The sequence below is a fragment of the Ipomoea nil genome, unplaced genomic scaffold (genome assembly GCF_001879475.1).
Source record: "Ipomoea nil cultivar Tokyo-kokei standard unplaced genomic scaffold, Asagao_1.1 scaffold1026, whole genome shotgun sequence".
In the NCBI taxonomy this organism is placed as follows: Eukaryota; Viridiplantae; Streptophyta; class Magnoliopsida; order Solanales; family Convolvulaceae; genus Ipomoea; species Ipomoea nil.
In genome coordinates this window covers 3,685,319-3,757,407 of record NW_017617454.1, presented here as the reverse complement: position 1 = coordinate 3,757,407, position 72,089 = coordinate 3,685,319, and the positions used below count along the sequence as shown (strand labels likewise).

General features: G+C 34.6%; 4 protein-coding genes and 2 pseudogenes across 5 annotated transcripts in view; all 6 read right to left on the bottom strand.

Annotated features, from left to right (window-relative positions):
- LOC109180262 (cysteine-rich receptor-like protein kinase 2) overlaps positions 1–3,007 on the bottom strand; it is a 3,520-nt gene extending 513 nt beyond the window's left edge. The window contains exons 1-7 of the mRNA XM_019329752.1: positions 2,634–3,007; positions 1,313–1,713; positions 1,089–1,211; positions 859–986; positions 507–717; positions 192–414; positions 1–92 (exon numbers count right to left, since the gene is read on the bottom strand). The exon at positions 1–92 is cut by the window's left edge and continues 59 nt beyond it. Of these exons, the coding sequence (XP_019185297.1) occupies positions 1–92; positions 192–414; positions 507–717; positions 859–986; positions 1,089–1,211; positions 1,313–1,713; positions 2,634–3,007 (1,552 nt within the window). The remainder of the gene's footprint in view (positions 93–191; positions 415–506; positions 718–858; positions 987–1,088; positions 1,212–1,312; positions 1,714–2,633) is intronic.
- A 4,848-nt stretch (positions 3,008–7,855) lies between these two features.
- Positions 7,856–13,709, bottom strand: LOC109180261 (probable LRR receptor-like serine/threonine-protein kinase At1g56140). The gene is made up of 5 exons (XM_019329751.1): positions 13,623–13,709; positions 13,290–13,507; positions 13,052–13,202; positions 12,890–12,962; positions 7,856–8,262 (listed from the first exon to the last, which is right to left on the bottom strand). The coding sequence occupies exons 1-5, from the start codon at positions 13,707–13,709 to the stop codon at positions 8,021–8,023; spliced, it is 771 nt and encodes a 256-aa protein (XP_019185296.1). The 3' UTR covers positions 7,856–8,020.
- Positions 13,710–22,006: 8,297 nt separating this feature from the next.
- LOC109180367 (cysteine-rich receptor-like protein kinase 2) lies at positions 22,007–24,700 on the bottom strand. Its single transcript, XM_019329892.1, has 8 exons — positions 24,273–24,700; positions 23,791–24,197; positions 23,559–23,681; positions 23,348–23,475; positions 23,013–23,223; positions 22,681–22,903; positions 22,432–22,582; positions 22,007–22,341 (listed from the first exon to the last, which is right to left on the bottom strand). Exons 1-8 carry the CDS (start codon positions 24,632–24,634, stop codon positions 22,033–22,035), a joined length of 1,914 nt encoding a protein of 637 aa, XP_019185437.1. The 5' UTR covers positions 24,635–24,700; the 3' UTR covers positions 22,007–22,032.
- Positions 24,701–25,031: 331 nt separating this feature from the next.
- Positions 25,032–27,218, bottom strand: LOC109180260 (annotated as a pseudogene).
- On the bottom strand, positions 26,047–52,359 carry LOC109180360 (cysteine-rich receptor-like protein kinase 2). Of its 2 annotated transcripts, none has more exons than XM_019329885.1 (9): positions 51,972–52,359; positions 50,607–51,007; positions 50,138–50,266; positions 49,910–50,037; positions 49,608–49,818; positions 49,297–49,528; positions 49,056–49,206; positions 48,606–48,940; positions 26,047–26,157 (listed from the first exon to the last, which is right to left on the bottom strand). In XM_019329885.1, the coding sequence occupies exons 1-8, from the start codon at positions 52,343–52,345 to the stop codon at positions 48,626–48,628; spliced, it is 1,941 nt and encodes a 646-aa protein (XP_019185430.1). In that variant the 5' UTR covers positions 52,346–52,359; the 3' UTR covers positions 26,047–26,157; positions 48,606–48,625. The 2 variants fall into 2 exon arrangements, with proteins under 2 accessions (XP_019185430.1, XP_019185431.1); XM_019329886.1 differs by having other exon boundaries at positions 48,611–48,940.
- LOC109180354 lies at positions 29,049–31,946 on the bottom strand (annotated as a pseudogene).
- Positions 52,360–72,089: the final 19,730 nt, after the last annotated feature.

The window sequence follows — 72,089 nt, the reverse complement described above, 5'->3', positions numbered from 1 at the left end:
TAATGATCTCCAGGATCACAACACCAAAGCTGTAGATGTCAACTTTCTCTGATAAATGACCATAAATAGCGTACTCGGGCGATGTATATCCCCTGTTGCATGCAACATGCAATAGCATAATTTAGTGAATTGAAATTAAAGATGTGGAAAAGAAAATGTGGCAAAGAAATGAGGCTGTTAGCTAGGCTTACAAAGTCCCTGCAAATTTAGTGGTAAGATGACTCTTATTTTTAGGTGAAAGCCTCGCCAAACCAAAATCAGCTATTTTTGGTTGGAATTCATCATCTAGTAGTATATTGCTGGATTTTATGTCTCTGTGTATGATGCACACCTCATGCAGATAGGAAAGACCCCTAGCTGTACCAAATATTATATCAACCCGTTGCATCCAATTCAGCATCCCCCGATTCTCTCCTGCCAATCATGAAAAATGGGAAAACTTTATAAACCCCAGCACAAGATCAGAGCCAGATCACAATAACAATATATGTTTTAGGGGCACCCACCATATATGTATCTGTCAAGGCTGGCATTTGCCATGTATTCATAAATCAGTAGCAGCTCGTCTGCATCACCAGAATATCCCAATAGACGAATGAGATTGGGATGATGAATATTTGTAATAAGCATAACTTCAGTCTCGAAGTCTGTCATTGCTCTACTGGAAATTATTGTCAGTTTCTTTACTGCCACCACATTCCCATTCTGTAGCGTGCCCTATTTAGTCATAGAAGACTGGGTTTGGTTATTGTTTCTGAAGTTTCTTCAATTCACTGACAAATTGTAATAATATGAGCAAGAAAAAGAATGGGGAAATAGTGAAATTGACTTCTCTTTAGTGGAATCTTTGGTATTGACCTTGTATACATCACCAAATCCTCCTTGACCTAATTTATTTTCTTTGCTGAAATCCTTTGTTGCAGCTTTCAAATCTTTATATCTGTAGTTCTCTGAACCTCTGAACTGAGTTGCCCCCAAAATATTGCCTATAGAAGGAAGAAGACAGTCCATAAGTTAACCAAACAGTGAAAACTCTATGTATCAACTAAAAGAAGGGTAAAATTAGCCACTAAACGATTGAGCTTCACCTCTTCTTGAAGCCTTTGGGCTTTTTGATTGTCTATACCAAAGGAAAATGGCTGCTAATACCAATATGATTCCCACACCACTGACTACACCTGCAATAATAGCTTTCTTCTTTCCTGAACTCCCTGGAGAAGATCAGATCGATAGATGTTAGCAGTTAATCTGCAGGGTAAAAACGAGTGCTAGCTGCTTAAGAAACATTAAGAGAACAGAACCGATTTTATACCTGTTTTTAGGAAGGGTGCTAGGTTAGTTGTCTGGTTATTGGGGAAAAAGCGCTTGTTTGAGTATCTCATGAAGCAATCTGGGGCGACAGATCTTGCAGCGGCAGATTTTGATAAACAAAGCAGTATGTTTCTGTAAGTTATTGTCAAACATGCCTGACACCCAATTTCGTCGATTGTTTCAATACATTGTGCCACCGCAAAGGCGGCAGCACCACCAGCAGAGGCCTCCTGCTTTGCTGCGGCGAAAAAGCCATTAATTCTGGGGGTTGCAAGTTGAAGCTCATATAGCACTTGTTTTGCTGTCGTATTGAAAACATATTGGTCGGGGGCAGTTCGTGTGCCGCAAACTGGATAGGTCCCGTAACCTTTAATCATCTCGTAGAAGTAACTGTTCTCGTACCTATACAAAAACACAACACCTCCAGGTATTTATTTATAATTTATTATCATAAGTTCATAACAACTTAAATTATACCATCTATTAGGATTTATGTAAACGGTTATTTAAATGATATTCAAATTATGGGCACTTTTAATTAACTGATTATGCACACCTTTAATTAACAGATTATGCACCTAAATAAAGAGTCACACTTGTCAGATTTAAAATATATAGTTGTTTGTTACTATTGATATAAATAATACTTCCTTTGTCACATTCTCATTTTATCTGTCATACTTAGTATTCATTTGTTAAATCAAATCTTTTTCTTTGTTTATTTTCTTTAGTATTTTTTTTTTTATTTTTAAATTTGATATTTTGTATTTAATATTTCTTTTAGTGTAATTTCTAAATATATGAATTTATTCGTATACTAATACTAAACTTAATATTACAAAAAATTAAATTAAAAATAACTTCAGTCAAGCCTCGTTAACCGATCCAGATACATAAAATGGGACGGAAGGAGTAATATTTATTACAAAACTTTATACCAATTTAAAATAAATAAAATGTTATTTATAATAGATATTATAATACTTATATGTGAAATTATAATACTACTTAGGATAAAATTAATTGTTACTAATTATAAATATTTTAATGTTTATAATTAAAATTGTGATACTTACACACCTAATTGCCTACAACACAATCTGTCTCAAAAGACATGATCTCACACAAATTTTTATAATACGTTAAATAAATGCAAGTATATAATTTATTAAAGACAGTTCGATAATAGGTTAAGTGCGGGTGCATCATAGGCTAATTGTAGTAGGTGCATAATGCAAGGTAAAGTTTAGTTCATGGTATAACAACTTTGATCTAAAATAATATGATGAAAATTAAATTATATATGCAGAAAACTCGATCACCTGAGGAAGCAGCCATCAAAAACGATATAACCACCGGTTTTTTTGGAGCAGTTCCGGGTTGCAACCACGGCGGCGTCGAGACAGGCGACACAGTCCGCCGTGGAGAGGTAGTTTCGGCACTGCGCCATTGCGTACACAGGCTGCTGAGTGGAGGTGGCAAAGCGTTTGTTGCCGCTGGATAACTGGTTTCTCAGATCAGCAAAGGTGGCGTTCAGTGCCCTCATAGAATCTGGTACGTCGGTGTAATTGAAGGCAGTGCAATCCAGCATGCCTACTTGGTTAGTTTGTGGGTCTGAGAGCGCAGGTTCTGATACTGATACCACCATGATCACCACCGCCAACCACCACCACCTGCCGCCTGAGCCTGCCCCCATATAAATTGCCAGTAGTTCCGTTCCTTGTTCGTTTTTTGGTTTTGTCTTTGAGTGATTGCCGTAAGCAATTAGATTCTATTGAGTCATGTTCTGTCCGCTTCATTAGTAGATCGTATAATCGTTTGGCTCATGATGAAGTGGTCAAGACGGTTGATCCTGGTAGTGGTCCAGCTTTCAGTCTGGTATTCAACATTTTATTCATCAATATATCTATTTGATGTGTTGGTTTTCAAACAAAAAAAAAAAACTATATATATATATATATATATATATATATATATATATATATATATATATATATATATATATACCGCCTATTTTCATTCCTACAAATTTCTTTCAAATTCAAAAGTAAATCTTACGTACTGCTATATCATAGCAATTTTAACATCATTTTCTCTACTTCCTTCAAATTCCAAGCAATTTTAATGATATAATACTCCGTAAAAATATTAACATTTAAATTATTATAAAAAGAAAAAAAATGTCAAAAAAATCCCTGTCAAATTAAAAGCTATCATTCTCTAATTCGTAACGCTTCAAACCAGGCATCAGTCTTTCAAAACTTTAAAGAGGCGTTTGGTTCAGATTATATATAAGATAATCAAGATTATATTTGTTTTGTAATATAAGATTCTTATGTTTGGTTCAGGTTATGTAACTTTTCCAGGAAATCTGATAACTTCCGGATTAAGTTTTTAGTTATTGGAAGGGAATGTGAGATACCTTCCAATTTCTTAGGTAATCTCACATTCTCTTGTTTTATTACTAATGTTGGGCTTTGGATGTTTTAATCAATTTATTTTATTACCGTTGTCTTATTTACATATCTTAGTTTTAAACCAAACACAGAAATCTAACATTCCTAGTAATCTAACATTTCCAGCAATCTAACATTCCCTAAGGTAATCTAACATTCCGTGAACCAAATTCTCAGCAATCTAACATTCCCTAAGGTAATCTAGATGGTATTACATGAAAAAAAAAAAAAAAAAAAAAAAAAAAAAAAAAAAAAAAACTGCCATAGTTACTATCACGCCAAATTTAACGTCGATTCTGGGCTTATTCTCATAAATACACAAATACAAGAACCTAATTCATCAAATGTCATCTTCAATTCTAGATGATAATTGACTGGCCGGTTGGCAAAATTAAAAGCCTTGACAATTTGGGTCTTGGTTTTCACTGGTTCGAAGTCCTCCATTGTAATTGTTTGGTTTTATTTGGTATATATTTCAATATTTTGACTTCCATATTTGGTGTTATTATGAGACTTTTACGTACACACACATACATATATATTGAGAGAGAGTTGTGTATAATAAAAACACACATTTCCATTTGAACTTGTGAACTTCTTTAATAATGCACAATAATTATTTACAGGCATGCTTGGAGAACAAGCGCTGGTGTGTGCCTATTTACTTTGTACATGAATTAAACTTCGTTGGAAATGAATGTTGATTTCTCATTTACTTTTTTTTTTTTTTTGAAAAGGATAATGTCTCATTTACTTTGTACATGGATTAAATCATCATTTTATTTTGAATCCAATGAGTTAATTAATGTAACTTGTATTACATTTTTTTTAAGTATTATATTTTCCCTTATAAGTAAGGGGCACTTGTCAACATTACTTATTAAAAATGTAATACTTTTTATGAAAAATATAATACTTTTACATCAAAATACAAAAATATTACATTTTCCCTTATAAGTAACAAAAAATTTATTCCTGATTATTATTACATTTAAGCATATAAATATAACATTTGTGCATATAAGTATGACATTTGCATATTAATTCGACTCGACTCAACTCGTCTCACACGAATAATGATCTGTGAGACAGTTTCACACAAGTGTAATCCTTTAAGAAAATATCTAATTTTTTTTTATATTTTTTTTGTCATGAAAATATTTATTTCTTCTATTTTGGACAAAAGCCCTTGAATAGATAACTTGACCGTGAGGCAAGGTGTTCGTTGATGAAGACCTTAACGTTGACCAGTATGTCAATAGGGGTGAGTCGTGTGAGCACGCGCTCACCTTGCAAGGTAGGCACGATTCTATATCTATAATTTTTATATTGTAGATTCATAATTTTTATAGTATAGATTCATTATTTCTATACTGTAGATTCATAAAATTTATATTTTAGATTCCAATTGTTGAACTCTGTTTTCACAAATTAGAGAATTATATGTTCATAATTTGATAACTATACAATTTAGAAATTATGAATTTACAGTATATAAATTATGAATCTACAGTACAAATATTATGAATCTGTAGTATAGAAATTATGAATCTACTGTATTTAAATTATGAATCTATGATTTAGAAATTATTAATCTAAAGTATAAATTTTATGAATCTACAATGTAGAAATTATAGATTTACAGTATAGAAATTAAGAATTTATAGTATAAAAATTATGAATATAGAATTGTGCCCACCTTACAAGATGGGTACGTGCTCACAACATAACGTTTCGTGACTGAAGGGGCCACACTTGGACGGCAAATTATGCCCTGGACCCGTGTCCACAGTGAATTGTGGACACGGCCCAAAACGACGTCGTTTTTCAAAAAAAACGCGTCATTTAGTTTTTAAAAAAAAAATTCGCGCGCGTTTTGCCGTTAACGGCGTTATTTTTTTTTTGGATTATGAATGTACAGTTATGCTGTTATGAATGTACAGTTATGCAATTATGAAATTATGAGCACAAAGCTCTAACATTATGAACTTACAATTATGAACATATATAGTGATAAAATTATGACCATGGAGCTTTAAAATTGTGAATATAGAGCTTCGAAGATTATGAATGTACAGTTATGGAGTTATGAATCTACAGTTATGGAGTTATGAATCTACAGTTATGAGATTATGAATCTACAGTTACGGAATTATGAATGTACAGTTATTGATCGAATTATGAACAAAGAGCTCTAACATTATGAACTTACAATTATGAACATATAGTGATAAAATTATGAACATAGAGCTCTAAAATTGTAAACATAGAGCTTCGAAAATTATGAATGTACAGTTATGGAGTTATGAAGGTACAGTTATAGAGTTATGAACGTACAGTTATTGAGTTATGAATGTACAGTTATTAATAATATAGTAATAAAATTATGAATATATACTCCTATAACGAAGCGTCTGAAATTAATAAAAAAAAAAAAAAAAAAAAAAAAAAGGAGATAACAGTGCCTAACAGCACTGTTACCCGTGTCCAGCAAGCATGCTGGACACGGGTCCAACGCATAACGATTGCACTTGGACACCAATTACGGTATAATTGTTTCGTTAGGGCAACGGTCCCGTGTGAGCGGGGGTGTTGATATTATTTGGTTTACTTTGAATCCAAGTTGCAGATTAAATTCACTTGGGTTAAATCAACATTACAAGTGTTAGATTTAATTTTTTTTTGAATGGTACTGACTCTATTATATTGTAATATCTGTTCAAATTAAACATATTTTCTCAACCTAATGAAGCACAAAGAGTTAACAACGCCTCCACTGAGGCTCGATCTCATGACATAGAAGTCACTACATGCCATCTGAGCACAAAATGTTAGATTTAATTAATCAATATTTAGTTTTAACTGGGAAAAATAACAGTTTTAGTCCATTAATTAATTATACTTAAATTGTAGATTTAGACTATGAATTATTATCATATACAAATTTTTACCTTTAATTATGTTGAAAGTGACCGTTTCGATCTATTATTCAAAAATTTTGTTAATTAATGTATATTAACAACTTAATTATTTTGAATTTCTTAATTATTAAAAGATATATTGATTATTTTGTAAAATTTTCTCAAATTCTCTCCATAAATTTTTATTATCATACTCTTGTTACAAAATAATATCTTAAGTTGTACAAAATAATAGTATATGATGCATTTGTTTAACCAATACCAAAACAACCAAAAGCATCCATACATGGATTGCACAAAATACAATGTAATTTGCAAATATAGTTTAATATGCATCAAAACGTACAACAAAATGATAAGTTATATGATTTCAATTATTTTGCTTCTTAAATTTATAATGATGTTGTTGCTTTCAATTATGAACTCAATGTGATAACAAAACGAGTAATTTACTATTAGAGTGAGGGAGAGAGAGAGAGGGAGTGCTTTACATTCAACAAAAGAAAAAATTGTAATAAACTAATATATATATAAAATTTACAATTCCGTGTATTTTTAATCTAAGTAATTTTTTACTTGTCATTTTTGCTTCTCAAATTCTTCCTCAATCAAGACAAACAAATATTTAGCAAAAGTTCTGTAGTAAATGTCAACATTAAGATTTTGTGTGTGGGAATACAAGTTGAGAGTACAAAATGAGAGTGCATGTAGCATTTTAAGTAATGGATTGAAAATGTCACTTTTAACATAATTAAAGAGAAAAATTTGTATAGGGTAATACTTCATTGACTACTAAGTCTACAATTTAGGTATAACTAATGAACTTAAATGTCATTTTCCTTTTTCAAATTCAACCCTTTGCTCTTTGGAATCACAGAACACAACTTGCCAAGAACAAAAGTGAGCAGAAAAGTTGTGGACTTTGGAAGAGTTCAAACCCATATTTTGCAGAAATTAAAACTGGAGAACAAAGAACCCATCACTGTTGGGTTGCTGGCAAACCATTGGTGTTGAAACTGGTTTCTGCTCAAATTGGGGCCCAAGGTACAGAAAGGACCTAAAGTGTCATCCATAATTTATTACTCTGGAGTGTTATAAGACAAAAACGATAGTGGTGACTAAACCGTGAAATTGCTACAAAAGATGAGAAATATCCGTTGGAATTATCTATAATCTTTTTACTGATTTTATATATCATTTCGTATTACTCCTTGAGTAATAGGAGTAATAGTTGTATGCTTTTGCATAACATTTACAATTTACAAACCTGAACCCAGTATCTTCACAAACAAGCAACATTAAAAGAGATAGAGATTTCATAACAAGCCTAGCCTAGCGACCTGTGAACTCAGAAAACGTAGCAGTGGCATTGGAAGTGGAAGATGCTGTAGTTGTTGATGTGTCTACAGGTACCCTCTTCTCAAAATCAATGATGGTTGGCCTGTTTGGGGGCCTCTGCATGATTGAGCCGTCACTCGAAAGCATGACCACCACTTCTGACATGCTCGGCCTTAGATTCGATGGTGATTGGGTGCACTTCAATGCAATCTCCAGTATTCTCTTCACCTCTTCTGGTTTATGAAGGTTTGAATGGGAATACATTATTGAAAGAGAATAATACAACATAATATATAGAGCTATACACCAGGATTCTAAGGGAAGTTAAAACAGATTGCATGCTCAGTCTAAGCATCAGATAAACAATACTAATTATAATTAGTCTTTAATACGCCCCCGCAAGATGGTGGATCCATTGGAGACACCCAGCTTGGACCGGAAAGGAAGAAACATGGCACGACCCAATGGTTTGGTAAGAGCATATGCAATTTGTGACTTTGAAGGAATATGACAAACATACAAAGAACCATAAGCCACCTCTTCACGCACAAAAAAAATAATCCAAAGCAAGATGTTTCATCTTAGAATGAAACACCGGGTTCCGACAAACATAAGTGGCTCCTATATTATCACAGAACAGAGTAAGAGGCCGAGGCTGTGGAATGCCTAACTCAGTCAGTAAATTACAAACCCAATACAACTCTGCCGCACCATTAGCCAGCGCCCTGTATTCAGCCTCCGTAGAAGAACGGGAGACTGTTTTCTGACGAGTAGACTTCCACGAGATGATATTTGGACCGCAATATATAACATACGCTGTAGTAGAACGACCCCCATCGGACACACCACCCAATCAGAATCAACAAAAGCGGTTAACTGAAGACCTGTAGAGCGACGTAACACCAATCCATAATGACAGGTACCCTTCAAATATCGCAGCAAATGCTTCGCAGCCTGCCAGTGAACCGCACCAGGGGCATGCATAAATTGAGATAGACGGTTAACTGCATACGCAATGTCCGGACGCGTGATGGACAAGTACTGCAACAAGCCAACGAGCTTCCTAAACTGAGTGACATCCAAAACCTCAACAGAGCCAGCTGTGGGTAACACATCCTTACTCATAGGTGTTGAAACCGGCTTAGCACCATCCATATTAAACCGTGAAAGAATATCTGAAAGATATTGGCTTTGAGAGAGAAACAATCTAGACTCCACACTTACTAATTCAACACCCAGAAAATGATGAAGTGCGCCCAAGTCCTTCAGAGAGAACCGAGAGGCTAAAGACGTAACAAATGAATCCAAAAATACATTATTATTTCCTGTGAGTATTATATCGTCAACATAGACGAGAAAGTAAACAACAACACCATTTGTATCATATATAAAGAGAGAAGCATCTGCCAATGACTTGCGAAAACCAATACTCAACAGATAATTAGAGAGCTCCAAATACCAAGCCCGGGGGGCCTGTTTGTGGCCGTAAATAACCTTTTTCAATTTGCAAATGTACCGAGGATGATTAGGATCAAGATAGCCCATGGGCTGCTCCATGTACACTTCTTCATGCAAAGTGCCATGAAGAAATGCATTATTGATATCAAGCTGCCGCAGCACCCAGTGGCGGCTCAAAGCAATAGAAAGAACAAGTCGGATCGTCACAGGTTTCATGACTGGGCTAAAAGTTTCAAAATAATCACGTTCGGGCTCCTGCAAGAACCCCTTTGCCACCAAACGAGCTTTATACCTATCAACCGCACCGTTTGGCTTCCGCTTAACCCGGAACACCCATTTGCAACCAATGGGAACATGGTTATCACGCGGTGTGAGCTCCTAAGTATTATTCTGAATTAGAGCCGTGTATTCATCATCCATAGCTTGCCGCCATAATGGGTCCTTAAGAGCTTGCGGGACCGTCGACGGCTCAACAGAAGAAGGTAGAGGATGAACAGTGGAGTGATTTACAAACTTGTCGTTATAATATTTTGGATTTGGCCGACGAGTCCAGACTGGACGAGAACAATCCTGCAATTCATGTGATGGCACAACAGATACTGGACCAGAACATTCCTGGGGAGGATTAATAGGACTTGAACTGGAGGAAACAGTACAGGACTGTGAGCCTGAGGTTTCTGTATAGGGAGCACAGGGAGAACCGCGTGGTGATAACGGAGCTGTTAGTGGTGGTGAAGGCAGAAGACCCTGAGGTGGAGTTGCATGTGGAGAATGAGCAGACAAGACCGGTGAAGATGCTGAAGAGCTTGTCACAGTGGGTGTTGGAACAACAGGATGTAACACCATTAGTGGACTCAAAATGACAGGAGCCTGCTCATTCCCTGACACTATATGACCTGAAGAACTAGTAGCAACAGGGTAGTAATATGGAAAAACATTATAAACAAATTTAACATGTCGGGAAAGATATACACGGTGTGTCACTGGATCAAGACACTTAAAAGCCGACTGAGTTGTAGAGTATCCAACAAAAATACAAGACACAGACCGAGGTTGCAACTTTGTTTTCATATATGGCATGAGCCAGGGATAACACAGACAATCGAAAGGTTTTATTTTATGGTAGTTAGGAGAAGACTGAAACAATACCTGGAATGGAGACTGATTGGCTAGGACAGGAGTAGGCAACCGGTTGATCAGATAGACTGCACATTGGAAAGCATATGACCAGAATGTTAGAGGTAAATTTGAACGGTGAAACAATGAGAGACCTGTTTCGACAATATGGCGATGACGCCTTTCAGCTGTACCATTGTGTTCAGGAGTGTGAGAGGGAGTTGTAAAGTGAGAAATACCATGCAGATTAAATAGTGGAATAAGTTTTATGAACTCTCCACCACTATCAGAAAATATGGAAACAATTTTATGACCAAAAAACTTTTCCACTAATCTTTTATATTGAGGAAAAATAACGGAGACATCTGATTTTTTTTCTTAGAAGATACCACCATATGTATTTGGTGTAGAAATCTACAAAAATAACATAATATAGGTATCCATCAATAGATTTTTGAGTGGTTCCCCATACATCTGTATATATAAGCTGAAGAGGTTTTGTACTGAACATAGAATTATCAAAAAATGGAAGTTTGTGACTTTTATTAATGTTACATGAAATACAGGAAAAATTATTGAGAGCATTGGAATCAAACGGAATACTAAGACGATTGAGAATATGCCTTAGAGTTTTATTTGACGGATGCCCGAAGCGATGATGCCAATCTGGAAGAGATGTGGAAACTGTAACGTTTAATTGTGGATATGTAGACACAGAAGCACAATAAACATTATGATTGTTTTCCCCCTTGAGTAACGGCGCCCCCGTCACGAGATCCTTCACAAGGAAAAAAAAAGGAAAAAATTCAACCGAAACTTTGTTAGTTTTACAAAGCTGAGAAACAGAAACAAGATTTTTTCTTAATTTAGGAACACATATTACTCCAGACAATGAAAGATCACGACCATTGGTAGGAAAAGTAGTATGACCAGTGTGAGAAATGTTAAGACTTTTACCATCACCCAAGAAAATTTCATCCGGACCACCGTAATCCGAAAAATTCTGTAGGGAAGCTAGATTTGATGTAGCATGATGGGATGCGCCACTATCAAATAGCCACTGAGTAGAATCAATTGGTGGTGTAGTGGTAGTGGAATTAACAACAGGGGTCTGAGCAGAATTGAATGCTTGAATGTTATCCAGTCTAACATTGTTCTCTCGTAGAAAGCGTGCAAGTTTCCTACAAACACGAGTTTCATGCCCAGAATTGTGACAAAAATGACAAACCTTACCATTCCAATCTCCACTAGCAGGAAAGCGACTCTGACTGCTAGCAGGCCGCCAATTTGAGTTAGTCATATTATCTGTCTTTGGGCCTTGAAAGGACCTCCCATTCTGGAAATTCTTCGGCCTATTCCGCTGCACGACATTCGCCGTGGCCAATAGAGTTTGCTGCACCTCTTCATTACTCTTCATACGACGCTCACAGTCTAGTAAAATCTCACGGAGCGCCAAAAAAGAGATAGGTGTTTCTCTTGCATGGATTGCTGATGTGACCGAATGAAAGTCATCTCCCATTTGAGACAAGGTATGTGCAACCAGATCCTCATCTGCGACCGGAGCTTGAACCAAGGCTAGATTGTCAGCAAGTGTCTGCATCTCTTGCAAATAGTCAGAGATAGACTTTGACCCACAAGGATTGTTTGCAAGTTTGGATTTCAAAGATATAACACGACCACGAGAAGCATTGGCAAAGCTTGCTGTTAATTTATCCCAAGCGTTTGCAGCAGTAGTGGCTGAGGCAAGAACTGGCTGAATGGTGTCCGAGCAACTCCCCAAGAGTGCGCTAAGAAGAATTTGGTCTTGGCGATACCAAATTTGATAGGCAAGATTCGGAGTTGTACGTGCAGTATCCGAAAATGCCGCAGGAGCTGCGGTTGTTCCGTCAACGTAACCGGCCAGACCAAGTCCTATGAGCGTAGCATAAACTTGCTTACGCCAGACCGGGAAGTTGGTTGAAGTAAGTTTAATGGGGAAATTTGTTGGTGCTGATAGTGTAATGATAGAAGTTTCATTAGTGATTGCCATGAGATCACGCAGGGAAGGAATGAAAAAAAAAATAAAAAAAAATTTACTCGTTTGAGTATATTAGGCTCTTGATACCATATGAAGGTTTGAATGAGAATGCATTATTGAAAGAGAATAATACAGCATAATATATAGAGCTATACACCAGGATTCTAAGGGAAGTTACAACAGATTGCATGCTCAGTCTAAGACTAACAAAATAGAGAAAGAGTAGGACAACATCAGATAAATAATACTAATTATAATTAGTCTTTAATATGGTTTATACTCGTTGGGGTCTAAACTCTCATCCACCAGTTCTAGATGTTCACCATTCTCGTACAGTTTCCAGGCCTGTATAAAACAACGCAGAATTGAAGCCAAATGATTGTTAATGTAAGACTGATCAAAATAAACCTCTTCAGAAACAAGAAAGAAACTACTTGTTCAAGGAGATACTTAGTTACAGGCTTGAGTTGTATGTCACTGCTCCTTCTCCCACTAACAATCTCTAGGACTACAACGCCAAAACTGTAGGTGTCAACTTTCTCTAATAGATGTCCACGGATTGCATATTCTGGAGCTGTATATCCCCTATTACAACAACAAAAATTCTGGTTAAAAAGATGTTCAGTAGGAAAGAAAGGAAAATGTGGAAAAGAATAAGGCTCTTAGACTTACAAAGTCCCTGCAAATTTAGTACTAAGATGGCTCTGATTCTCAGGTAAAAGCCTTGCCAAACCAAAATCAGTAATTTTGGGTTGAAAGTCATCATCAAGTAATATATTGCTATATTTTATGTCTCTGTGTATGATCACAAATTCATTTATTTTTCTCTGGAATTTTAGCACCCCCTCGCGTTTTTCTCCATAGGTTGGTCCACTATTGTTTTCTTCATCCTCTTAAACAAGCCCCTTAGACAAGTCAAGAATACTTTCTACAAAGAAATCGTCACAGAAATTAAAATGCCGTGGTCAGTTGTCACACCTATGAAGTCTTTTTCCAATTAAACACCCTTGCATTAATAGGCACCCAAGTTGCATTTGCATGCAGCTCCCGGGAGTTAAACTGCCAACTGCTATTTGGATAAAAGAGTTTCATTTTGAAAAACAATTTCAGATGTTGGATAAAGATTTTTTAACTATATTATTTCTTGACATATTATGTGTCTGCAATATAATTAACATAGTAAATGCTTTGAGTTAATAGATTATGGCTTTGGTAACATAGTTAGTTTATAAGTTAATAATTTTGACTTATTTGACCACCATTAACTGTTTGACTTAGTTAAACAGTCAATATAAGTGTTTGGTTAATCAGATTTTCTAACTAACTTATTGCTCCAAAAGGCTAAAATTCAAAAAGTTAATCAAAACAGTTTTTTCGATTATCTTTTTTTCAGAAAAAATAAATTATACCCTTAATTCCTTAAAAGTCATTTTTGCATTTAATCAGCTATCAACTAACAACTAATATGCTAACTAAATTCACATAATATGTAGTTAATATATTATGTACCTTCAGTTAATATGCCATGCCAAAGTGACAAGTTGACAACATGTCACTGCAAACTTGCCAAGCAGCCGCCCCGTCCCGAGCCTACAAATTATGCCCTGGAAACGTGTTCACCATGAATGGTAAACACGGGTCCAAACGGTGCCGTTTTTAAGGGAAAATTTTTTTTTATAGCCAATGTGGTGTTAACGGCGCGCGTTTGGTCAGATTATGAATTTTCTGTTATGAGATTATGAATGTACTGTAAATTCATAATCTCATAACAGAAAATTCATAATCGCATAAAAGAAAAACATTTATTAAATTATGAATTTTCTGTTATGAGATTATGAATTTACTGTAAATTCATAATTTGATAACAGAAAATTCATAATTTGATAACAGAAAATTCATAATCTGATAACAGAAAATTCATAATCTCAAAACAAAAAATTCATAATCTCATAAAAAAAAATTCATAATTTCATAAATGCACATTCATAAATCCATGCAATTATGAATGTGCAGGCATGGATTTATGAATGTGCAGTTATGAAATTATGAATTTTCTTTTTATGAGATTATGTTGAATATGAAAAAGCTTGCACGAAGAGGAAGTAAAACCGCAAAATATGAAAATGAAGAAGAAAAATTGCACGATTAATTAAGGATAAAGAAAAATAAAAAAAAAAAAATAACGGTGCATTGTTACTGTTGGGACCGTGTTCACCATAAATGGTGAATACGGTTCCATGGCATAACGATTGTCCCGAGCCTTCTCTTGCCTCCTGGAGTCCCAATCGTTATATCCTACACCACGGCGCACATAGCACTGTGCGCCGCGCGCCTCCCAAGACGACGTCGTTTTGGGGTAGTGTTGGGAGGCGCGGTAGGAAGTTGCTGAGATTATGTGTATTTGTTCACAACGTTATGTGTATTGGTTCATACAGTTATGTGTATTTTTTTATACAATTATGTACATTTTTTTTATACAATTATGTACATCCGAATCAGAAAATTTGTGTGTATTATGTTAAGAGTTGATGTGTATTATGTTAAAAGTTTATGTTTATTATGTATTATGTTAGATTATGTGTATTATCTTTTAAAAAGAGTATGTATATTTTGTTATATAATTATGTACATTCATGTATAACATTATGTGTATTCTAGTATAACATTATGTACATTCTTGAACAACGGTTTTTTTTTTTTTAAGAAAAAACTACTGCCATTCACTGAGGCGGGAAATTTCAAAAAAAAAATAATAATAATTAAAACGACGTCGTTTTGCATCTGGGCGCATAGTGCAACGCTCGCCGTGGTGTAGGATATAAATTGCCCTGGAGTCCTGGGTCCAAGCTCAATTCTTGGCTTGTTCCTGGACAGATTCTGAGTTGGGCCTCAGCTTTTATTTCCTAGGACCAAGACCAGCCTATATAGGAGAATAGTTATGTTGTGCATCTGTATGCACCATCCATGGTGCATACAGATGCAAAAACGACGTCGTTTTATTAAAAACGCGTGTCTCCCCTTTAAAAAAAAAATTCAGGTTCGATTCCTAGTAACAACATTATTTTGTTCATTCATTATGAAATTTTAGTTCATGGATTATAGAATTATAGTTCATCGATTATGGAACTATAGTTCATCGATTCTGGAATTATAGTTCATCGATTCTGAAATTTTAGTTCATAGATTCTGGAATTTTAGTTCATTCATTCTGAAAATTTTAGTTCATAGATTAGATTATGGAATTATAGTTCATTGATTATGGAATTATAGTTCATCGATTATGGAATTATAGTTTATCGATTATGGAATTATAGTTCATCGATTATGGAATTATAGTTTCGAACCTAATTTTTTTTTTTTAAAGGGAGACGCGCGTTTTATAAAAACGACGTCGTTTTTGCATCCGTATGCACCATGCTTGGTGCATACGGATGCACAACATAATTTGCCTATATAGGATGGTTCCGGTCTATGTTTAGGCTTAGACTCAGTCCATTAAAGCCCAAATCCATTATTTTGGGGTCAATTCAGGAGTGGTTCGATCCTGAACTAGCTCGTGGGGATAGTTATGCTGTGCATCCGTATGCACCATGCATGGTGCATACGGATGCCAAAACGACGTCGTTTTATTAAAAAATGTGCGTTTCCTCTTTTAAAAAAAAATTCAGGTTCGATTCCCAGCAACAACATTATATTGTTCATTCATTCTGGAATTTTAGTTCATAGATTATGGAATTATAGTTCATTGATTATGGAATTATAGTTCATCGATTATGGAATTGTAGTTCATCGATTCTGAAATTTTCGTTTATAGATTATGGAATTTTAGTTCATTCATTCTGGAATTTATAGTTCATAGATTAGATTATGGAATTATAGTTCATCGATTATGGAATTTTAGTTCATATGTTGTTGCTGGGAATCGAACCTGATTTTTTTTTTTTAAAGGGAGACGCGCGTTTTATTAAAACGACGTCGTTTTTGCATCCGTATGCACCATGCATGGTGAACACGGATGCACAGCATAATTTGCCAGCCCGTGGTAACCTCTTCCAACTATTCAAACAATCGTTATGCTGTGCATCCGTATGCACCATGCATGGTGCATACGGATGCCAAAACGACGTCGTTTTATTAAAAACCGCGCGTCTCCCCTTTAAAAAAAATTCAGGTTCGATTCCCAGCAACAACATTATATTGTTCATTCATTCTGGAATTTTAGTTCATAGATTATGGAATTATAGTTCATTGATTATGAAATTATAGTTCATCGATTATGGAATTGTAGTTCATCGATTCTGAAATTTTAGTTTATAGATTATGGAATTTTAGTTCATTCATTCTGGAATTTTTAGTTCATAGATTAGATTATGGAACTATAGTTCATCGATTATGGAATTATAGTTCATCGATTATGGAATTTTAGTTCATATGTTGTTGCTGAGAATCGAACCTGATTTTTTTTTTTTAAGGGGAGACGCGCATTTTATTAAAACGACGTCGTTTTTGCATCCGTATGCACCATGCATGGTGCATACGGATGCACAACATAATTTGCCCTATTCAAAGCTACATTTTCTAAAGCCTTGTTTCTACATAGCAACGTAGATTAGGCTTGAGAATAGTAAGGAGACTTTGGCTTCTTTACTACCTTGAAAGTGTTAGGACTCTAGTATTAGTAGTCTAGTAGAACTCTTTATACTTGTCTTCTATATTAGTATTGTACAGACTATTATTCATTTTCGGTTAATCAATACAATCCTCATCTAGTATCATATCTAGGTTTCTTTCCATGGCAGCTTTGGGTGGGAATAATGATGGATCTGTTCGTGATTCTTCAGAACGGACCGTCTCCGAGGTTGCCTCCACCCCCATTTATCCGTCTCCGAGCTTGTCCAGTGCTCATCACTTTGTGTCGATCAAGCTCACCGCACACAATTATCTGTTCTGGCGTACCCAGATGCTCCCGTTTCTCGAAGGTCAGGGGGTGTTGGGCTTTGTTGACGGCACGGTGGAGTGTCCGCCGGCAGCCTCGTCGGCTTCGTCAACGGCAGACAGCGGCAGCACTGCCTCGGCAGTAGCGTCGCCGGTGGTGCAGTGGCGTCGACAGGACAAGGCTGTCCTGTCTCTCTTGATCTCGTCCTTGTCTGACGAGATGCTACCGTTGGCTGTGGGCCGACCGACGTCGCGTAAATTGTGGTTGGCGATTGAGCAAGAGCTCGGCTCGGCAACGCGGTCTCGCGCGGTTCGTTTGCTCAGTGAGCTGCAGCGTTTGTCGCAGGGGGCTTCGTCCGTTTCGGATTATTTGAACCGGGCGCGGATTTTGGTGGAAGACTTGGCCCTTGCTGGGCGTCCAGTTCCTCTTGATGAGCAGAATATTTATGTCTTCCGTGGTCTGCGGTCGGATCTTCGCCCGCTCGTTGCTCCGTTGACTCGTGGTGACCCGGTAACTCTCTCGGATCTTTCCGATTATTTAATTTCTCAAGAATATATCTGCGCAGGTGATGGTCCGGTTGGTGCGCCGGCTGCCTTGACCGTTCACCGTGGTGGCCGGGGCGGTCGTGGCGGAGGCCGGTTCTCCCGAGGTGGCTCGGGCAGTGGGGGTTCCGGCGGCAGTGGTTCGGGCACCGGCGGTTCGGGCAGTGGCGGCCGTGGTCGCGGTGGCCGGGGCCGTGGCCGTGGTCGCTCGGATGTGCGTTGTCAGATTTGTGACAAGATTGGGCACTCGGCGGCGAATTGTTGGCGTCGTTATTCTGAGTCGTCTGGTCCTCAGGCTAATGTGGCTTTTTCTGGTGGTGAGGGTGGTTCGGTTGACTCTCACCAATGGTTTCCTGATACGGGGGCCACTAATCATGCCACTCCCGATTCCTCTCAGTTGATGTCCTCGGCAGGCTATGACGGTTCGGACACTCTTCGTGTCGGCAATGGTGAAGGTATGCCTATCTTTAGTGTTGGGTCTACTTCGATAGCCTCGTCTTCTAGAGTGTTTCGATTAGATGATGTTTTGCATGTCCCTGGTTTGTCTTCTTCTTTAATTTCTATTCAACGCTTTGCTAAAGATAATCGTGTCTTTTTTGAGTTTCATCCTGACTGTTTTCTTGTGAAGGATCTCTTGACCAGGGAGGTGGTTTTTAAGGGGGGAACTTCTGGTGGCTTATACTCCTGGCCCGCGTCTTCTGCTCGTTCTGTTGCTTATGTTGCTGCGCGTGCTTCGTCTTCTACGTGGCACAAGCGGCTTGGTCACCCTCATACTCGGGTTCTTCGTCAGATTTTGCAGTCTTCTGGTGTTAGTAGTTTTAATTCTAGTGATCTATCTCGTTTGTGTTCTTCGTGTCAGTTAGGGAAGTCATCCCGTTTTCCTTTGCCCCGTGTTGAAACTAAAACTACCCGTGTACTAGAATTGGTTTATACTGATATTTGGGGCCCTGCGCCTGTGCACTCTGTGAATGGTTTTCGTTACTTTGTTTTGTTTGTGGATGACTTTACCCGTTTTATTTGGTTTTATCCGATGCGCTTAAAAACTGATATATATTCCATATTTGAACGGTTTCGGTCACTCGTTGAGCGCTCGTTCTCACAGAAAATACTTTCTATTCAGTCTGATTTAGGGGGAGAGTATAAGAAACTTCACTCTACCTTTGAGTCTCTTGGCATTCGTCACAGGCAGTCCTGTGCATACACACATGAACAGAATGGGCGGGTAGAACGCCGTAATCGGCATATAGTTGAGACTGGCTTGGCCCTGATGGCTCAAGCGTCTGTCCCATCTCGTTTCTGGGACTATGCGTTTGAGACTGCTGTATACTTGATTAATAAAATGCCTACCAGTGTCTTAAATAATGAGTCTCCTCACTCTCGTTTGCACCGGTCTCCTCCGTCCTATTCCTTTTTGCGTGTCTTTGGGTGTTTGTGTTTTCCTTTATTGCGTCCCTATAACCGTAATAAATTGGAATATCGTTCTTCTCCTTGTGTGTTTTTAGGGTATCCTGACTCTTTTCGTGGCTATCGTTGTATGAATCCTGTCACTAATAAGGTCTTTATCTGTCGCCATGTGCGATTCGATGAGTCCGTTTTTCCTTTTGCTAGATCTGTTGCTTCGCAGGTGGTGTCTCGGCCTCCAGTGGTGCCGTGGGGTGTTGCCCCCATCGTGCCTATCTCCTCTTCAGTTATGGAGCCTGTCGATGATACACCGGTTCCGGATATGCCCGCGGGTCCGGCTGACTCTGTCTCCACTGAACGGACCGTTTCGGCTGTCCCTAAAGCTTCTCGGGGTCGACCTCGTGGTAGTAAGAACAAGGTGGCAGGTCCGCCCTCTCATGTTATGGCAACGAGGAGTCGGGGCCTGCAGGAGCATGTGGCTCTCGTTTCTGCCGCTACAACACCCGAGCCGACATGTTATTCTCAGGCTGTTGCGCATCCGGAATGGCGTGAGGCCATGGATGCTGAGTTTAATGCTCTCCTACACAACCAGACTTGGACTCTGGTCCCGTACACTCCAGGTATGAATGTTGTGGGTTGCAAGTGGGTGTTTCGGGTGAAACGGAATGCTGATGGGTCTATTGAGCGACATAAGGCTCGTCTGGTGGCCAAAGGTTTTAATCAGGTCGCTGGTAAGGATTTCTTTGAGACTTTCAGTCCGGTGGTCAAGCCAACCACGGTTCGCCTTCTTCTGTCACTTGCTCACTCCCGTGGTTGGTCCATTCGTCAGCTGGATGTCCACAACGCCTTTCTGAACGGTAACCTGGCGGAGACAGTGTATATGCGTCAGCCGCCTGGTTATGAGGACAAGTCTGTTCCTGATTATGTTTGCCATCTACAGCGTTCATTATATGGACTGAAGCAGGCTCCTCGTGCCTGGTTTACCCGATTGCATGACTTCCTGATCTCTGTTGGCTTTGTTCCGTCCAAGACTGACGTTTCGTTGTTTATATATTCTGTCAGTGGTGTGCAGCTTTACTTTCTTGTGTATGTGGATGACATTTTGGTCATGGGATCGGACTCGAGCCGTGTTGATGGGCTTGTGGCTCAGCTTGCGCGTACATTCAAGATTCGGGACATGGGACCCCCGTCTTTCTTTCTTGGCATTGAGACGATGTCACTATCTGATGGTATTCTTCTGTCTCAACGGCGTTATATACAGGATATTCTTAGACGTGCAGGCATGGTTGACTGTAAACCGGTTTCTACACCCGTTTCGGTGGCTCGGTCTGATGTTGATGATTCTACTCCGTTTGCTGATCCTACTCACTACCGTAGCATTGCGGGTGCTCTTCAATACCTGACGGTGACTAGGCCGGATTTGTCTTATGCAGTTAACAGGCTTTGTCAACGCATGCAGTCGCCCACCACTGCGGACTGGGCGGTTATGAAACGTGTTCTGCGGTATGTGAAAGGCACTCTTGGTATGGGTCTATGTATTCGCAAGTCGGAGTCTCTTGCATTGCATGCGTTCTCGGATTCGGATTGGGCAGGTAATCCGGATGACCGAAAGTCTACGAGTGGGTTTGCCGTCTTCTTGGGGTCTAATTTAATTGCTTGGTCTTGTCGGAAGCAACGGACAGTGGCGCGGTCCTCTACTGAGGCCGAATATAAGGCACTGGCTGATGTGGCGGCGGAGGTCACATGGTTGGTTTCTTTGCTGCGCGAAATTGGCTTCCCTCCGGAAGCTGCGCCGGGGCTGTGGTGTGATAATCTGGGAGCAACATACCTCTGTGCTAATCCGGTTTTTCATGCACGAACTAAGCATGTTGAAATCGATTATCACTTTGTTCGAGACAAGGTTGCCAAGAAGGAGTTGCAGGTTCATTTTATTTCCACGAAGGACCAGCTAGCTGATATTTTCACCAAGCCACTTGCATCTGCTCGGTTTTCATTGCTTCGGGACAAGCTCAATATTTCGAATGCTCCACCTTGAGCTTGAGGGGGAGTGTTAGGACTCTAGTATTAGTAGTCTAGTAGAACTCTTTATACTTGTCTTCTATATTAGTATTGTACAGACTATTATTCGTTTTCGGTTAATCAATACAATCCTCATCGAAAGGACATGATATGATTGAATATTACTTAACCAATGTCCACTGAAATTCTTCTTCCAATCCAATATAACAGTTCCGCAAGGTCCTTCTTAACAGTTCCAGAGTGTGCTGTTGGCATCTAATTTGTCAGGGCAATCCTTTCCAGAATCGCATACTTAGAAGTTAGAACTCAGAAATTAAAAGGTAACCTAGCTTCAATGCTTCTTTCTTTGGCCAGGATATAAGTACATTTGCAGCAAGTTTAGCAGCAACATATTCCAGTCAGGAATTAGACCTTCTTCCACTTCCTTTTCAACTACTTTCTATCAATAAAATCACACAAATGACAAAAAATTTATTCCATGAGAATCCATATATAATTTTCGTTTCGTTTCTCCTAGCTAGCGGCCTGAGAATTCAGAAAGTGAAATGGTGGCATTAGAAGGTGTTGCAGTGACTGCAGGTACCCTCTTATCGAAATTATTAGTAATAATAGTAGGCCTATTTTGGGGTCTCTGAATGATTGAGCCATCAATACTTGAAAGCATGCCCATCACTTCCGACATGCTTGGCCTTAGATTGGAAGGTGATTGTGTACACACCAATGCAATCTCCAACATTCTCTTCACTTCTTCCGCTTTATACTCGTTTGAGTCTAAACTCGTATCCACTAGTTCTAGATGTTCCTCATTCTCGTACAGTTTCCATGCTGTATTTATAAAATGATGCAATCAAAAGTCAAATAATGTTGAAGATATCAACATAAACAAATCAGCCTCTTCAGACAAGACATTAATTACCAATACAAGGAGATACTCAGTTACAGGCTCAACTCGCATTTCACTGCTCCTTCGCCCACTAATGATCTCTAGGATCACAACGCCAAAGCTGTAGATGTCAACTTTCTCTAATAAATGACCATGAATTGCATACTCGGGCGTTGTATATCCCCTATTGCGTGCAACAAGCAATAATATAATTCAGTGAAATTAAAGATCGATGTGGAAAAGAAAATGTGTCAAAGAAATGAGGGTGTTAGCTAGGCTTACAAAGTCCCTGCAAATTTAGTGGTAAGATGACTCTTATTTTTAGGTGAAAGCCTTGCCAAACCAAACTCAGCAATTTTGGGGTGAAAGTCATCATCAAGCAGTATATTGCTGGATTTTATGTCTCTGTGGATGATGCACACCTCATGCAGATAGGAAAGACCCCTAGCTGTACCAAATATTATATCAACCCGTTGCTTCCAATTCAGCCTCCCCCGATTCTGTCCTGCCAATCATGAAAAATGGGAAAACTTTATAAACCCCAGCACAAGATCAGAGCCAGATCAAAATTAAAGATTGCTAAGAATAACAACATATGTTTTAGGAGCACCCACGATATAAGCATCTGTCAAGGCTAGCATTTGCCATGTATTCATAAACCAGCAGCAGCTCTTCTTGGTTTCCAGAATATCCCAATAGACGAATGAGATTGGGATGATGAATATTTGTAATAAGCCTAACTTCAGTCTCGAAGTCTGCCATTGCTCTACTGGAAATCATTGTCAGTTTCTTTACTGCCACCACATTTCCATTCTGTAGCTTGCCCTATTAAGTCATAGAAGACTGATTTTGGTTATTGTTTCTGGAGTTTCTTGGCTGACAAATTGTAATATGAGCTAGAAAAAGGAATAGGAAATAGTGAAATTTACTCTTTTTTTTTAGTATTGACCTTGTATACATCACCAAAACCTCCTTCACCTAGTTTATTTTCTTCGCTGAAATCCTTTGTTGCAGCTTTCAGATCTTTGTATTTGTAGTTCTCCGAACCTCTGAACTGAGTTGCCCCCAAAATATTGCCTATAGAACGAAGAAGACAGTCCATAAGTTAACCAAACAGTGAAAACTCTATGTATCAACGAAGAATAACGATTGAGCTTCACCTTTTCTTGAAGCCTTTGGGTTTTTTGATTGTCTATACCAAAGGAAAATGGCTGCTAATACCAAAATGATTCCTACACCTCCCACTACACCCCCAATAATAGCTTTCTTCTTTCCTGAACTCCCTGGAGAGGGTGTTACAGAATCTGCATATATATACATAGTGAATTGAAGGCTGTTGTGTACATGGCAAAAAGGAGTGGTTAAGAAACATGAAGAGAAGAGATTTGATACCTCCATGAAGAAAGGGTTGTAGGTTAGTTGTCTGGTTATCAGGGAAAAATTGTGTGTCTGAGTATCTTAAGAAGCAACCTACTTCAGCAGCTCTTCCATCTGCAGATACTGGCAAACAATTGCGCAGCATGTGATTGTAAGCTATTGTCAAACATGCCTTACAGTCACTGTTGGTGATTGTTTCGACACACTGTGCCACCGCATAGGCGGTGGCACCACCACCACCAGCAGATACCCGCTTTGCTGTAGCAAAATAGCCTTTAATTCTGGGCGTGGCAAGTAGAAGCTCATTGAGTAGTTGCTTTGCCGTCGTATTGAAAACGTCTTGTTTTCGGGCAGTTCGTTCACCACAAAGTGGCCAGTTTATGCTGTCTGTAATCTGATCGTAGAAGTAATAGCTCTCGTACCTATACAAAACAATTAAACCAAATTGCGTTTACAGTTTACGTACTACATACTATATATACAACGAACTCGATCACCTGATGAAGCAGCCATCATATATGAAAGTGGCACCCAGGGCGATTAAGCAGCTTGGGGATTCTAACACTGCGGCATCGATACAGGCGACACAGTCAGGTTTGGAGAGATAGTTTCTACACTGTGCCATTGCATAGACAGGATTTGCAGTGGTGGCAAAGCTTTTGTTGCTTCCGGATAACTGGTGGCCAAGATCCGCAAAGCTGGCGTTGAGTTTCCTTAAAAAATCTGATGGATTGGAAGCATTTTCCGAGCTGCATCCACTGGCTAGTAGGGTGGTTTGTGGGTTGGAGAACGCAGGCTTTGATACTGATACCATCAAAATCACCACCGCAAGCCACCACAAGCTGCCTGAGCCTGCCATATATATACTGTATGTAGGCTCAAGGAGTAGATCGAGATACACAAAATTATTGGCTCATAAAAAGTGGCATGGGGTTGATATATATATATATATATATATATAGTAGCACACCTGGCAAAACCACTGTATTAGAAGGATGCATATGGCATTAACTCATCTACATTATTATATTTATTGAATAGAGTTAATATGTCAAAAAAGACTTTGTGGTCAAATGGACTATGATAAAAGGGTCAATAGCATAAAAAATTAAAATTTTAGGACTCAATGTAACAAAATTACTATTTATGGAAGACGCATAATAAATTAATTCTTATTGTATATTTTTATTATAAGCTATGGTACCAAATTAAAAGCCTTGACTAGCTATATAATTCATGGAATTGAATGTCATATTCTAGAGGATAATTGACTGGATGGCGAAAAGCCTCTGCAACTTGCAGTACTGCTTGGTTTTCACAGCGAAGGGATCGGAACTCCGGAAGACGGCAATACCATAGCAGCGGAACCCACAATGTCCACCAGCGCCGCCGTGCAGTGCAAGAGTTGGTGTTTTGGTCTGACCTTGAATAGATAACTTGACCGTGAGGCAAGGTGTTCGTTGACGAAGACCTTTGCGCTGACCATTATGTCAATGGGGGTGACTCAAGGGGCCACACAGTTACGGCATAATTGTTTCGTTATGGCACTCTATTACATTGTAATATCTGTTCAAATATACTTTCTCAATCTAATGAAGCACAAAGAGTTAACAACATCCTTACTGAGACTCGATATTATGACCTCCACATAGAAGATGTCACTACATATCATTTGAGCACAAATTGATTATACTTAAATTGTAAGTTTAGTCCATGAATTATATTGAAAGTGACAGTTTCAATCTATTATTTATAAAATTTATTAATATATATTAACAACTTATTTTGAATTTCTAAATTATTGAAGAATATATTGGTCATTTTGTAAAATTTTCTCAAATTTCATCCATAAATTTCATATATATCCTATTCTTAGTACAAAATAACATATTAAGTTTTACTCTAATAACCTTGTGTCTAGTATTACATGCATTTTGAATTTATTTATAGGCACCTGATTTTAGATTCATGATACTAGCTCCAAAAACGCCAACAACAGAACCCTTGAACAAATTGCCTGAAACATTGAGATTAGTGAGCGATACCATCCCTGATAAAACAGAATCCTTCCCATGAATCTCATTCTCTGCAAGATTCAAGAACTGAAGCACCAAAGCCATCATGGAGAGAATCACTGAGCTTGTTCCCTGAAAGATCAAAGGAAACCAGGGATTGGCAGTTCATAATCCCTGAAGGAACCTTTGAATCAAACCATTTTGGTTCAGATTAAGACACTGCAAAGTTAAAACAGAACTTATTGCTTCTGCAATGCTCCTTGACTAATTGTTGTATGCTTTTGCATAACATTTACAATTTACAAACCTGAACCCAGTATCTTCACAAACAAGCAACATTAAAAGAGATAGAGATTTCATAACAAGCCTAGCGACCTGTGAACTCAGAAAACGTAGCAGTGGCGTTGGAAGCGGAAGATGCAGTAGTTGTTGATGTGTCTACAGGTACCCTCTTCTCGAAATCAATGATGGTTGGCCTGTTTGGGGTCTCTGCATGATTGAGCCGTCACTTGAAAGCATGACCACCACTTCTGACATACTTGGCCTTAAATTCGATGGTGATTGGGTGCACTTCAATGCAATCTCCAGTATTAATTCTCTTCACCTCTTATGGTTTATACTCGTTGGGGTCTAAACTCTCATCCACCAGTTCTAGATGTTCATTATTCTCGTACAGTTTCCAGGCCTGTATAAAATAACGCAGGACACATCAAATTAAAATAAACCTCTTGAGATGACTATGTTGTGAAACAAGAAAGAAATTACTTGTTCAAGGAGATACTCAGTTACAGGCTCGAGTTGTATGTCGCTGCTCCTTCTCCCACTAACAATCTCCAGGACTACAACGCCAAAACTGTAGGTGTCAACTTTCTCTGTTAGATGGCCACGGATTGCATATTTTGGAGCTGTATATCCCCTGTTGCAACAAAAAACGTACTTGTTAAAAAGATGTTCAGTGGGAAAGAAAAGAAAAATGTGGAAAAGAATAGGGCTCTTAGGCTTACAAAGTCCCTGCAAATTTAGTACTGAGATGGCTCTGATTCTCAGGTAAAAACCTTGGCCAAACCAAAATCAACAATTTTGGGCTGAAAGTCATCATCAAGTAATATATTGCTGTATTTTAGGTCTCTGTGTATGATTACAAATTCATTTATTTTTCTCTGAAATTTTAGCACCCCCTCGCGTTTTTCTCCATAGGTTGGTCCACTTTTGTTTTCTTCATCCTCTTAAACAAGCCCTTAGACAAGTCAAGAATACTCTCTACAAAGAAATCGTCACAGAAATTAAAATGCCATGGTCAGTTGTCACACCTATGAAGTTTTTTTCCAATTAAACACCCTTGCATTAATTAATAGGCACCCAAGTTGCATTTGCATGCAGCTCCCGAGAGTTAAACTGCCAACTGCTATTTGGATAAAAGAGTTCCATTTTGAAAAACAATTTCAGATGTTGGATAAAGATTTTTTTTAACTATATTATTTCTTGAGATATTATGTGTCTGCAATTAACATAGTACATACATTGAGTTAATAGATTATGGCTTTGTTTGGTAACATAGTTAGTTTATAAGTTAATAATTTTGGCTTATTTGATCACCATTAACTGTTTGACTTGGTTAAACAGTCAATATAAGTGTTTGGTTAATCAGATTTTTGTAACTAACTTATTGCTTCAAAACGCTAAAATTCAAAAAGTTACTCAAAACAGTTTTTTCGATTATCTTTTTTTAAGAAAAAATAAATTATATCCTTAAAAGTCATTTTTTCATTTAATCAGCTATCAACTAACAACTAATTTACCAAATATCTTTCTATAATCAGCTAATGTTATCATGTAATCAAATCAGTCAACCAAATCAGCTAGCAGCTATTTGCCAAACACTCTCATGTGTCTATAAATAAATTGAAGGCACATAATATGTTAACTACATGCACATAATAAGTAGTTAATATATTGGCCCTTTTTGGTAAAAAAATTGGCCTATGGGCTAATTTTGACTTATTTGACCACTATTAATTGTTTAATTTAGTTAAAATATCAATATAAATGTTTGGTTAATTAGCTTTTTGCAACTCCAAAATGTTAAAATTCAAAAAGCTACTTCAAGCAACTTTTTCAATTAGCTTTTTGAAAAAAAAAAATTATACCAAACAGCTATCAGCTAACAGCTAATTTACCAAACACTTTTCTACAATCAGCTAATGTTATCAACTATTTATACCATCTAATTAACAAAATCAGCTAACAGCTAACAACCATTTTACCAAACATGGCCATTATGTACCTTCCGTTGATATGCCATGCCAGAGTGACAAGTTGACAACATGTCACTGCAAACTTGCCAAGCAGCCGCCCCGTCCCAATCATTATTGTGTGGACCATGGTCCACACAAGTTGTGTAGACCATATTTTGTCTACTATAAAATAATGTATATTCAGAACAAAAATAATGTACATTCAATACAAAAATAATGTACATTGTATTCAGGGGATGTACATTATTTTTGTTCTGAGTGTACATTATATTGTATAATATACATTCAATACAAAAATAATGTATATTTAATATATTAAAAATGTACTTTTTGTTATGGTCCACGTAACATTGTGTGGACCATGGTCCACACAATAATTTGCCGCCCGTCCCGAGCCTGCTCTTGCCTCCTGGGTCCAGGCTCAATTCTTGGCTTGTTCCTGGACCGATTCTGAGTTGGGCCTCGGCTTTTATTTCCTAGGACCAAAACCAGCCTATATAGGATGGTTCCGGTCCATGTTTAGGTTTAGACTAAGTCCATTAAAGCCCAAATCCATTATTTTGGGGTCAATTCAGGAATGGTTCGATCCTAAACTAGCCCGTGGCAACCTCTTCCAACTATTCAAAGCTACATTTTCTAAAGCCTTGTTTATACATAACAACGTAGATTAGGCTTGAGAATAGTAAGGAGACTTCGGCTTCTTTACTCCCTTGAAAGGACATGATATGATTGAATATTACTTAACCAATGTCCACTGAAATTCTTCTTAAAATCCAATATAACAGTTCCGCAAGGTCCTTGTTAACAGTTCCAGAGTGTGCTGTTGGCATCTAATTTGTCAGGGCAATCCTTTCCAGAATTGCATACTTAGAACTCAGAAATTAAAGGTAACCTAGCTCCAATGGCCAGGATTTAACTACATTTGCAGCAAGTTTAGCAGCAACATATTCCAGTCAGGAATTATACCTTCTTCCACTTCCTTTTCAACTACTTTCTATCAATAAAATCACACAAATGACAAAAATTTTATTCCATGAGAATCCATAAATAATTTTCGTTTCGTTTCTAAAAGCCTAGCTAGCTAGCGGCCTGAGAATTCAGAAAGTGAAATTGTGGCATTAGAAGGTGTTGCAGTGACTGCAGGTACCCTCATATTATCGAAATTATTAGTAATAATAGTAGGCCTGTTTTGGGGTCTCTGAATGATTGAGCCATCAATACTTGAAAGCATGCCCATCACTTCCGACATGCTTGGCCTTAGATTGGAAGGTGATTGTGTGCACACCAATGCAATCTCCAACATTCTCTTCACTTCTTCTGCTTTATACTCATTTGGGTCTAAACTCGTATCCACGAGTCCTAGATGTTCCTCATTCTCGTACAGTTTCCATGCCTGTATTTATAAAATGATGCAATGCAAAAGTCAAATAATGTTTAAGATATCAACATAAACAAACCAGCTTCTTCAGACAAGACATTACCAGTTCAAGGAGATACTCAGTTACAGGCTCAACTCATATGTCACTACTCCTTCGCCCACTAATGATCTCCAGGATCACAACGCCAAAGCTGTAGATGTCAACTTTCTCTGATAAATGACCATGAATTGCATACTCTGGCGCTGTATATCCCCTGTTGCAACAAGCAATAATATATAATTCAGTGAAATTAAAGATGTGGAAAAGAAAATGTGTCAAAGAAATGAGGGTGTTAGGTAGGCTTACAAAGTCCCTGCAAATTTAGTGGTAAGATGACTCTTATTTTTAGGTGAAAGCCTTGCCAAACCAAAATCAGCTATTTTTGGCTGGAATTCATCATCTAGTAGTATATTGCTGGATTTTATGTCTCTGTGTATAATAGACACCTCATGCAGATAGGAAAGACCTCTAGCTGTACCAAATATTATATCAACCCGTTGCTTCCAATTCAGCCTCCCCCGATTCTGTCCTGCCAATCATGAAATGGGAAAACTTTATAAACCCCACCACAAGATCATTAGAGCCAGATCAAAATTAAAGATTGCTAACAATAACAATATATGTTTTAGGAGCACTGCACCCACCATATAAGTATCTGTCAAGGCTGGCATTTGCCATGTATTCATAAACCAGTAGCAGCTCTTCTGCATTGCCAGAATATCCCAATAGACAAATGAGATTGGGATGATGAATATTTGTAATAAGCCTAACTTCAGTCTCGAAGTCTGCCATTGCTCTACTGGAAATCATTGTCAGTTTCTTTACTGCCACCACATTCCCATTCTGTAGCGTGCCCTATTAAGTCATAGAAGATTGATTTTGGTTATTGTTTCTGAAGTTTCTTCAATTCACTGACAAATTGTAATAATATGAGCAAGAAAAAGAATGAGGAAATAGTGAAATTGACTTCTTTTTAGTGGAATAATCTTTGTTATTGACCTTGTATACATCACCAAAACCTCCTTCACCCAGTTTATTTTCTTCGCTGAAATCCTTTGTTGCAGTTTTCAAATCTTTGTATCTGTAGTTCTCTGAACCTCTGAACTGAGTTGCCCCCAAAATATTGCCTATACAAGGAAGAAGACAGTCCATAAGTTAACCAAACAGTGAAAACTCTATGTTTCAACTAAAAGAAAATACCAAAGCTAAACGATTGAGCTTCACCTCTTCTTGAAGCCTTTGGGTTTTTTGATTGTCTATACCAAAGGAAAATGGCTGCTAATACCAAAATGATTCCTACACCTCCCACTACCCCCCCAATAATAGCTTTCTTCTTTCCTGAACTCCCTGGAGAAGGTGTTACAGAATCTGCATATATATATACAGAGTGAATTGAAGGCTGTTGTGTACATGGCAAAAAGGAGTGGTTAAGAAACATGAAGAGAACATACAGAATTTTATACCTCCTGGAAGAAAGGGTTGCAGGTTAGTTGTCTGGTTATCAGGGAAAAATTGTGTGTCTGAGTATCTTAGGAAGCAACCTACTTCAACAGCTCTTCCATCTGCAGATACTGGCAAACAAATGCGCATGTGATTGTAAGCTATTGTCAAACATGCCTGACAACCACTGCTGGTGATTGTTTCGACACACTGTGCCACCGCGTAGGCGGTACCACCACTACCACCACCACCACCACCAAATACCCACTTTGCTGTAGCAAAATAGCCATTAATTCTGGGCGTTGCAAGTAGAAGCTCATTCAGTAGTTGCTTTGCTGTCGTATTGAAAACGTCTTGTTTTCGGGCAGTTCGTTCACCACAAAGTGGCCAGTTTGTGCTATCTGTAATCTGATCGTAGAAGTAATCGCTTTCGTACCTTTACCAAAAACAACTTTTTCAATTAACTTTTTGAGAAAATAAATTATACCAGTATCAGCTAACAACTAATTTATCAAACACCTTTCTAAAATTAGCTAATACTCTGTTTATCGTACTCTCTAATCCAATCAGCTAACAGCTATCAACTAACTAACTGCAATTTACCAATTAAACTGATCATTGTGTTTATACTTGACTACTATACAACACACCTGATGAAGCAGCCATCATAGATGACAGTAGCACCCAGGGAGATTAAGCATCTTCGGGCTTCTAACACTGCGGCATCGATACAGGCGACACAGTCAGGTTTGGAGAGATAGTTTCTACACTGTGCCATTGCATAGACAGGATTTGCAGTGGTGGCAAAGCTTTTGTTGCTTCCGGATAACTGGTGGCGAAGATCGGCAAAGCTGGCGTTGAGTTTCCTTAAAAGTTGTAATGGATTGGAAACATTTACCGAGGTGCATCCCACGTCTAGTAGGTTGGTTTGTGGGTTGGAGAACGCAGGCTTTGATACTGATACCATCAAAATCACCACCGCAAGCCACCACAAGCTACCTGAGCCTGCCATATACTGTAGGCTCAAGGAGTAGATCGACATACAAAAAATTTTGGCTCATAAAAAAATGGCACGGGGGACTGGCCGACCGGGTTGATATATAGTACCACTATGAGTGGACAGCACATCCACTGAGCCTCAATCTCATAACCTCTCACATAAGAGAAGTCACTACACGCCATCGCCATCTGAGCACAAGGTGCTTGGCCTAGATTATCATATTTATTGTATAGAATTAATATGATCTTAGATCCCCGAGCATAGTGATTTTATCGCTTTTAATTCTAAATTTTTAAATTGATTATCAGACTTTTGAATTGTTGTCATCTGTCATCCAAATTAATCAACCATGATCCTCCTAAAAAGAACTTTGATAATTAAAAGATAATATATGAGTGGTTAACTTGACCACGAATGATAACAATTTGAAAATCAAAATCATAAATGGGATTAATTTGATATTTTAGGACTAAATGTGTCAAAGCCAATATACTCGAAAAACTCATGTTACATTAATTCTAATTGTATATTTTCATTATAAGCTATGGTACCAAATTAAAAGCCTTGACTAGTTATATAGGCTATATTTGGCCGACCAAGTTGAAAAGGTAGCTGAAAGCTGAAAAGGGGCTGAAAGTTGAAAAGTTATAAGCTAGGAGCTGAAAACTGAAGAACTGTTATGCTTGAAAGTGTTTGGTAAAATTGGTTTTTGATAAGCTGATAAATGTACAAAGAGAAAAAAAGGACATCTCCATAAAATTTAAATTAGTTTCTTTACATATTAAAATTTAACATTTTGAAATAAAACGATTAAAATAATTATAATCTAGCATCCCATAATAAAGTATAATTATTGTTGCGAATCTCCTTCATCTCATAATAATAATAATAATAATAATAATAATAATAATAATAATAATAATAATAATAATAATAACAACAACAACAACAATAATAATTGCGATGAAAGTTGTGGATAAAGGAGAAGAGAAAATAGTTTTAATTGAGAAGGGTAAATGATGTCATTTTTTTAAAATAATAAAAATAAAGATGAAAAAAAAAAGTTAGGAAACTACTAGCTTATTTTGAAACGTTATCGTTCCAAAATAATCTCTTATTTTAAGCTATGAACTTATTTTTAGAACATTATCAAATAGAGCTTATAGCTTATTTAGTCACTTAAAATGAGCTATAAGCTCTGCCAGACTCATAATTCATCGAATGTCATCTTCTAGGCGATAATTGACTAAATGGCGAAAAGCCTCTGCAACTTGCAGTACTGCTTGGTTTTCAGGGTGATTTTCCGATTAGGAGGGAATTGGTCATGGAATTCGTGATTAGGAAATGTAAAGAGTGGGATACGGAGAAGGGAAATCGTCTTTCCCCTAGGTGAGATTGGGTACCCAGTACTCGTACGGACTTAGTTCAATGGTTTAGTGGACAATATTTGGGAGAAGAGACCAATGTTCGAACTTCGGCGGCGACAGTGTAGGAATTATGTCCAAAGTGGACAGATTCTTTGTACGCACCGGTATTTGGCCCTGTCTACTAACCCATTGAGTCACCGTGATTTACATCCTCTCACATGCTCGAGTCCGAGTGTCACTGCTAAAAATTATGAAATTTCCGACCACCTGAAAATGATCTTAAATCAAGTGAAAAGTCTTGTTCCGACCACTTTTGGTGTCCGGAAAAACCTTTATAGCTATTTCTGACCACTTTTTACTTTAGATTTGATTTAAGATCACTTTCAGGTGGTCGGAAATTTCATAATTTCCAGTAGTGTGTGAGGGACCCTTAGAGTTGGTGATTCAATCTTTTGGGAGAAAATTGGGTACCTGGATATTTAGTCTTTCCCTTAGACGAGAATTAACTAATTCCATTAATTTTGCACAAGAGGGGGAGTAAATACGGTAACCTACCATATTTACACCACCTACCGTATTTATTGCATTGGGACCCACAATGTCCACTAGGCACCAGCGCTTCCGTGTAAGAAGTTAGGGCTCGTTTGGTTCGCGGAAAATATTTTAAGGGAAGTGGAATTGAAATTCCATGGAAAAACAATTACTAGGAAGATGAATTCCATTGTTTGGTTGGTGGAAAAAGAATTACGGGAAATACTAATTCTATTGTTTGGTTAGATTTGGAATTGTAAGGAATAACGAGTATAAAGACATATATGCCCCTACAAATTAATAAAAGCAATATAATTAAAAAAAAAAAGTAAACAAGGGTAAAATAGGCATTCCATATCACTTTTCTTCCCATCTTCCATGGAAAACAAAATCCTTGGTCCAACCAAGGATTTTGTTTTCCTCAAATTTGAGAAATTCATTTTCCAATGGAAAATGAATTCCATGAACCAAACACAAGAAAACAACATTTTCCTCCACTTTAAGGAAAATGTTTTCCAAAGGAAAACATTTTCCATGAACCAAACAACCCCTTAGAGTTTTTGACATGGGAAGATTTTGAAAGGGGTGGATAAAAATATGACTTTTTTTTTTTTTGAACAAAAAGTATGATGTTTTTTAAAATTTGGATAACTTGGAAAAAAATATCATTGGAATTTGTGTTTTTATTAGAAAATTGAGTTAATATCTAATTTAGTTCTCGATTATAGTAAATTTTTTAATTTAATCTTAAATCATTTTTGTGCTTTATTAGGTCGATTTCAATGATTTTATTCGATTAAGTCTTATGTTAAAATAACTTGATAATTTCACTTTTATTAATACTCAAAATTCAGTTATTGGCTATAGTAATTTTATCTAAATTAATTTTAAATATAGTGATTTTATCCAATTTAACTATTGATTATATTGTAATTATAACAATCGATGATTTAATTGGACGAAACTATCAAAGTCAAAGATCTAATTAAGCAAAAAAAGTTATTTAGGATTAAATAAAACAAAATACTACTATAACGAAAGACTAAATGATGTATTAACACTTAAAAAATTAATTTCGTTTGAGCAGAAACACAACTACACAAGTTCCAAGGGAGTGTTTTCCAAGTTATAAAATTCATATTTTTGTCTATTCCTTCTAAAAATTTTCTATTTCAGTCAAAAAATCCTACTTCACGCTCATATTCACTAGTTTTGCTAATTATATCATGGAATTTAAATTATATATTGTTCATATTGTATTATGGATCCTTATCCAAAATGAAATTTAAATTATATATCTTTGATTAACATATGTGTTTGTAAAAATAAAACACTTTTTAAAATTGAAAAAAAAAAAAAACAAAATTATTTTAATTTCCAAATATGTTTGAGATTTTGCCATATCTTATGTCAAATGTGTTTAACGTTGTTTATATTTTCTATATTTTTTTTACAAATAATTAATTTTCTAAAAATATCAAACATATATAACATGCATATGCATTTTTGGCAAGTCAAAATCTCAAAGCCAATTGGGAAGCAACAATTTTTTATTTATTTTTTTTTTGGGGGGGGGGGGGGGGTCCAATTTCAGAAAAATGTTTTTTTTTTAATAAAAAAAAATCAATTTCTTCTATTTTAGACAAAAGCCCTTGACTAGATAACTTGACCGTGAGGCAAGGTGTTCGTTGACGAAGACCTTTGCGTTAACCATTATCTGAAATTATCAATGGGGGTCAGTCGACAGGGCAAATTATGAGGTGTACCTGGGTCTAAAACGTCAACGTCACGACGCGGTCTGAATTTAAAAAAAAAAAAAAACATTTCCTTCCTTGTCGGTTGTATTCAGAATTTGGTCATCTATATTCACAATTTTAGAACTGAATATTCACACTTTTAGATCTGAATATTCACACTTTTAGATCTCAATATACAAAATTACAGAATTCTATATTCACAATTTTTTAATTCTATATTCACAATGTTAGAACTAAATATTCACAATTTTAGATCTCAATATATAAAATTACAGAGCTCAATATTCACAATTGCAGAACTCTATATTCACAATTTTGAACTCTTTATTCACAATTTTTGAACTTTATATTCACAATTACAGAACACTAAATTCACATTTTCAGAAACCCTATATTCACAATTAAAGAACTCTATATTCACAATTACAGAATTGAATATTCACTCGCTGAGTTGTTTTCAATAAATTAAAAAAAAAAAATCATTGGTTGAACAGCACTGTTATTTTCACACGCGTAAACTGTGTCGTTTTGGACCTTGGTCCATGGCATAACAATTGCTCGACAATCGTTATCCGTAGACCAAATTCCACAGTGCGCTGTGGACCTTGGTCCTAAACGACGTCGTTTTGAATTTTAATTTTAACGGAGACCGTTTGTTGTTTAGTTCGCGTTACAGAAGGTTTTTTTTTTTTTTTTTTTTTTTTTTTTTTTAATACTGTAACATATGTTTATGTATATCGTGTTATGCGTTTCTATACATCATGTTACGAAATTCTGTACATTAAGCGTAAGGATTTTGTAAATGAAATTGATTAGTAGTTGTATAACAGAAAACATATTGTGTGTCTTATTTTACGATTTTATGTCTTGTATTATGCAATTGTGTGCCTATATACATAAATCAGATTTGAGAATAAGTACAATAGAAAACATGTGTATATATATCGTGTTATGCGTTTCTGTACATCATGTTACGAAATTCTGTACATTAAGTGTAAATATTCTGTACATGAAATTGATTAGTAGTTGTATGACACAAAATATATTGTCTTATTTTACAAATTTATGTCTTGTAATATGCAATTATATGCCTATATGACATAAATTATTTACATAAATCATATATGAGAATAAATAAAATAGAAAATATGTATATCGTGTTATGCGTTTATTTACATTATATTACGAAATTTTGTACATTAAGCATAAAGATTCTATATCTAAAATAAATTAAAAATTGGTGTTAAAACATGAGAAACATAAAGTTACAAAATCTGTTAAAACATAAAGTTTAAGAAAAAATTGTTAAAACTTAAACATCAAATGTCATCGTTTTGATCAGGATCCACAGTTGAACACCAGTTACGGCATAATTGTTTCGTTATGGCAACGGTACGGTGTGAACGGGGGGTGTTGATATTTGGTTTACTTTAAATCCAAGTTGCAGATTAAATTCACTTGGGTTAAATCAACATTAGAAGTGTTAAATTTAATTAATAGTTTGTTTTAACTTTGGAAAAATAATTTTAGTTTATTAATTGACTATACTTAAATTGGGCAAATTATATCGTGCACCAGAGTGTACAATGCATTGTAATATGAATAGGAAGTAGGAAATAATATATTGTATTAGGAATTGTATTACACAATTTTATAATATTACATAAATCTTAATAGTATAGGATTGTTTTGGGTGAGAAGTTAAAATGATGAATTTTGTTTTTATATATAGTATAGATTAACAAAATGTATAAATAATGGATTGGATAAGCCACTTTCAACATAACTATGGGAAAAAATTGTATAAGATAATAACAATAGTTATGTCATTAACCCGGGTTCACCTTGCAAGGTGAACCTGAGTCAAAATACACAATATATATATATATATATATATATATATATATATATATATATATTTGAAAATCACAATTTATATATTGAATATTCACAATTTACATATTGAACATTCAGTATGTAAATTGTGAACATTTAGGCTCTGTTTGGCAAACCTAGCTAAAAAGCTATAAGCTAGGAGCTGAAAGATGAAAAGGAGTTAAAAGCTGAAAAGTTATAACCTCGGAGCTGAAAACTGAAGAGCTGTTAAGCTAGCTGTTATGATTGAAAGTATTTGGTAAAAATAGCTTCTTGATAAGCTGATAAATGTAAAAAGACTAAAAAAGACATCTTCATAAAATTTAAATTAGTTTGTTTACATATTAAAATTTAACATTTTGTCTTTAAAAAAAATTAACATTTTGAAATAAAACTATTAGCATAATCATGATCTAGCATCTCATAATAATAATAATAATAATAATAATAATAATAATAATAATAATAATAATAATAACAATAATAATAATAATAATAATAATAATAATAATAATAATAATAATAATAATAATAATAATAATAATAATAATAATAAGAGGACATGCAAAAGTAGTATTTATTTATACTATCACTTTTAGACTAAGTATTTAGACTAGTGTTATTACAAAGTTGCAAACATTCATTTTAATGACAATTATAATCAATCCCTCATATATTATCTTGCATTTATATACTTTATATTACTGATTTAAATAAACAAATTTAACATTTATTTACTTATTCATGAACATCTCTTATATAATATTATATTGATATACTTTGAAGTACTTATTTAAAAATAATCATTGAACATTATCCCGTTCGCGCAAAGCGCGTAAAAAAACTAGTACTTAATGTATAAAAGTATAATTGCACAGATATTAGTATAATTAACCAATAATTGTTATGGCAATTAAGCTAAACATGGATGGTTGAATTTATTTTTTTTATAATAATTACAATTAAATTATTTATCATTTTTTTCTCCAATTTATTTTAGTAATAATATAATTACATAAATCATATTACATATCAATTTTTTAAAATAATTGCAGACAAATGAGTCATATATTATTCAATTAATTGAGTGATACTTTTATCCTAATGTTATAATCAAATAAATGTACATTTTCAAATATTAGAATTGTTTACCATTTCATCTTTAATTTTATTATCTAAATATATAATAAAAAATTTTTTATCCATGCATCGCATGCGTAATTGGGCAATTATTTGTTGAATTCAAGCAAGGATAACATTACAAAACATAATCGATCCAATTCATTTCATCAATTGCACAATATAATATTTGTTGTTATAATTAATATAATTGTATATCAATTCAAATATTCGTAAAATATTATAACAAATCAATTTCGTGCAACACACAAGTGAAAATACTAAAAATTTAAGAATATTTGAATCGATATGCAATTATATAAATTATAACAACAAATATTATATTGTGCAATAACCACTACTGGAAATTATGGAATTTCCGACCACCTGAAAGTGATCTTAAATCAAGTCGAAAGCCTTGTTCCGACCACTTTTGGTATCCGGAAAAACCTTTGTTGCTATTTCCGACCACGTTTTGGTTTCAATTTGATTTAAGATAAATTTCAGGTGGTCGGAAATTCCATAATTTCTAGTAGTGAATCTATTTAATATTAAAAATACAACAATATTAAAATATCTATTCCTATTTTTCTGTCACTACTCAATATTGAATCAATGATATTTAGTTTACTCCAATATATTTATTCGACTTTATTATTTGCTTTTCATTATTTGTAAATAAACTAATTTGTTATTCTTTTTTGTTATTTATAAAACCCTGAGGGATCTATTGAGGTTGGCCATACCGGGTAGTGCTGAAAAGACTTTTGGTGGAAAGACAGTAGTTTCGGCAATTTTAGACAGATCCTACCTGTTATTCTGAAAGCAACAGACCAGTAGTAGTTGTCGGATCAACTATTAATTCTTAATACATGTGGAAAAATTGCAAGGTATTAAGGCTCACAAAGAACTTGAGATTACGGACCTTAGCTTCAGAGAAAGATAGACAGACGATTGATTGGTTTTCAAAATGATTGCAAACATCGGAGATGGGATTGCAGGGGTTGTAAACGGCGGTTCATTTGCGATCGATATTCTGGCACAATTTTTGTTGAAATGTGGACATGATCCCATTGCAATTATAGTGGAAAGCACCTTCCCAAGCTCGAGATATGGCATGCTTGATGAGTCGTAGCTAGAAGGCCGAGCAATCTTCTCGTCGACTTTAGATGTCGTTGATCAAATTAATCAGTACATGTGTGACATGAATACTGCAGAAGGACGAATACATTTAAGTTGTGACTCTTTGTGTAAGGCAAAATGACAGTGAAAATCTATTAGAAGTATACACTCCTGAATTCTTAAATAGTTTGAGATTGTTAGGTCTTCATAATCATTCATTGACATTAAAAGTTAGTGCACCTGTTATGTTATTGCGAAACATAGACCACTCTCTTGGTTTTTGTAACGGGGCGCGGCTCATCATCACAAGATTGACAACTCACATTGTCGAAGCAATAATAGTTAATGGGACACATGAAGGAACCAAAGTTCTTATCCCCCGAATGTCTCTCACTCCTTCTAATACGAGATTGCCCTTTAAGTTCCAGTGTAAACAATTTCCGTTAATGCTTGCATATGCCATGACTATCAACAAAAGCCAAGGCCAAACACTAACTCACGTTGGGTTATTGCTGAAAAATCAGTCTTTAATCACGGACAATTGTACGTGGCTTTCTCCTGAGTCACCCATCCTGATGGCCTAAAGGTGTTAGCTCTAGATGAGGATGAACACGATTGTGTTGCGACTACCAATGTCGTCTACAAAGAGGTTTACAATAATGTGTAAATACAATCGATGCTATTATGTTTTCTTTCTTTTTTTCTCCAAAATGACAAAATTGCAATATATCCTCTATACAAATGAATTAGGATAGCAATTGATTACTATAACTAAGTTGTTAGAGAACGAGTACATTTGCCCCATTTATAAAAATCCTAAACAATGATATATAAAATCTCAAAAGTTACAACACCGCATGTGTACATCTACACATTAGCTATTAATTTGAGCAATTATTTGCTCAAATTCAGGCAATGATAACATCAACAAACATAAACGATCCAAACCATACTTCATTTGCACTATATAATATTTGATGTTATAATTTAAATAATTGTATATCGATCAAAATATTCTTAATATATTATAACAAATTCATTCCGTGCATCGCACAGGTGAAAATACTAGTTTATATTAATGACTTATTTTGAATTTCTAAATCATTAAAGAACATATTAGTCATTTCATAAAATTTTCTCAAATTCTCTCAATAAATGTTGATATATATCCAACTCTTACTACAAAATAACATCTTAATTAAGTTTTATCAAATAATAATATAGGAAGCACTTGTTTAAACGATACCAAAACAACTAAAAGCATCCATGAATTGCACAAAACACAACGTAATTTGTAAATTGTTTAATATGCACCAAAACATACAACAAAATGATAACCTGAGTTATATGGTTTGAATTATTTTGCTTCTTAAAATTATAATGATATTGTTGCTTTCAATTGTGAATTCAATGTGATAACAAAACGAGTCCGCATGGATAGTTCAATTGGTCATAGAGGTGAAACTTTGGAAGAATGACCAGGGATCGAGTCTCACCAGCGATAGTGTGGGAGCAACCTCTCAAAGTGAGGGGGGCTTCTTGTGCGCAGTGAGCACCGGTCTAGCCTCTGTAGTTCATGTTTAGTTGAGTCATCATGATTTACATCCTCCCAAATGCTCTGTTGGGGTTGGGGTTCTTCTTTTTGGAAGAATGTGATAACAAAACGAGTAATTTACTATTAAAAGAGAGAGAACAATTTACATTTAACAAAAGAAAAAATTGTAATAAATTAACATATAAAACTTACAATTCAGTGTATTTTCAATCTAAGTAATCTTCTACTTAAATTCAGTGTATTTTCAAAAGAGTTTTGTCGTAAGAGTAGTGTATATAATGGAAGGAATTTGGAATTTTTTTACAAAATGATCCATATGTCCTTTAATTAATAATTTAGAAATTTAAAATAAAATGTTAATGTTAACAAAATTTATAAGTAATGATTGAAAATGTCACTTTCAACATAATTAAAGGAAAAAATTTGTATAGGGTAATAATTCATTGACTAAATCTACAATTTAAGTATAACCAATGGACTAAAATTGTCATTTTTTTGCTTTTAACTTATATTATTATATATAGACTAGTATTTTACCCGTGTGTGAATCCACACGTTTGTATTTTAAGGCCAGACTGTTTGTATTTGAATATAATCCTATATATATATATATATATATATATATATATATATATATATATATTGGATCCAATGAGACCCATAATTTGATGAAATGGTGAGACGTCATCTGGTTCGTTTATTTTTAGTTTTTAACGGTTCAGATTTTTTGTATTTGGATCCCATGTGCTGATGAGTTTTAAAGGAGCTAGGGTCATTGTAGTCTTTTGTCTCCATATTTATTTCTTTCCCTTAATTATTGCCGCGCTTGTGTATGATGTTGGGCGTTATTTTTGGGATCAAATCAATATCAATATTATTTCGATTTCACTGCCGTGACTCTTCACCTCGCTAATGTCCCATCAGTTCCTCTCCTGTCAGTGTTCTCCGTCGCTGCGACACAAGGTTTTAGGCGGGCTCTTCTGTTTTTGGCGAGCGCGCTCCTCTCCGGTTCCGGTCTGACGGTGGAAACGGCTAAGGAAAACGGTGTCCATGGGTGTGCAATAAGGTATCTTCTTTTCTGATGACCTTTTCCCGTTTGGTATACCGATTCTCGTTTTTTTTTTCTTGGGTATTATGTTGGGTTGTTTTTGTGCGATGGGGGGAGGGGTGTAGTGTCGGAAGTGTTGGGGGTTGTTTATTGTTGGATTCCGGTGGGTTAATAGGGGGGTTCCGGCGGGACGAGGGGAGGGGGTACTGTGTAGTTTTGGGTGGTGTTGGGTGTTGTCGGTTTTTGTGGGTTTTAGGTGTGTTTTTTTTTTTTTTTTTTTTTTTTTTTTTTCTTGTTCTAGGTAACTATGAGATTTTGTATTTTTTTTTAAATGCTTTTCCATTGGTTTCATCAACCTCGTTTTACACACGTAAGAAGCTTTCAGTTTGCCAGGCAAAGATTTCCACAATTCCATTTTTTCCCTACTTAAAGAATTATGCATATTTGATTTTTCCATTTGCTTACCCTTCATAGTGCAATTTGATATCTAGCTCCTCCAGAGTCTCAAGTCTACCTGCTGGTTCATGCAAATGGTGGACTTAATCAGATGAGGAGGGCTGGGGTTTGTATTATTTTCTCTCTGATTTATTTTGCATTAGAGTTATTCAATACAATTCCAAGCCAAGATGAGATAGCTCGCATTTGTTGAAGTAGATAAAGAGTTTTTTATGACATGAGCAGATATATTTGAAGTATCGATGAGTGCGTTGGTGTGGGGAAGTGTGTGCGCTTGTTGGTCATATTTGAACGTGGGGTTCAATAATGTTAGTTTTGTCTTAAGTACCCGGAATATATTTTATTTTCTTTTTTTTATTTTTTATTTTTGTGTATTTAAGGTAGCTTTAATCGTTATTGGCTTTTCATGTTCTCATTTATTATAATATATATGTAGATCATATTATAATGGCAATTAGTGTGTGCGTTCTTGGGGTGACGTTTGTGCGTAATCCTGTAATTGCTAATTGGTTGGTGCATTCTAAGTAATTTGCTAGTGCGTAATATTGGGCTGGTGGGATCCCGATTCTGGTTTGTGCGCTGTGGGGAGGTGGGGGTGGGGGGAGTGGGTGCTCAGGAGTATGATAATTATTTTTACTATTTTTTGGTAGCTTTTGTTGGTAACTATGCATTAATTTCGGTATGACTAGGTGTCACGGCTGTAGAGATGGTAGATGCGGTAGAGGCTGTACATTTGATGCCGTCCGAGGATGTTGAAGCACCCCCTGTTCCCCAACCAGACACGGATTCTGATAGCACGGATGATGGGCTAGATGCGGATGATTAGATAATTGTAATGCTATTAATGAGATATTTGAAAAATTGTTGTTATTTTTTTGAATGCTTGAATTCATATATTTTATTTTATTGTATTTTTATAAACTTAGTATTCACCTTCTAATTCGTACCCTATTCATCGAATCCACCTTAGCTTATATTGAATTACATCTGTATATTCCACATTACATATTGTGTAGCATATGGGAGTAGAAATTAGTGTGTGCGTTCTTGGGGTGAGGTTTGTGCGTTATACTGTAATACACAAACGCACACGCCGGCGTGAACAAACCCATTATAATACTAATGCCCATGATGCACACTCCGTCGTAAACAAACGCACACACCAGAATTCATGCACTAACCAAATAACACTCATACTGTCTAATTCATACAAAATGAGCACACAATTTCATTCCACGCACATCCATTATAATAATATTTTCGGCTCCACGATGAATGTCACACTGCATCATAAGCTGAAAGTGTGGTAAAATTATCTTTTTGATAAGCTGATAAATGTAAAAAAAAGAAAAAAACATTTTCATAAAATTTAAATTAGTTTGTTAACATATAAGAATGTAACATTTTGTCTTTTTTTAAAAAAAAAATAACATTTTGAAATAAAATTATTAGCATAATCATGATCTAATATTATTGTAAATCTCTTTCATCTCATAATAATAATAATAATAATAATAATAATAATAATAATAATGATAGTATGCAAAACATTTTAAAGGAGCAATTAACTTTGCATGATAGTTTGTTGTGTGATGGAGAGTTTTTCCACATTCATTGTTCAGCTCATATATTAAATCTCATTGTACAAGAGGGGTTGAAAGTGGTTAATTCAGCTTTGCATAAAATTAGAGAGTCTGTCAAATATGTGAAAGGTTCTGACGGTAGGATGAAGAAGTTTGATGAATGTATAAGTGCAGTTGGTAACATTGATACTAGTATTGGTTTGAGATTGGATATGGTTACTAGGTGGAACTCCACATATTTGATGTTGGAAAGTGCTATTAAGTACAAAAGGGCATTTGCTTCTCTTCAATTGAATGATGGACATTATAAATTTTGCCCTTCAAATGAAGAATGGAAAAGAGGTGAGAAAATATGTGAGTTTCTTGAGCCATTTTATGAGGTGACAAATTTGATTTCCGGTTCTTCCTATCCTACCTCAAATCTATATTTTATGCAAGTTTGGAAGATTGAAAGTATGTTGAAAGAAAACTTGGATAATGAAGATGTCTTGATAAGTGGAATGTGTAAAAAGATGTTTGAGAAATTTGATAAATATTGGAGTGAATATAGCCTAGTGCTTGCATTTGGAGCTATTTTTGATCCAAGGATAAATCTTGTAACATTGGAGCATTTATATGGGGAGGTTCAGAGTGATCCAACTAAACTTAAAGAAATGATTTCACTTTTGAAGACAAAGTTGAACAAGCTTTTTAGTGCTTATGCGGATATTATTACTCCACCTCTTTCCCAACCGCGATTTTCTCAAGTCACATTTTCAAGTATGCAAAGTGAAAGCTTAGGTAAAAGTCAAAGAAAAAGAGCATTTGAAGTAAGTATTTTAAGTTCTAAGTTTCTAACACTTCAATTTATATATATTTTCTATATTTGCAATTGTGATTGTGATAACATGTTTAATGTTTTAAATTTTAATTTCTAAGTTTTAACGAATGTAGGCAATTAAAAAGTATGATAGTCAAACTGTTAAGACTGTTGGAAAGTCAGAATTGGAAATTTATTTGGAGGAGCCGAAACTTGAATATGCATACTATGAGGATTTGAATATCTTGGATTATTGGAAAGAACGGATGCATAGATATCCTGCACTTGCATTGATGGCACGAGATGTTTTGGCTATCCCAATTACTACTGTTGCATCGGAGTCGGCATTCTCTATTGGTGCTCGTGTGCTCACCAAGTATAGGAGTTGTACTTTGCCTGAAAAAGTGCAAGCACTTATTTGCACTAGAAATTGGTTGCATGGCTATGCTATTGGAAACTTATATTTTATTATATTTTAGGTAGTTGATATTTTGGTGTATTGTAATTTAATTTTTAACTCTCTAATCTCTATTATGTTGAATTTTTATGTAGATACTGAAGAAAGTTCAAGTTCAACATCAAATTTGTCCTTTGAAGATTCAAATGTTGTAAATCTTGGTGATGAAAATGATGAAAATGAGATGAAGAAGATGTGAATGTTGGAATGTTTGAATGATGTAATTGAGTAATTGACTTATGAACTTATGTAGTTAAGTAGTTATGTTTTGTACTTTTGTGGAGTTTGAACTTTGAATTGTTGGTTCATGAACTATTCTAGTATGGTGTATAAGTATTGACTATTTGGACTCTATGAATCCTATGATGTTATTAACTTATTGTTGTATGTGATGAATTAATTTGTGTTATTTACTTTATTACTTATGAATTATGATTTATGAATAAGTGTTTTAAGTAGTAAAGTAGATAACAATTAAGTTATAAAATAATAACATAGTCAGTAGTCACATTAGAGTTTAGATTTTAGGGACATAAAAAAAAAAAAAAAAAAAAAAAAAGGGGGCTGTAGCGGGGCGGGCTGCCCCCACCTAGGCCCATTTTCTTGGCGGGCTTTGGTGGGCCCTGCCCCGCCAGCCTGCATTTACAGCTCTAATCAAAACCCTCGTAATGCACGTCATGCCAACGCCAACTAAAAAAATGCACACACCGTCCGTCCACCAACTACACACATGTTCGTGCAATCTTCTTTCTTCCAAAAGGTTGAACCCCAACCCTAAAAAAACACACACAAAACCCCCCAAATGATATTAGATCCAATGAGACCCCTATTAAGGTGAAATGGTGAGACTATATCTGGGTTGTTTATTTGTAGGTTTCAACGTTCCAGATTCCTTCCGTCATAAACAAACGCACATACCACATTTCATGCACTAACCACAAAAACAGTCATACCGTCTAATTCATTCAAAATGAACATACAAATTACTTTCACGCACACGCTGTAGGACCTAGATACACAGACCAATGTACAAAGTTAATTACATGCTTAAGTCAGCAACTCTCACACCTGCGCTACTCGTCATCTTCAACCTCTGAAAATTCGTCCCAATCACAAATCAAAAGCTCACGGTTAAACTCCTACAGGTATTGTGTAGAATTGACTACAACTTATTTCCATAATATTTGTAATCTTTGATTATGGCAAAGATTCCAATCTAATTCTAACCAAAATTAACACATTAATACAATTACTTTTAAACCCCCTATTTAAAATATGCCCTTATTTACATTATATTCATCATTCAATCTCATCCATCCATTACAAATTTATAAATGGATGGGATCTCATCTCACCATCTCATTTAATAAGGGGGTCTATATATATATATATATATATATATATATATATATATATATATATATATATGTATATATATATATATCTTATCTTAACTATAATAAAGCTATATGGTTTGAAAAAATAATTAATGTTACAATTAATGCCACAACATCCTTTATTAAAAAAAAAAAAAAAAAAAAAAAAAAAAAAAAAAAAAAAAAAACAACATTTAAAAAATAAAATAGCTATATATTATATAATCATATAAAAAAATGTGTTCAATTAGAGTTTAAATTTACTCATACAAAATTTGAAATTTGCTTTCCAAATGTAATTATCTTAGTTATTATTCGTATTGTGAAAATTATAATATAGATGAAATACAATTAAGAATAAATCAATGTAATTATGTAAATTCTCTCTATAAGTTTATTTGAATATGCACATAATTAGAGATTATATTAACCATACAAAATTTTAATTTTAATTTTAATAATTGTAATTTTGTATTCTATAAAAATAATAAATAATTGACCAATGGAAGCTCAAAAATATTATTATATTAAATAATTTAAAATATTTTAGTTTTTCTATTTTTTATTTATATTTATAATAACATAATTTTTTTCCGTGCATCGCGCGGGTGAATTACTAGTATATATATATATATATATATATATATATATATATATATATATATATATATATATATGTGTGTGTGTGTGTGTGTGTGTGTTAAAATACCTTAATTTTTGCAAAGTCATAAAAACAACATGGATAAAAATAGATGGTTTATGCAAACAAAAGATGGAACATCATGGTCAATGAAAATCTTCTGAGAATAATTATATATTTCTTCAACAAAGTGGAGAAGAAAAATCACTAAGGCATAACAACTTACACTTTGCGGACCAAATTATCCTTTCTCTGGTAGGAAATTATGATTTGAAGTTGAAGCTTCAGCATATTACGTATGAATCATCAATATTTTCTACATTAATTAACCATAAATTAATTTATTAACTAAAATAGTTTTAAAAAAAAAAAACAATTCTTACTTGACATTAACATTCTAAGCAAAAAAAAAAAAAAATCTGTTTAACGTAAGGCTCTCACTTTGTTTGTTATACCGTACCATAGAATAGGGTTCGCGGTGAATTCTAAATCTTGGTTCAAAACCACATTTGAATTATACATTTGCAGTTAACATAATATGTATTTTGAATTTATTTATAGGCACATGATTTTAGATTCATGATAATAGCTCCAAAAACGCCAACAAACCCCTTGAGAGTTGGTTGAATGAAAGGTTAAGGAACTTCAAAGAACCCAAACTCCAAATATCATAAGGCAGACCAGTGAAATTATTGTTACTTATATCCAACATCTCAAGCATTGTGAGTTTGGCAATTTTCTGGGAAAGGTATAGGAAGGACCAAAAGTGTCCACAATTTAATTGTAGAGTGTTTTAAGGCAAACATGATAATAGTCTGAGACTAAATATGAAATTGACAGGTAAAAGACAAGGGCCCCGGATGGAATTAACACTAATATTTTTTACTTGTTTTATATATCATATCGTATTACTCCTTGAGTAATAGTTGTATGCTTTTGCATATAACATCTACAATTTACAAACCTGAACCCATTATATATCTTCACAAAACAAACAAGCATAGAGATTTCATAAGCAAAGCCAAGCCAAACCTAGCCTAGCGACCTGTGAACTCAGAAAACGTAGCAGTGGCATTGGAAGCGGAAGATGCTGTAGTTGTTGATGTGTCTACAGGTACCCTCTTCTCGAAATCAATGATGGTTGGCCTGCTTGGGGGCTTCTGCATGATTGAGCCGTCACTTGAAAGCATGACCACCACTTCTGACATGCTCGGCCTTAGATTCGATGGTGATTGGGTGCACTTCAATGCAATCTCCAGTATTCTCTTCACCTCTTCTGGTTTATACTCGTTGGGGTCTAAACTCTCATCCACCAGTTCTAGATGTTCATTATTCTCGTACAGTTTCCAGGCCTGTATAAAACAACAATGCAGAATTGAAGCCAAATAATGTCAATGTAAGACTGATCTGATCAAAATGAACCTCTTCAGACGACTATGTTGTGAAACAAGAAATTAAAGAAATTACCTGTTCAAGGAGATACTCAGTTACAGGCTCGAGTTGTATGTCGCTGCTCCTTCGTCCACTAACAATCTCCATGGCTACAATGCCAAAACTGTAGGTGTCAACTTTCTCTGACAAATGACCACCGATTGCATATTCTGGCGCTGTATATCCCCTGTTGCAACACAAAATAGTTCTCATTAATTAAAAAGATGTTCCAATTCAAAAAATTGTGAAAATGAATAGGCCGGGTTCTTAGGCTTACAAAGTTCCTGCAAATTTAGTACTAAGATGGCTCTGATTCTCAGGTAAAAGTCTTGCCAAACCAAAATCAGCTATTTTGGGTTGAAAGTCATCATCGAGTAGTATATTACTGGATTTAATGTCTCTGTGTATGATGCATACATGGAACTGATCATGCAGATAGGCAAGACCCCTAGCTATACCAAATATTATATCAAATCTTTGCTTCCAATTCAGCATCCCTCGTTTTTCTCCTGCCAATCATGAAAAATTATATCCATTCTGATGGGAGTCTTGATCTTTATGCAAAAATAAATAAATAAAATGGAGCACCATATATGTATTTGTCAAGGCTGCCATTTGCCATGTATTCATAAACCAGTAGCAGCTCTTCTCCTTTGGCAGAACATCCCAATAGACGAATGAGATTGCGATGATGGACATTTGTAATAAGCCTAACTTCACTCTCAAAGTCTGCCTTTGCTCTACTGGAAATCGTTGCCAGTTTCTTCACCGCGACCACATCCCCATTCTTTAGCGTGCCCTGTATGTTTAGTCATGTGAAATTTCTGCTATAACAAATAGTAAGATGAGCAGGAAATAGTGAAATTGATGACTTCTTTTTAGTATCTCACTTTATATACATCACCAAAACCTCCTTCTCCCAGTTTAGTTTCATCACTGAAATCTTTTGTTGCAGCTTTCAAATCTTTATATCTGTAAGGCTCTGGCCCTCTCAGCTCAGTTGCCCCCAAAATATTGGCTGTGGAAAAATGCAGTCCATAGGTTAATTACCCATCTAGACCATAAAAGTTTTAACAAAACAGGGAAATATATCTGTATATCATCTAAATCAGCTTCACCTCTTTTAACTGCCTTTGGCTTCCTTGATCGTTGATACAAAAGGAAAATGGCTCCTAATACCAAAATAAGTCCTACACCTCCAACTACACCCCCAATAATAGCTTTCTTCTTCCCTGATGATGAACTCCCTGGAGAAGAAGTCACCAAATAGGTCATGTTTCCAACAGTAAAACAACTATTTTAAACTAATAGAATCTGCATGGTAAAATTACTAGGCATAAAGAATAAAATCTGGGTAACCTCAGTCAAGATAACTAAGGATACAATTCAAATTTGTAACTACAATGTCACCAGTTCGAATCCCCACCCTCTTGGTTTGAGCTGGTCAGCTATGAGCAACTTAGACTGGTTCATTTACCAGCTAAGATCACATGACAGGGTTTATCCCGTCCACATCCTCGTGTAGTGACTGCGGGTTTCCTAAGGTTTGTTGTGTAAAAGGTTTAGGCAAAAAGTGTGTTCTTATACCTCCACCTAGGAAGGGTGTTATGTCAGTTGTCTGGTTATCAGCAAAAAAAGCAGTGTCTGAGTATCTCAAGAAACACCCAGCATCAATTGCTCTTCCATCTGCAAATTTAGGCAAACAACCCTGAATGTTCTTGTAAGCTACTGCCAAACAATCCTGACAGCCGCTTTCACTGACGGTTTCAGCGCATTGCGCCACCGCATAGGTGGTGGCACCACCACGAGATTCCTCCTTTTTTGCGGCGGCGTAGAAGCCATTAATTCTGGGCGTGGCTAGTAGAAGCTCATTTAGTAGTTGGTCTACTGATGCGTTGAAAGCATGTTGTTGGCGGGCAGTTCGGTTGCCGCAAATTTCTACGTTTCCTGGTAGGGTAGTCTGGTCATAGAAGTTATTGCTCTCGTACCTGTACAAAAAACAAACGGCTCTAGACATTAAAGAAAACGAAGACTCTAACTATACTTCTCATCAATGCCTTCTCGAATGTTAGACTTGTTGTTAATTTTTTCTTAAAATATTGTTCTTGATGAGTAGTACGTGTGGTTCCAACTAACAGTGGTTAGTACTTAGTACCCCATGTTTTATTTTTATTATATATTATATTATATATACAGTAGACTTTTTGTTTTTTATTTGATAATAATTGAATATACTTAAGCTTTACCTAATCATGTCCGCTAGCACTGGCCGGCCGGCCGGCCAACTATTTATTAAAACAGTTAGATCAATCCATGTTTACAGCACACAGAATATCTGTGCACCCTAATAAGTTTATCAAACTGTTAACTTGTAATTATAATAATGTTATAAATTGAACACTCAATCTATTAGAATAGTCAATTAGCCTTTTTAATTTGATTCTGTCAGGTAAGAGCAACCTAAGCTGCTTTTAAGTGCACACTCTTTGAATAGTTATTGCTACTTCTCTTTTTCTTCTTCTTCTTCTTTTTTTTTTTTTTTTTTTTTTTTTTAGCAAAATGACAATTTTAATACACATGTTTAATTATTATCAATTTTCATTGACGATTATTATTTTTGTACCAAAATTAATCGTGTCGATCACCCTCAGCTCTAGCTAAAATATGTTTAAATGTGCAATTTGTAAGGGTATTTTTGTCTATTTATACATTAGTAGAATTGACATATTATACATGTATGGACAAAAGTACCCTTACAAATTACATAATCTGGCATGTTTTAGCCAGAGTAATCGGTGTGATCAATTTTGACATATGAAAATAATAGTAGTAGATGAAAATGGATAGTAATTAAACATGTGAACTAAAATTGTAAGTTATTTTGCTAATAGTGGTGGATCGAATTTGATATTTGCTCTTTAAAATGGATAGTAATTAAACATGTGAAGTCACCTGAGGAAGCAGCCGTCAAATATGACACGACCACCGTTGGCGGCGTTGCAGCTTCGGATGGCCGACACCGCGGCGTCGTAACAGGCGACGCAGTCCGCAGTGGAGAGGTAGTTTCTGCACTGTACCATTACGTAGGCAGGCTGCTGAGTGGTGGCGAAGCGTTTGTTGCCGCCGGCGGCGGATAACTGGCTTCTGAGATCAGCAAAGCTGGCGTTGAGTCGCCTGAAAAAACCTGGTACATCGGTAACATTGTACTGGCTGCAACCCTTGTTTAGTTGGGTGGTTTGTGGGTCGGAAAACGCCGGTTCTGATACTGACACCACCAAGATCACCACCGCCAACCACCACCAGTCTGAGCCTACCATTGGTTTCATTTATGAGTTATGACCAGTATGGGCACAAGGAGGAGAAATGAATTAAGATAAAATAGGCTTTTAAAGAAAAGGTTTATATATATATATCACCAAAATATCTGTACACACCATTACCGCCTTAGGTGAGTTGCTGGTCAACAATTCTACACTAAAATATATTTATTGGTCATATGATATAATGAAAAAAAAAAATGATATTTTTTCTGCTGAATAAAAGTAAATTGACGTAAGGGATGATTGAGAAACAGTAATTAATTGGCAATCATATATAGGAAGGGATCGGAAATTGCACTTTTGGTCCCTCAATTAGTGCTCCTTATGTAATGTGATTCTTATTTCTCAATTTGAACAGAATTGGTCCCTCAATTATTCCACCGTTAGTCAATTTAGTCCTTCTGTTAGTTAATCCATTTAACACCGATCACATAATGACTAAATTAACTAACGCACTTCTGGAAATTATGAAATTTCCGACCACCTGAAAGTGATCTTAAATCAAGTCGAAAGCAAAAAGTGGCTGAAAATAGCAACAAAAGTTTTTCCGGACACCAAAAGTAATCAGAACAAGGCTTTCGACTTGATTTAAGATCACTTTCAGGTGGTCGGAAATTTCATAATTTCCAACAGTGACAGTGGAATAATTGAGGGATTAATTCTGTCCAAATTGGGAAACAAGGATCACATTGCATATGAGGCACTAACTGAAGGACCAAAAGTATGATTTCCCCTAAATAAAATTTACATTAGTTATATATATAATTTGAGAAAATCGTACTTTTGGTCTCTCAATTAGTGCCCCATATGTAATGTGATCTTCACTTCTCAATTTGGACAGAATTGGTCCCTCAATTATTTAATCGTTAGTCAATTTAGTCCTTCTGTTAGTTAATCTGTTTAACACCGTTCACAAAAGGACTAAATTGACTAACAGTGGAATAATTGAGGGACTAATTCTGTTCAAATTGAGAAATGAGGATCACATTACATATGGGGCACTAATTGGGCGACTAAAAGTGTGATTTCCCCTATATAGTAACATTATCCTAACTTTATACACAAATACTTTTTGACGAATGGTAGAAAGCCTTGAATTTGGTCGAGTGAGGAACTGGGCATGTGTTAGCAAATAAATACCCAATCGTTCCTCATAATGCAAGAGCATGTTCATTGCATTATCTCATGCATGTTCATTGAATCTCATCCTTCTTAATAATTGAACGCATGGACAATGTGCAAAAGGTCATGGTCGGTGAGATGCACTAGTTTTCCTTTTTCTTGATAGTTTGGTAATTCAACCAAGACAAGGTGCAAAAGGTCATGGTCGATGAGATGCACTAGTTTTCCTTTTTCTTGATAGTTTGGTAATTCAACCATGTGTCTTGTAGTTTGATGACATCACTGTTACTATTCCAAATGAAAGGTCACAGGTTTGAGTTCTATCCCAGTTCAAGGGTTGGCCTATTAACTAAAACGTTGGTAGATTAGCTTAAACGGGTGCGTAGAGCATAAAGGCAAGGGTGAGAACCACTACTGGAAATTATAAAATTTCCGACCACCTGAAAGTGATCTTAAATCAAGTTGAAACCAAAAAGTGGTCGGAAATAGCAACAAAGGTTTTTTCGGATACCAAAAGTGATCGGAACAAAGCTTTTGACTTGATTTAAGATCACTTTCAGATGGTCGGAAATTTCATGATTTCCAGTAGTGAACTTAGGGAGTTGGTAGATTAGCTGAAACGGGTGCGTAGAGCATAAAAGCAAGGGTGAGAACCTAGGGAGTGGGGACACCGGGCGACTTCCTCCAAAGTTAATTTAATGTGTAAAAAAATAAAAAAGTAGCTATAGTTTAAAGTTTTGACAGTTAGAAAGAAATGAAGAAGAAAATAGTTGCTAACTACCATGTAGCAGGGCCGTCCCTGGGCATGTTTGCCCAGGGCTGGCGCACGGCGCACAGGGCCCCTAATTTTTTGGCGGTCCCATATTTTTTTAAAAAAAATTTTTTATATGTATATAAGCCGCATTAAGCAAATCTCATGCATTAGTCATTGTGTAGTACGGTAGAAAAATTAGCAAAGCTCAGTAGTCATTATGTAGTACTGTAGCAAAATTAGCAAATCTCATTCCTTCTGCCAACCCTATTAGTACCATCGGCCATAGCTAATGATAAACCAAATAATTCGCTTTTATTTAACATATATGATCAAAGAAATTGAGATGTCCTTGATTCTAAATTAATAGATATTTGTGTGAAAGATGGTCCTAAAATAGATTTATCAATAAATAAAGATCCTAAAGATAAATTCTCAACAAGATTTCAGTCAGCGTTTTACACAAGATATTTGCCAAATAGAGAGAAGTGTGATCGAGATTGGCTTGTATATTCATTATTCAAAAGAACTTGACAAGGTGTTTTGTTTTTGTTGCAAGATTTTTATAAAAGGTATAGAAAAATGTGATTTGGTCAATGAAGGTTTTAGGGACTAGACACATCTTGGTGTTAGACTTAAAGAGCATGAAACCGAGTGTATATCATATGACTAAATGTGCACAACGCATGTCACTTTTTAAAATGACATTTTAGATGTATTTTTTATACAATATTTATATTTTGAATTTTTGACACAACTATTATTTTTATATACAAATTACTTTAAAAAAAAAAGGGCCCAATTTAAAATATTGCACAGGACCCCAATTTTTATTGGAACGGCCCTGCCATGTAGTGTATGGCATCCGGTTACTATTTCAAATGGGTGTTTATAAGTTGGAACCCCGGTGGTGTGGTTTAGATTTTTTGAACTAAAATATTTGAGAAAGTATATTGTTAGATAATAAATTTAGTCTAACATGAATTGTAGTAAACGAGTAACCTGCCTCGTTACAGCGGAAGCTTTAGGATCGCCCGGATATCCCCAGCCATAGTCGTTCGAGATGGTAAACCTGCAGAAAGGTTAGTGTCGTTTTGTCTACCACTTCTCTCCCGAATACGTGATGGTGCGTGTCCTGAACTCGGGAGCTGTGGGAGGACTGTTTTGCTTAGAAGCCTACATGCCATCAACATAGGCAGATATTTAGTTAAAGCTTAACTGAATATCCTGAGTTGCATAACAGATTAAGTCACTAATTGACTCAATCTCCTACTTGCACCACAGCCACCCAATAATACAATATATTATAATATATTGTATTTAGGGAAAATACTTACATATATAACATATACTACCTTGTAAAGAATGATGATCATTTAAAAGAAAAAAAAAATAGGTAATAGGTTATCGAGGCATTTATTTTTAGAGCTGAGATTCATTCAATTTTTCCAGTATTTACTCAAGTGGATTTTAAGATAATGTGATGTTAATAAAAACCAGAAAGGGATGGATAACAATTAACAATGACGGCGCTCAGCCCACGGGAGGGGGCTAAACTAGAAGAGTTGACTATTACAATTAGGTGTTGCTATTTGCACCACCCTTTGACCAAAAGTGAGTATAAAGTATCTTGAAATTGTAAAAAGGTAAAAACTTTTAATAATTACATAGGTAGTGTAAATAGTCAAATGAGAGTTCATTTTGCTATTTGCACCGGGAAATTCTATTTGCACCACCCATTTTACTATTTGCACCCCCTATTTAATAGGTGTAATAGCTTTATAGGTGGTGTAAATAAAAAAGTGTTATTTGCACCACCTCATTAAATGTACTCAAACATTAATCTTTATTTCTTTTTTTATTTAATAATCAATCTCTTATTATTATTATTATTATTATTATTATTATTATTATTATTATTATTATTATTATGTTTTAATGCCTAATTATTTTGTGCAATATTTTTTTAAGTTTTTATTTTCAATACATATATTTTTTTTAAGTTTATATTTTCAATACATCTTTTTTTGTTCAATACATGTTTTTTTAAGTTTATATTTTCAATACTTATTTTTGTTTATGTTTTAATTTTAAATAAAGAGAAATAATAATTAATTTTGTTATTCTAATATTTTTTTTTATAACTCAAATTTGTTGTATGCATTATTTTAAATTGATTTAACTATAAATTGAAATATAAAATGATTACTAGTGATATTTGAAACGAATAAATATACATTGATTTTCTACCTATCTTTTTATATTGTAAATACTGTAACAATTTTATAAAGATATATGTGGGTTAGAGTTCTAATAATTTTAATGTAGTTAAAATTCTATAAAGATATGTGGGTTAGAGTTCTATTGAGACTTTGAAATATAAATTGATTTTCTACTTATCTTTTTATACGGTAAATACTGTAACAATTTTATTATAAAGATATGTGGGTTAGAGTTCTAACAGTTTTGATGTAGTTAAAATTCTAATCATAAAATAAGTGGAGGTCAAGGCTTCTAATCATAAAATAAGTCTGCATGCGTTCCTACACTCTTTCTATTTTGAATTTTGTATTTATGATTGTCCTTCAAGTCTCTGTAGAATAGTTTCCTACAATTGTGTATTCTTTGTAGTATATATTGCTCTATGTACTCAATATTACTCAATAAATTGATTTTCTACTTATCTTTTTATACTGTAAATACAATAAATTGATTAATTTACAACTATATTCACAACAAATTAAATTAATTCAGTATATAGATAGACTCACCGGTCACCCAATAAATAAAATCTCAAATTCAGTACTCTTTATACTATAATTTTCTCTCTTAAAATGGAACAAAGAGTTTGTTATTTAGTCAATTGAGAAATTATATCTAATTTAAATGAGTCCTAATTACCTATACTAGCAAGCAAGAACAAAGTGGCTTAAAATACAAATAGCAACACCCATAGAAATAAATAACAATTCAATTCTACCTATCTTATTATACTGTAAATACAATAAATTGCTTAATCTACAACTATATTCACAACAAATTAAATTAATTTACAACTGTATTCACTAAATTGATTAATACTATAATTTTCTCTCTTGACATGGAACAAAGAGATTGTTATTTAGTCAATTGAGAAATTATATCTAATTTAAATGAGTCCTAATTACCTAGCAAGCAAGAACAAACTGGCTTAAAATACAAATAGCAACACCCATAGAAATAAATAACAATTCAAATAACAACTTAAAATACCTCATAATGTCCTTGACTTTGATTTTGATCATTGTAACTAAGTAACTGGCTCTGATTCTGATTATTGTAACTAAAAAAATCTTCTATCCAATCATCCATGGCTTATAGATTGTGTGATACATATACATAACACACACCCCACATATATATAGAGTCATATGAGTCCAATTTGTATTCGCTGCCGCCCAAATCATCACTAATTTCATCTCACAAACATCAATATTGACTAATTGTTTAAAAAAAATATGTATTAAAATTATAAACTTAAAAAAATGTATTGAAATTAGTAACTTAAAAAAATGTATTGAAAAATGTATTGAACAAAAATTATATATATTGAACAAAAAGAAAATCTATTGAAAATAGAAACTTAAAAAAAATATGTATTGAAAATAAAAACTTTTAAAAAATATTACATAAATAATTAGGCATTAAAACAAACAAATAAAAAAAAAAAAAAAAAAAAAAAAAAAAGCAAAACAGTGGCGGATTCATCTTTTTTTGTTTGTTCAATTTAATGTTTTAATTAATTAGGTTTTGAATTAAAATATTATTAATTACACCTCATTAAATGAGGTTTGATCAAGGTGGTGCAAATAGCAAAATGAACCATCATTTGACTATTTACACCACTTATATAATTATTAAAAGTTTTCACCTTTTTACAATTTCAAGATACCTTATACACACTTTTAGTCAAAGGGTGGTGCAAATAGCAACACCCGCACCGGAAAATTCTAAACACCACCTTGGTCAAACCTCATTTATGAGGTGTAATTAATAATATTTTAATTCAAAACATAATTAAGTAAAACATTAAATTAAAAAAAAAAAAATGAACCCCGTCACTGTTTTTCTTTTGTTTTTTTTTTTGTTTTTTTTTGTTTTTGTTTTTGTTTGTTTTAATGCCTAATTATTTATGTAATATTTTTTTTAAGTTTTTATTTTCAATAAATATTTTTTTAAAGTTTCTATTTTCAATACATCTTTTTTTTTTGTTCAATATATATATTTTTTGTTCAATACATATTTTTTTAAGTTACTAATTTTAATACATTTTTTTTAAGTTTCTAATTTCAATACATATTTTTAAGTTTATAATTTCAATACATATTTTTTAAACAATTAGTCAATATTGATGTTTGTGAGATGAAATTACTGGTAAGGTGGCGGCAGAGAATACAAACTGGACTCATATGACTCTATATATATGTGGGGTCTGTGTTATGTATATATATCACACAATCTATAAGTCATGGATGATTGGATAGAAGATTTTTTTAGTTACAGTAATCAGAATCAAAGCCAGTTACTTAGTTACAATGATCAAAATCAAAGTCAAAAACATTATGAGGTATTTTAAGTTGTTATTTGAATTGTTATTTATTTCTATGGGTGTTGCTATTTGTATTTTAAGCTAGTTTGTTCTTGCTTGCTAGGTAATTATGACTCATTTAAATTAGATATAATTTCTCAATTGACTAAATAACAATCTCTTTGTTTCATGTCAAGAGAGAAAATTATAGTATTAATCAATTTAGTGAATATAGTTGTAATTTAATTTAATTTGTTGTGAATATAGTTTTAAATTATGCAATTTATGGTATTTACAATATAAAAAGATAGGTAGAATTGAATTGTTATTTATTTTTATGGGTGTTGCTCTTTGTATTTTAAGCCACTTTGTTCTTGTTTGCTAGGTAATTAGGACTCATTTAAATTAGATATAATTTTTCAATTGACTAAATAACAATCTCTTTGTTCCATTTCAAGAGAGAAAATTATAGTATAAAGAGTACTGAATTTGGGATTTTATTTATTGGGTGATTGGTGAGTCTATCTATATATTAAATTAATTTAATTTGTTGTGAATATAGTTGTAAATTAATCAATTTATTGTATTTACAGTATAAAAAGATAGGTAAAAAATCAATTTATTGAGTAATATTGAGTACATAGAGCAATATATACTACAAAGAATACACAATTGTAGGAAACTATTCTACAGAGACTAAAGGACAACCATAAATACAAAATTCAAAATAGAAAGAGTGTAGGAACACATGCAGTAGACTTATTTTATGATTAGAAGCCTTGACCTCCACTTATTTTATGATTAGAATTTTAACTACATCAAAATTGTTAGAACTCTAACCCACATATCTTTATAAAATTGTTACAGTATTTATAGTATAAAAAGATAAGTAGAAAATCAATTTATATTTTAAAGTCTCAATAGAACTCTAACCAACATATCTTCATAGAATTTTAACTACATCAAAATTGTTAGAATTCTAACCCACATATATCTTTATAAAATTGTTACAATATTTACAGTATAAAAAGATAGGTAGAAAATCAATTTATATTTATTCATTTCAAATATCACTAAGTAATCATTTTATATTTCAATTTATAGTTAAATCAATTTAAAATAATGTATACAAAAAATTTGAGTTATAAAAAAACATTAAAATAACAAAATTAATTATTATTTCTCTTTATTTAAAATTAAAACATAAACAAAAATAAGTATTTAAAATATAAACTTAAAAAAATATCTATTGAACAACAAAAGACGTAATGAAAATATAAACTTAAAAAAATATGCATTGAAAAAAAAACTTAAAAAATATTGCACAAAATAATTAGGCATTAAAACATAATAATAATAATAATAATAATAATAATAATAATAATAATAATAATAATAATAAGAGATTGATTATTAAATAAAAATAAAAATAAAATAAAGATTAATGTTTGACTACATTTAATGAGGTGGTGCAAATAGCACTTTTTTATTTGCACCACCTATAAAGCTATTACACCTATTAAATAGGGGGTGTAAATAGCAAAATGGGTGGTGCAAATAGAATTTCCCTTACAATTACCAGACGTCTTGGGGATGATTGGCAGAATGGTTTGACTATCTATACTGCCTATACAAAATATATTTGAGTTTTGAGGAATTTTATATAAATTCTTGTATAAAACAATAATGTTTGTAAACTTAGTTCAAAATATAGAATAAAATATCATTATTTACACTAAATTATACTCTTCTTTAAATGAAGGCATTCAAATTAAATGGATTTGAAAATTTTGAGGATTACAATGGTTGAATTGATAATTGATAATTAAAAAATATTTTTTTAAAAATGAAATATTTGGTCTCATAGTTATACCCTTGATATATACTTACTCTCTCAATTATTGTTATATCTATTTTTTTTCTTTAGATATGCTTGAAATGACTACTTTGATCATTTGATTAATATTAAATTATATTTGTATACAAATTAGAAAAAAAAAAAAACAAAAGAAATTACGCGCTCATTTGGGCAATGGGCGCGTAGAGTGCACGCGCTCGACTGGACGCCTTCGGTTCACTTCACGCAACAAACATAGTAGCTTTTCAACTTTGGTCTAGCCCATAATGCAGATAAAAATCAGGTCTTAACAGGAACCCCAAATCTTCTCTTTCCTCATTCTCTTTCCTCCACATAAGCTGGGGCGGAGCCACCCCCTACCCCAAGGGGGGTCCTGGCCCCCCCACCCCACCCCCCATTTTTAATAAATATATAGGTATATATTATTATAATATGGATAAATTACACTTTTGGCTCCCCTCTTATTTTTTTTTTAAAATAATCTATTATGTATATATTAAATAAACTTGAAAGTTACACTTTTCGTCCCTAAGTTATGAGATAATTGTAGAATTCGTCCATAATTATTGATCGTGTTCACTTTTCGTCTCTAAACTATAATTGACGTTGCAAATTTCGTCCTTTAAATGACATGTTGTGGTCACTCTTCCTTTCTAAGCTATACTTCGTTCCTAATGTTTTGTTAGTAAAGAGACGAAATTTGCAACATCAATTACGGAGTATATTTTAGGGACGAAAAGTAAGCATGACTAATAATTATGAATTCTTCAATTACCCTATAACTTAGTGGTTAAAAGTGTAATTTTTCCTATTTTTTATTATTGTATAATTTTTGTGTTATGTAAAAAAATTCAAAAGTAATGTTTGACAATCTTAACGATCGTACTCATATAATTATATATTTCATATATTATTGTACATAGTATAATTAAAAATAATTATCAATAATAATTGGCACAATCATATATGGTATATATATAATAATATTGTGTGGTTGGTACTAATATCGACTAAGATAATAAATTTCTTCTATAAATTTGGCCCCCCCAACCCCAGCTTTCTGGCTCCGCCACTGCACATAAGTAATCTAACCAGTAAAAATCATCCAAAATTTCCCAATTTGAAATGCTCTAACAGGCAAAACTGTACGTTTGTCTCTTTGCTTGTTCTTTCTGAAATGTCGCATGATATTTTTGAATTATTATCAGATTAAAAAAATAATAATAAAGTGTTTCTATCTTTGGAATAAAATATAGTGTCACACAAAAACATGGCTATCTGAACCCTGGTGTCAAAGACCAACCTGAACACGTACGAGTGACCAATTACGTGCGAATGAATGCACTAATGGATATTGACTTGTGAGTTGCCGCCGTAATCTTCTTCTAATTAATACCACCATTCACACTACTGGCCGGTGCGGATTATAATCTTATGCGGTTTGCTACATAAGATATTTCTTTTTAAAATCAAATAAGCTTTTATAATTTGCCAAAGATCTTATGAACCCAGTAAGAACATGAATTCTTTGTACATAATAGATTGAGAAAATATAAATAGACAAATACTATATTGTATCAGATGTTAAGATGCAAATTTTGCCTAGTCAAATTGATTTGAAAGTTGTTGTTATTGTTATTATTATTATTACTAATACTACTACTTAGTGTGACAATATATATATTTTTAAAGATGAATAAATCGATAAATCAAATTTATATAAAATAAAAATAAAAATAATATAGGATTCTGATTTTTTAAAATAATCTCCAAAAGAAAAGAACGGAATACGGAAAATCCGAGTCATTTGTAACAAACACTCTTCTCCCCTCGAGAGTTCTAGGAGTATTGTAGCGTCAGTATCCCAGCACTTAAGCTATATTACTCTTGATGAACTAGAACACTAGGATTAGAGAGCACTTCAATTTTTTTTTTTTATCAAAAATGTTGGCACAATACGAAGGAAAAGGATTTTACGAGAGGAAGAGAAAAACAAAAAGTGTTTTGAAATTCTCGAAATTAGCAGCCCAAAAAGGATCATGCCCAACATCAAGTATTTATAGGGGATGGTGAAATATTAGCAATAAACAATGATATTATATTAATAATTGTTGAGATTAACAAGAACAAGAAACAATAATAATGGCATAAAAAGATAAAGAAGGCAAAATTTATGTGGTTCGACAAAGTGTCTATATCCACGGGAGTGAAATAATTCTTATATTCATAGTGATAGTGATAGTGGTGACACAGCCCCTTAGGGATACAACCAATATATTTATAGCTAGGCTTCTAATCCCTGTACACTGGGTCTACCCGTTTCACTCCTACTCCTAGTATGAGACAAACTCATATTCCTAATCCATATATGAGACAAACTCAACCATCTCCACCCTGGCGAATATGCTCTTTAGGAGAAAAGATAACTCAACAAATCTCCACCTTGACGAATATGCTCTTTAGGAGAAAAAACTTATCTCACCATCTCCACCTTCACATATATGCCCTTTAGGAGAAAAAACTATCTCCACCTTGGCGAATATGTTCTTTAGGAGAAAAAATAACTCAACAAATCTTCACCTTGGCAAATATGTCCTTTAGGAGAAAACACTTATCTCACCATCTCCACCTTCACAATTATGCCCCTTAGGAGAAAAAGACTTATCTCACATATACACATGGGTAGAAACAACCACGCTCATCCCAACTAGCCAGCCACATGCATCACGCAGTATCAAACGTTTCCCAGAACATGTACACGAACCGCTTTGTCCCAAGCCATACGCCCCTTAGCCGTCGACCTATTATACCAGCCGCGACTCATGCTAACTGTCTCGTTTAGCTTACTTCCTGCATCTGGCACATACCAGGTCCATGTCCCCTCCTGGTATCCACGCTGCCCCAACACAACAGCGCCCCTGCAAAGTCACACTAAACTCATGTGCCTTGCCCAATGCTCCACTAACCAGTAATTGCCACTGGTCAACAACACGCACCACGTAGCATCAAACGTTTTCCAGTGCATGTTCACGAACCGCTTCGTCTCGAGCAGTCCGCCCATACCAGCTTTGACTCATGCCATGCCGGCACATACCAGCAGTGACTCATGACAAGCCCGACCCATACCAGTCGTGACTCATGACAAGCCCGACCCATACCAGGTCCATATCCCCTCCTGGTATCCACGATGCCCCTAACACAACAGCGCCCAGCAAAGTCACACTAAACTCGTGTGCCTTGCCCAATGCTCCACTAACCAGCAATTGCCACTGGTCAGCAACACACACCATGCAGCATCAAACGTTTCCCCGTGCATGTTCACAAATTGCTTCGTCCCAAGCAATCCGCCACACCAGGCCATATTGGCCTAGCTCATACCATCAGTGACTACGCCAAGCCCGACTCACACCAACTGTGACTCATGCCAAGCCCGGCCCATACCGATACCAGGTCCACGACCCCTCCTAGTATCCGCGTTGCCCAACACCACAGCGCCCCTCACCACCTTCTCATCTAGCATCTAGAAACGCCCAGCAAGTCCAAACAATGTTCGAACTTGTTACTAGTTACAGCTAGAACATCACCTTCACTATAATAAGAGTCATCAGCATGTACCACGTCCGTAGCTTCCTGCTTATTCAACTCCTTCCAATCAACCTCTTCTAGATTTGCTGAATTTTCCGCCCTCAAGGTTTTCAGAAGGCCCTGATATGCCAACAAATTCATTACCCTAGACTGCCATAACCCAAAATTCCCTGTACCATCAAACTTTGATACCTCGAATTTTGTACTTGAATTGGTCATCTCAACAGAGCTCTGATACCATTTTGTTGAGATTAATAAGAACAAGAAACAATAATAATGGCATAAAAGGGTAAAGAAGGCAAGATTTACGTGGTTCGGCAAAGTGCCTATATCCACGGGAGTGAAACAATTCTTATATTCATAGTGATGGTGATAGTGGTGACACAATCCCTTAGGGATACAACCAATATATTTATAAGCTTCTAATCCCGGTACACTGGGTCTACCCGTTTCACTCCTACTCCTTGTATGAGACAAACTCATATTCCTAATCCATATATGAGACAAACTCAACAATCTCCACCTTAACGAATATGCTCTTTAGAGGAAAAGATAACTCAACAATAATCTAATTCAAAATTAAATTTGCAACCTCCATAACATACATTTTAATATAGAAATAACACATGTGGTTACATATGTTAATTCTTGAAAAATATATTATAAATCAAAATTAACGCTTCAAGAGCCGAAAGGTAAAACTAAAGTTGACTGAAAAGTTCGCAAAGTACCTTCCGGAATTTACCACTTTCTTCCAGAATTTTATCACTTCTTCAAGAATAAGAAGAACAAACTGGTGCTTAACAACTTAAAAGCACCATAACGGTGTTAATTGCAAGCTTGAGCTATATTAAGCCTATTAAGCTAATTACCAAACTTAAGCTAACTAAGCTTAATCACAAACAACATACGACTTCTCCCTTCTCCAATCAAATGCATTTATTTTGAGAATTAATTTCTTATTCACCTATTATTTATTTTGAGCGTATAATATATTAATTTATTGGTCTTACTTCTTAGAATCCGCATTCACTTTTACCCGACCTAAATTGAAAGTGGACCTTGACATATATTTATACCAGAAAATAGTCACTTAAAATGTGATTTTTGCTAAAAAAATTCTGAAAATCTTTCAAATGAATGAAAATTGATTTTTAGGATGTGAAAAAACAACACGACTGTGTTCAACGGTCAATCCCTGCAAAGCATAGGTATGTGTTATCCTTTGAACATTCCCTGTGAAGATATATTTACTTTAATGGTTGTCCGGTAGAATGTGATGTCTTTTAACCGTAATGCCGTTTATGTAGATCAAACGATGATATATCCCATACAGTAACCTTCCAACCATTATTTTGTTCTCATGGGTTTGCCCATTTTGGCCGGAACACCATTCCTAGTCCTACTAGAGTTTCTAATTAAAGAATTAAGCTCAACCAATTATGCTTTGAAGCGGTCACACTTCTCTTTGACATAGGTAATTCTTTTCTGCGTATCCGGTTGAAAGTTGTGTAAATTATTGATAGGTGTTTATATAATAAAAAATGAGGCGCAACTTATCACTAGAAGCAAGGATCGAGTCTCACTAGCGACAGTGTGGGAACAGCCTCTCAAAATGAAGGAGACTCCTTGTGTGCAGTAAACAAAAATTTAGCCTCTGTTAATAAGTTGAGTTACCATGATTTACCCATCCACAATCTTTTTGGGCCTAGGCGTGAGTTGCCTGGGGTAGACGATTTCACTTTTTGTCACAAGAAATGAGGCACAATAATTGCACATTCCTCACTTTTATAGATTGATGATGTTGAGTTGTTTTTCTCCTAAAGGGCATTTACGCCAAAGCAAAGATTGTGAGATAAGTCTTTTTTTCCTTAATAAGTTGAGTTACCATGATTTACCCATCCACAATCATGTCGGGCCTAGGCGTGAGTTGCCTGGGGTAGACGATTTCACTTTTTGTCACAAGAAATGAGGCACAATAATTGCACATTCCTCACTTTTATAGATTGATGATGTTGAGTTGTTTTTCTCCTAAAGGGCATTTACGCCAAAGCAAAGATTGTGAGATAAGTCTTTTTTTCCTAAAAGAGCATATTCACCATTCACCAATGTGGTGATTGTTGAGTTTGTCTTATATAAAGAATAGGAATTTGTCCCATATAAGAAATATGAGTTTGTCTCATATAAGGAAGAGATCGAAGTGGAGCGGATTGGGTCACGCCCATTGTATTTGGTTATATCTCCAAGTGTTGTATCACCACCATCACCATCACAATTAATAAAAGAATAGATTCACTTCCGTGGATTTAGGCACACATAAATTATGTCTTCTTTACTTTTTGCTATTGTTTCTTGTTCTTGTTAATCTCAACAAATGAACACTTTTCTTTGTATTAACTTCCTTCCTATTTGTGCCAAGTACTTGATTTATAGCTTGATGACATGACTATTACGTTTCATAAAGAATGTTTTAGGTTTGAGTCTTATCTCAATCAAAATTGACATAATTTATTGAATAGATACTATGAATAGGTTAGACTGCACTATTTTATTTTTTATTTTTTCCAATTTCTCTGATTTAGACAATGGAGAATTTGGCGGCTCTTGGTAGAAAATAGAATCTAACTGGATTTTGACTAGATGACAGTTTGGTAGTTTGTGCTTGACCCAATTCGGACAATATTCCAACTCAATACTAAAAAACAAAACATCATCACCATCTGTTCAAATTACAACCTCAATGTAAGATCTGGTCCAGACTCACCCTGGTGCAGAAATTTTGTCGTTTCTGCATAGCCTGTGCTTGAATTTCCTGTGAAAGCATAACTGGGGTGATGAGGAATACCAGCATTATTGTTATTTACGTAGTGTTGAAAGCTTCCAGGCCATCTCAACTCAGCTACTTTATCATCATCATCCTCCACAAAGATTGAGCGGCGGCTAAGTAAAGCTGCAGGTTCAAATTTTGGGCTGGTTTTCAAATCTAGTGGCTTCATCATTGCTGGTGCGAATCCATGGCGTCTTGAGGAATGTGCTTTGATTCCCAGACAAGCCATGCTGGAAAATTTCTCCATTTGAATCCTCCGTCTGGCTAGTATTCGCTCCCTTTTATGAGCGTTCTGGTGACCCCCAAGAGCCTGTGAGCTACAGAATTTTCGGTTGCAGAAATTGCATCTGAAAACTCTTGAAAACACAGATCTTGTTGAAAGTTCATTGTTGGTTTCGGTTGAGGGTTTCGAGTCTTGGCCTGGTAATTCATCAGAGCCTGCAGAATTAAAGCTGAGAGATAGGTCAAGTGAAACAGGCTCTGAACATAACTGATAAGTGTTCATTAGGCTGTTCTTTGACAGTTGCAGGAAGCCGCCATGGATGGATGCCTTAGAAGAACCTTTACTGGTGATATCAGACAAAAGTTTTGATGGTTTCATCATGATATCAATATATTTGCCTTACTAACCAGCTTTCAATGTTAAATGTTTATTTATAGATGGAACAGAAAATGCTGAGACGGTACGTTGCCTAGGGGGCTAGGTGAATAATGAGATTACGCATTTATATTTCATATATGATATGCTAAATTCTGTGGTTGAGTTCAGTAGGGTGTGTGGCGGCTAAGAAAAGAGAAAAAAGGTATCGTACAATTACTTTCAGTGGTGGGGTTGTTAAGGAGACGAGAAAGAAAAATTGACAATATAATGTAGGACTAGCATACATAGTACATACCAAAGTGGGAGGTTATCTGGAAAACAAACTCCATCTCTACTGCCCGGAAATGGCTGACAGAAGTGAAAGAAAATTTGACAATATAATGTAGGACTAGCACAACAGTAGTAGTCATTTATATAATGTATAGTAGTCCCACCTACCTGTCGTTTTCTGCTTTCCATGCGCGTCCAAAACCAAAACCAAAACCAAAATCCACACTCTGAGCTAGCTGGTAAATGATTACGGTTTGGTAAATAAATGTTAGCTGATTAGATTAATTAGAGAATATAACTAATGGATAATATCTGATTATAAAAAATGTTTGGTAAATTAGCTGTTAGCTAGCTGATAACTGAAAAAACTACTTTTGAGTTGATTTTTTAACCAAATCAAATAATTAATAATGATTGAATAAGTTAAAATTGACTGATAGATCAGACTAACTATTTTATCAAACAGGGTGATAGTATATATAAATCATAAGTCCAAAGTACGTGTTGCAGTCGACTTAGACTGTTAGACATCATCGTCGTGGTCTTTCTGGGTGTTTCATTTATAGTGGCAATGTCTTACGTTCTGAAATTGGCCACTGTCCGGCGCCTACTAAACCAAAAAGGCACAGCTATCCCACATGCTTCTTCACTGGAATTGCGCCCTCTTTTAAGTTCTAAATCCCTTATATTATTACTCCCTCTACTGTCATATACAGTATTAATTAAGGATTGCTCCAGTTTTGGAGTTTATTTTTATGAGGTAAGTAGTGAGATGTATTTAAATTGTCTACGATTTCTTAGAAAATTTGTAAATCAAATTATGTAATTTACAACTTTTAATGGAGTAAAGCTATCAACTTCTTGGAATGAGTTCATTAATTTGGTCCCAGCCTTTGTATTAAATATACTAATTTTTATATTTGTAATGTGTAAAAATAAGTGCAATATATAACATTAATGTCAAATATTAAAATTAGGATTACACTAAAATAATTTTAAAAACAATAAATAAATAAATAAATAATACAAGTCAAAAAATCTTTTATTCTTTAAGAAATTTAGGATTGCACAAGTTCGCAAAAGTTTAGAAGTTGTTCTTCAAGCTTCAGACTTCTTCTTATATAGAAGAGCTCGAGAGCCTTTGTTGGGTTTGAAATAATTCAAATGTGTCCGTTGGCACTCCTAGTAGGTGAACAATTGTATCTAAACAATCGTTGTATTGTGCACTAGGGCCACAATAATGCATTGTGCGTTCCGCTCAAAACGATGTCATTTTTTATGTGCATTAAGAGTTTATGTGTATAATGTTAAGAGTTTATGTGTATTCTATTAAGAGTTTATGTGTATTATGTTAAGAGTTTATGAGTATTATGTTATGAGTTTATATATATTATGTTGAGATTTTATGAGTATTATGTATTATGTTAGATTATTTGTATTATATTATGAGTTTATGTACATTCGAAACATGTTTTTTTTTTTTTTTTTAGAAATTAACGGCAGAAACGTAAAACGGAATAAAAAAAAAAAACAGATACAAAATGACGTCGTTTTGGTCCGGGCGCACAATGCATAGTGCGCCCTGGTGCACGATATAATTTGCTGTATCTAAAAGCTATTACCTGATAAAGTAATTTTGGATAAATAGATGTGTAAGATGGTATCCTTACACTGGATATAGTTCTCATGCACAAAGATTGGTGATAGTTGTAGAGTTTTAGGGTTTCAAACACAAGATACTAATGTTCCTCATGGTCTAAAATAGGACATGCTTCAAACCTGCAAAGAATTAATTTACTAATTAAACAAGTTAATTTGGCTTAATTGAAAATTTTTACAGGTTTTGGAGATTTAAATGGAATTTTTTAAAAAAAAAAAAAAATTAAGGGACTCAATTGCACTACCCGATTGAGATAGCCAATTTGACTCTTTTCCAAAAAGTTATGGCCATACATGACCCCAAGATTTCAAATACTCTTTAGTTCTCATGTGGCTGGGAAAAAAGATATATATATATATATATATATATATATATATATATATATAAATATAATTAAGTTTCAGTGGAGGTAAGTACTAAGTGTCTCCCGTGTAATTGTAGTTCTAAAAATCTAAAAAACTAACTACCTTTTATACTTTTGTAACGAATAACAATTATATTGTGTATGTTGGTTAAGTTTTTAAGGGCCATTAACTCGTATAAATATATGTTTCCATCATTTGGGAAAATTTTAGTGTGAAATATAGTCATGTCTGTATGTATCATGAAGTAAAATGACGTCGTATTATTTTAATTACACTTTTGTTTGATTTAACAATATATATTATTGTATTACTTTGTTTTTTAATTTTTATTTTCCACACACTAGTTTTATTAAAGTATTGTTGAAGTATCATTTTAATTACACTTCAGATACATTCAGTATCATTGTTCAGACACAACAAAAATTTGTCTGTCTGTACTTCTTCCTCTTGACTTCATCAATATTTTCATCGAAGCATATAGTAAATTCGCCAGAGTCAGGTTCTTGTGCAAGAACTTGACTAGACAATAATATAGGAGGTCGATCATTATTGTATAGTTTCTATGGGATGCCTTTGTTTTTTACAAAATTGGATAAACTTAGAATTTTTTATCCTTCAAAAGTACGTGATGAGAAACTTAAAGTTTAATTTATTGTAAAAATCAAGTTTTTAATCACTTTAAAGATACATATATATGAAATTATTAAGAGTTTTTTCGTCCTTTTCAAATTAAAATTCTGATTTAAATATAAATAAAGGGATTTAAACCTTAACATCTATTTTAATTCGCAGTTCTCCTTCTCAAATTAAGGTAGGATGATGACAAAACTGTGGATATTCGCATCGGTTTTAGGCTTAAATCTTTTTATTCATGTTCAAATTGAGATCTTAAATTGAAAATAACGAAAACACCCTTAAGAATTTTAGATTTCGGCATGTCTTAAAAGGAGGGGTGACCGGTGTGATGAACTTTGGCATTAAAACAATAGTTGTGGATAAAAATTGATATTAAAACAATAGTCGCAGACAAAAATTGGTAGAAATTAAACATGTGGACCAAAACTGTCATTTTGCTAATACTCTTGGGACCAAAACATGTTTCTAGATTTTTGACCACTATCAGTGATCGGAATTTAAATATATATATATATATATATATATATATATATATATATAATAACAACAACAAGGTATGTTGCTAATTAGTGTGAACAGAAAGTTGGAAAGAAAGGGTCTGTTTACTTTCGTTCTCTGTTTTGTTTTAATTTTCTGTTTTCTATTCTTTGTTTTCGAAAATTGAAATTGAAAATTTATTTACGAGTACTTATTTTTGAAATTTATTTTTTACCTGTATTCTCTGCGCTCCCGAGTACAGATGTCTGACTTCGAAGGCTGAGTGAGGGCAATTGATAAACTGGAGAGTGTGAGGAGAATTTAAAGCTGTGAGATGCGATGAGAAGAAGAAAAAGAGAGCGACTGGAGAAGATCTTGATGAAGAAAGAAGAAAATTAAGAAAAAAAGATGTGGCTAGGGTTCGATACACTAAAGCTTTAGTGTTCATCCGTGTGCTTCTCTAATTAGAGAACACAGTTTCAATGTGTCTCTGATTTCTTCATAAATAATAGAGAATAATTCTGAGTTTTGGAAATGGAAAAAGAGTATAAAAGCCTGAGATTGTTTTCAATTTTTAATTTTCAAAAATTTTTAGTAAACACGACCTAATTTTTCTGTAAAAAAGATTGGATTTACAGTCCAATGTTGGGTAAACATAAAACTTTTTTCTTTTTTGCAGAACCTAGTGATAATTAAGAAACACAGTACATGGAATTAGTACGTACAGTCCCACATCGATCACATTCAAACTAATAATTATATTAGAAAAATATTTCATGGACTTCCAAAATTCTACTCTCAACTTTTACTCCCATTCGTGTTTATATTTTATTGGAATAAGAAAAAAAATAGATAAATTAACTAATAGAGGCATGCTATGTGATATGGAGTAAAAAATTAGAGTGAGATTTAGAAGTTAATGTAGAATTACTCGTTATATTATTGCCTCTATATATGATATATCAACCAGCACAACCATACCAATTGTTTCCACCTCTTTCAACAGTAATATTTCAATTCAATCATCTTTA

Coding starts and splice junctions, on each gene's coding strand:
- LOC109180367 (XM_019329892.1), bottom strand. CDS start 24,634: ATGGCAGGCTCAGGCAGCTTGTGGTGGCTTGCGGTGGTGATTTTGATG. Junction 24,198..24,272: donor TATGATGGCTGCTTCATCAG/GTGATCGAGTTC, acceptor TGTTTTGTATAG/GTACGAGAGCTATTACTTCT. Junction 23,682..23,790: donor ACAACCCTTTCTTCATGGAG/GTATCAAATCTC, acceptor CACCCTCTCCAG/GGAGTTCAGGAAAGAAGAAA.
- LOC109180360 (XM_019329885.1), bottom strand. CDS start 52,345: ATGAAACCAATGGTAGGCTCAGACTGGTGGTGGTTGGCGGTGGTGATC. Junction 50,267..50,606: donor AACACCCTTCCTAGGTGGAG/GTATAAGAACAC, acceptor CTTCTTCTCCAG/GGAGTTCATCATCAGGGAAG. Junction 50,038..50,137: donor GCCAAAGGCAGTTAAAAGAG/GTGAAGCTGATT, acceptor ATTTTTCCACAG/CCAATATTTTGGGGGCAACT.
- LOC109180261 (XM_019329751.1), bottom strand. CDS start 13,709: ATGAAACTCTTTTATCCAAATAGCAGTTGGCAGTTTAACTCCCGGGAG. Junction 13,203..13,289: donor ACTAAATTTGCAGGGACTTT/GTAAGTCTAAGA, acceptor TTGTTGTAATAG/GGGATATACAGCTCCAGAAT. Junction 8,263..12,889: donor AGACCCCAACGAGTATAAAC/CATATTAAAGAC, acceptor ACCTTCATAAAC/CAGAAGAGGTGAAGAGAATA.